Source organism: Hemitrygon akajei, chromosome 20 (genome assembly GCF_048418815.1).
Source record: "Hemitrygon akajei chromosome 20, sHemAka1.3, whole genome shotgun sequence".
In the NCBI taxonomy this organism is placed as follows: Eukaryota; Metazoa; Chordata; class Chondrichthyes; order Myliobatiformes; family Dasyatidae; genus Hemitrygon; species Hemitrygon akajei.
The window spans coordinates 5,320,034-5,392,122 of NC_133143.1; the positions used below are offsets into that span (position 1 = coordinate 5,320,034).

Sequence of the window (72,089 nt, forward strand, 5' to 3'; positions counted from 1 at the left end):
ACAATTTGAGGCTCCAGTCTCCACTGGCTCTCAGGAGTGGCAGCACAGATCCAACCCAATTCAAATCCAGGGAAATGAGAAAACGAGACCAATCACAATCTCCCCACTGCACTGTAAACAGCCAAGCAAAATAGCTACGTATTTTAACTAAACAACAGTGGATCATAAATCTTTGATTGTTTGGCTAAATATTTGTACGTATTTTTCTCCACCATAAACACAAATTAAGTCAAATGATCTCAGGATCCTGAGAAAGGTTTCCATGATCCCTGCAGAATTTGTCTTGTGAAGTTCAGGAACTTGATAATTAAAATAATGGCACTGGAAATTAGCAGACAAACTGTAATAACTGGATGATGAAATGTTACAACCTTATTTAATTTAACACAGAATTTTTCAGTGCAATAAACATCCAGCATATGAGGCAGCATCTGTGTAGAGATATCGAGTCAACCCTGCAGGGCTATGAAAGCTCAAAATTAAACAATTTTGAAATTCCAGGAGAAAGACATATATGAGATAGAGGAAGACTATGAGAGGCTGACTGTCACAATTGGAGGTGCTGGCTCAGAGAGAGGCGAAGAGGAAGGTCTGGAGGAAGAAAGGAAAAGGAGAATGAAATCTGAAATATGAAATATGATAGAGGAGGCTGAAAATGTCAGATACAAAATTGGAATGGTTAATGATGTGAAATTGTTGAGTTCAAAGCTGAGCTTTGAGGGTTGTAACATGCCTAGACAGAAGGTGTTGTGCTGTGCCTTAACTTTGTGCTGAAATAGTGTAGGAGGCCAAAGGGCGAGTGGGATGCCTATGTGACAGGTGACTGAAGGTTGGGTTCACCTTAGGAGGATTAATGGCACTTAATGGTGACTCCTTTGCTCGCACCTTCGGAAACAGCTCTATTTCTATATTTAATATCTCAAATTTTCCCTTTCAGGGTTCTTTTGAAGACCCTGGCCTGGAGTTACACGCTGACTATGGTTTTTTGAGGGAATGGGACCCGCTCTTGGGGTTTCACGACTGGCTGCTATTCAGCACACCAAGAGCTCAGCTCGCCTTCAGAGTTTCGAGATCTCATGGCTCTGGAGATGGGGGGATCCAAGGTTGGTGTCTGGGCAGGAGATCGGTGTGTCGTGGGAGATGGAAGATCTCTGGCTGTGTGTCCAGAGACCCAAGAACTTTGGGCACAGAGCTCGGAAAAGACAATGCAATGGTCTTTTAACATCATAAATCAGTGAGTTGTTTGTTATGTCTCCCCTCTCACTGTGAAAAGGAGACATCTCTTTCTCCCTCATTAGGGAGAGAGAGAGAGCCTGTGGTATGTCGTATACTGGGTGCAACACAAAGTCTTTGGTGTTACTGCAAGTCTGTGTCTCTGCTGTTGCTTTGCTCACGTTTGGCGGATGCTGATGCTTTTTTTTGCTGGTGGGGAGAGGGGGGATTGTTGCTTGCTGCCACTTGCACACGGGAGGGAGGGGAGCTGGTCGGGGAAAAGCTGTAGGGTTCTAACATTTAACTGTCATTCTTTCTTTTTTGGCACTCCTCTGTTTTTGAGGATAGTTCCGAAGAAAAAGCACTTTAGGATGTATATTGTGTACATTTCTCTGACATTAACTGTATGTTTTGAAACCTTCACACATTGAATGGAGATGTTCAACAAAACAACCACCAAATCTGCTTTTGGTTTGTGCAGAATGAAGGAAACCATATTCCAAACACTGATGCAGTACACAAGACTGGAAAAAGTGCAAATAAATTGCTGATTTGCCTGGAAGGATTGTTTGTGGTTCTGCTTGGTGGGAAGGGATGTGTGAGAGGACAGGGCTGCACATCCAGCAGCTGTGCGGGAAAGTGCTGTGAGAAGGGGAACAGAGTTTAAAAGAAGTAGAAGTCAGAAAGGGAAGTGCCCTTTGGAAGGCTGAGAGGATGATGTGCTGGCAGACTGATTGAGACGGCAGAGGTGATGGAGGATGGAGTCTGGTTGTCTGGAGATGAGGCCCAGAGTACCTTATCCTCACTACATCCCTTCTTTTGTCAACTAGACTTCATCCTTAGTCAAAGCTGTGTTAATGTTTTTATTCCTATGCCTTAAGATCAGCCGGGCTATTGCAACACCTTTTATATGTAATGGTATGTACTACCAGTCCTACCAGCTGGGGCTCCACCACTGGGTCACCTTTTTGCAAAGCATGAATTGCCCTGACATTAGAAAACTACAGATTAGGAAGATTCTTGCATCTGCTCACTGCCACAGGACATTAGGGGATTGTGAAAGGACTCACAGTATTATAGCATACAAAACATTGAAAGTTTCCATTAAGTTCTTTAGAGGATATGGGTGGGGAGTGGACAGAGCAATGCTCATGCTTAGTCCTGGGAACCATAGACAAGTCACAGGTTCTTTCCCTTCCCAGTGACTGGGAACTTGACTGGTTCTTTACCATAACTCTTTCCCTTCCCAGTGACTGGGAACTTGGCTGGTTCTTTACCATAACTCTTTCCCTTCCCAGTGACTGGGAGCTTAGCTGATTCTTTACCATAACTCTTTCCCTTCCCAGTGACTGGGAGCTTGACTGGTTCTTTACCATAACTCTTTCCCTTCCCAGTGACTGGGAGCTTAGCTGATTCTTTACCATAACTCTTTCCCTTCCCAGTGACTGGGAACTTGGCTGGTTCTTTACCATAACTCTTTCCCTTCCCAGTGACTGGGAACTTGGCTGGTTCTTTACCATAACTCTTTCCCTTCCCAGTGACTGGGAGCTTAGCTGATTCTTTACCATAACTCTTTCCCTTCCCAGTGACTGGGAGCTTGGTTGGTTCTTTACCATAACTCTTTCCCTTCCCAGTGACTGGGAGCTTAGCTGATTCTTTACCATAACTCTTTCCCTTCCCAGTGACTGGGAGCTTGACTGATTCTTTACCATAACTCTTTCCCTTCCCAGTGACTGGGAGCTTGGCTGATTCTTTACCATAACTCTTTCCCTTCCCAGTGACTGGAAGCTTGGCTGGTTCTTTACCATAACTCTTTCCCTTCCCAGTGACTGGGAACTTGGCTGGTTCTTTACCATAACTCTTTCCCTTCCCAGTGACTGGGAGCTTGGCTGATTCTTTACCATAACTCTTTCCCTTCCCAGTGACTGGGAGCTTGGCTGGTTCTTTACCATAACTCTTTCCCTTCCCAGTGACTGGGAACTTGGCTGGTTCTTTACCATAACTCTTTCCCTTCCCAGTGACTGGGAGCTTGGTTGGTTCTTTACCATAACTCTTTCCCTTCCCAGTGACTGGGAGCTTGGCTGGTTCTTTACCATAACTCTTTCCCTTCCCAGTGACTGGGAGCTTGACTGGTTCTTTACCATAACTCTTTCCCTTCCCAGTGACTGGGAACTTGGCTGGTTCTTTACCATAACTCTTTCCCTTCCCAGTGACTGGGAGCTTGGCTGGTTCTTTACCATAACTCTTTCCCTTCCCAGTGACTGGGAGCTTGGCTGGTTCTTTACCATAACTCTTTCCCTTCCCAGTGACTGGGAGCTTGGTTGGTTCTTTACCATAACTCTTTCCCTTCCCAGTGACTGGGAGCTTGGCTGGTTCTTTACCATAACTCTTTCCCTTCCCAGTGACTGGGAGCTTGACTGGTTCTTTACCATAACTCTTTCCCTTCCCAGTGACTGGGAGCTTGGCTGGTTCTTTACCATAACTCTTTCCCTTCCCAGTGACTGGGAGCTTGGTTGGTTCTTTACCATAACTCTTTCCCTTCCCAGTGACTGGGAGCTTGGCTGGTTCTTTACCATAACTCTTTCCCTTCCCAGTGACTGGGAGCTTGACTGGTTCTTTACCATAACTCTTTCCCTTCCCAGTGACTGGGAACTTGGCTGGTTCTTTACCATAACTCTTTCCCTTCCCAGTGACTGGGAGCTTGGCTGGTTCTTTACCATAACTCTTTCCCTTCCCAGTGACTGGGAGCTTGGCTGGTTCTTTACCATAACTCTTTCCCTTCCCAGTGACTGGGAGCTTGGCTGGTTCTTTACCATAACTCTTTCCCTTCCCAGTGACTGGGAGCTTGGCTGGTTCTTTACCATAACTCTTTCCCTTCCCAGTGACTGGGAACTTGGCTGGTTCTTTACCATAACTCTTTCCCTTCCCAGTGACTGGGAGCTTGGCTGGTTCTTTACCATAACTCTTTCCCTTCCCAGTGACTGGGAACTTGGCTGGTTCTTTACCATAACTCTTTCCCTTCCCAGTGACTGGGAACTTGGCTGGTTCTTTACCATAACTCTTTCCCTTCCCAGTGACTGGGAACTTGTCTGGTTCTTTACCATAACTCTTTCCCTTCCCAGTGACTGGGAACTTGTCTGGTTCTTTACCATAACTCTTTCCCTTCCCAGTGACTGGGAGCTTGGCTGGTTCTGCTCGGCATTGTTTAAACTAGTTTGGCAAGGAGATGGGAACCAGAGCACCAACTCTGAATGTGCAGGGATTGAGAGAAAAATAGATGCCACGAGTCTAACTCTGTAGGGAAGAACAGACAGAAGCGAGGTATTAGACACAATGGATGAATGGTTTGAAATGTGTTTATTTTAATGCTGGGAGCTTTAGGGGTAATGGCGATGAACATTAATGGAACTATGTTGTTGCGACCATTTCAAAGACTTGATTGAAAGAGGGAAACAACTGGATGCTTAATGTTCCAGGGTATTGATGTTTAGAGAAGATAGAGATGGAGGAAATAGATGGGGGACGATGCAGTATTAAACAGGACTCACTCAGTGGGGACTTAATGGAGGGCTTATCCACAGAGTTTATATGGATACAACACAAAAGTTTGTTAGAAAGGTGCAATCACTGTAATCAGAATCACTTCATTACCAATATGCAAAACATACCAGAAATGATTATGGTTCATAAAATACAGCACAATCCCAGTAACAGGCAACACAGTAGCAACCAAATGTTCACAAGAAAATAGTGCAAACAGTCATGAGCAATCAACAATTTGAGGTTGTGGAGACAACTGTTGTTAAGACTTCAGACAAAGTCAGGAATCAAAAGTTTGAGTGTACTGCAATTAATGACCTGAGCTGTGTATATTTCAATGCAGGAGGTATCGTAGTAAAGGCAGATGAGCGCAGGGCATGGATCAATACATGGAATTATGAAATTGTAGCCATTAGTGAGACTCGACTGCAGGATGGACAGGACAGGCAGCTCAATATTTCGGGGTTCCATTGTTGTAGATGCAACAGAGTGGGAAAGATTAAAGGAGGAGGACTGGCAACACTAATCATAGAAAATGTCACGGCAGTGCTCAGTCAGTACAGACTGGGAGAACTCGTCTCGTGAACTTTTACGGGTAAAACTGAGGAATAAGAAAGGTATGAACATGTTAATGGGGCTATATTACAGAACCCCTCAACATTCCGTGGGACTCAGATGAATAAATTTGTTGAGACCTCAGACTGTGACCAGAAGGAGGCAATCGGCAGGCAAGGATGTAAGGTGAGAGAGGGAAAGGGGTATGGGGAATAGAGAAGGGGGGGAGGGCATTACCGGAAGTCTGAGAAATCGATGTTCATGCCATCAGGTTGGAGACTGCTCAGAGAGAATATGTGTTGCTCCACCAACCTGAGTGTGGCCTCATCGTGACAGTAAACGAGGCCATGGATTGACATGTTGGAATGGGAATGGGATGTGGAATTAGAATAGGTGGCCACTGGGAGATCCCACTTCTTCTGGATGATGGAGTGTAGGTGCTTGGTGAAATGGTCTCCCAATCTACATTGGGTCTCAGGGATCTGCTCAGGGACTCTTACTCTTCGTGATTTTTATAAATGACCTGGATGAGGAAATGGAGGGATGGGTTAGTAAGTTTGCTGATGACACAAAGGTTGGAGGTGTTGTGGATAGTGTGGAGGGCTGTCAGAGGTTACAGCAAAACATCGATAGGATGCAAAACTGGGCTGAGAAATGGCAAATGGAGTTCAACCCAGATCAGTGTGAAGTGGTTCATTTTGGTAGGTCAAATATGATGGCAGAATATAGTATTATTGGTAAAACTCTTGGAGGATCAGAGGGATCCAAGTCCATAGGATGCTCAAAGCAGCTACGCAGGTTGACTCTGTGGTTAAGAAGGCATCCGGTGTATTGGCCTTCATCAATCGTGGAATTGAATTTAGGAGACAAAAGGTAATGTTGCAGCTACATAGGACCCTGGCCAGACCCCACTTGGAGTACTGTGCTCAGTTCTGGTCACCTCACTACAGGAAGGATGTGGAAACCATAGAAAGTGTGCAGAAGAAATTTACAAGAATGTTGCCTGGATTGGGGAGCATGCCTTATGAGAATAGGTTGAGTGAACTCGGCCTTTTCTCCTTGGAGCAACAGAGTATGAGAGATGACCTGATAGAGGTGTACAAGATGATGAAAGGCATTGATCGTATGGATAGTAAGAGGCTTTTTCCCAGGGCTGAAATGGCTGCCACAAGAGGGTACAGGTTTAAGGTGCTTGGGAGTAGGTACAGAGGAGATGTCAGGGGTAAGTTTTTTACTCAGAGAGTGGTGAGTGCGTAGAATGGGCTGCCAGCAACAGTGGTGGAGGCAGATATGATAGGGTCCTCTAAGAGACTTTTGGATAGGTACATGGAGCTTAGAAAAATAGAGGGCTATGGGTACCTAGTAATTTCTAAGGTAGGGACATGTTCAGCACAACTTTGTGGGCAAAAGGGCCTGTATTGTGCTGTAGGTTTTCTATGTTTCTATGATATACGGGAGGCCACACTGGGAGCACTGGACATTGTATATGACCCCCAACAGACTCATATCTGAAGTTTCACCTTAGCCGGAAGGACTGTTGGAGTCCTGAATGGTAGTGAGGGAGGAGGTGTCGCCTTAGCCAAAAAGACTGTTTGGGGACCTGAACTGTAGTGAGGGAGGAGGTGTCACATTAGCCGGAAGGACAGTTTGAGGCCCTGAATGGTAGTGAGGGAGGAGGTGTCACATTAGCCGGAAGGACAGTTTGAGGCCCTGAATGGTAGTGAGGGAGGAGGTGTCACATTAGCCGGAAGGACAGTTTGAGGCCCTGAATGGTAGTGAGGGAGGAGGTGTCACATTAGCCGGAAGGACAGTTTGAGGCCCTGAATGGTAGTGAGGGAGGAGGTGTCGCCTTAGCCAAAAAGACTGTTTGGGGACCTGAACTGTAGTGAGGGAGGAGGTGTCACATTAGCCGGAAGGACAGTTTGAGGCCCTGAATGGTAGTGAGGGAGGAGGTGTTGGGACAGGTGTAGCACTAGTTTCCCCTGCAAGGATACTATCATCTTTTTTCCATTGATGCTCCCTGGTTTGCTAAGTTCCTCCAGCATTTTGTGTGTTTTGCATTGTTTTCCAGCATCTGCAGATTTTCTCTTGTTTGTACTGAGCACAGGAGACGGGATGCTATGTTGAAGTTGTATAAGACATTGATGAGACCTAATTTGGATTATTGTGTGCAGTTTTGGTCACCTTCCTACAGGAAAGATGTAAATAAGGTTGAAAGAGTGCAGAGGAGATTTACAAGGATGTTGCCAGGCCTGGAGGACCTGAGTTATGTGGAAAGACTGAATACATTAGGACTTTATTCCTTGGAATGTAGAAAGCTGAGAGGAGATTAGATAGAGGTATACAAAACTTTGAGGGATATAGATAGGGTAAATGCAGGCAGGCATTTTCCACTGAGCTTGGATTGGTCTGCAACTAGAGGTCATGGGTTAAGGGTGAAAGGTGAACATTTCAAAAGGAACATGATGAAGCTTCTTCACTCAGAGGGTCCTGAGTGTGTGGAACAAGCTGCCAGCACAAGTAATGCATGTGTGCTCAATTTTAACATTTAAGAGAAGTTTGGATAGGCATATGGATTGTATGGAGGCCTATGGTCAAGTGGTGTAGACAGTTTAAATGGTTCACACAGACCAGATGGGCCAAAGGGCCTGTTTCTATGCTTTACTTTTCTGTGGCTCTAACAGTCACTTGTGCAAATGTCAATAATAAAACTTAAACAAAGGTGAACATATGAACAAGGAGAGCAGGAAAGACCATACTGCAGGGACAGTCAGGGTGAGTGAGTTTGGTTGTGAAACTGGATAGCTACAGGAAACAAGCTTCAGAGATGATGTGTAGTCCTGGTGGTGATGGACTTGTAGCATCTTGAATAGGTGATTGCTAGGATTGGTGGAGTCAGCAGTAATTTTTTTCAGCTCTTTTCTTCATTAACAGCCAAGGATCTTCTCCGCTGAGTGGACGCTAAGTCCTATTCTGTCACGTCTTTTCCTCTTACTCTTCACATACTTGTAGAATGCCTTGGGGTTTTCCTTAATTCTGCCCACCAAGGCCTTCTCATGGCCCCTTCTGGCTCTCCTAATTTCCTTCTTGAGCTCTTTCCTGGGAGCATAATCTTCTAGATCTCTAACATTGCCTAGCTCCCTGAACCTTTTGTAAGCTTTTCTTTTCTTCTTGACTAGACTTATTACAGCCTTAGTACACCACAGTTCCTGTACCCTACCATAACTTCCCTGTCTCATTGGAACACACCTATACAGAGCTCTACACAAATATCCCCTGAATATTTGCCACATTTCTTCCGTACTTTTCCCCGAGAACATTCGTTTCCAATTTAAGCCTCCAATTTCCTGCCTGATAGCTTCATAATTCCCCTTACTCCAATTAAACGCTTTTCTAATTTGTCTGTTCCTATCTCTCTCCAATGCTATTGTAAAGGAGATAGAATTATGATCACTATCTCCAAAATGCTCTCCCACTGAGAGACCTGACACCTGACCAGTTTCATTTCCCAATACCAAATCAAGTACAGCCTCTCCTTTATCTACATACTGTGTCAAGAAACCTTCCTGAACACACCTAACAAACTCCACCCCATTTAAACTTCTTGCTCAAGGGAGATGCCAATCGATATTTAGGAAATTAAAATCTCCCATCATGACAACTCTGTTATCATTACAGCTTTCCAGGATCTGTTTCCCTATCTGCTCCTCGATATCCCTGTTACTATCAGGTGGCCTATAAAAAACACCCAATGAAGTTATTGACTCCTTCCTGTTCCTAACCTCCACCCACAGAGACTCTGCAGACAATCCCTCCATGGCGTCCACCTTTTCTGCAGCTGTGACACTATCTCTGATCAACAGTGCCATGCCCCCACCTCTTTTGAATCCCTCCCTGACTTTTTTGAAACATCTAAAACCTGGCACTTGAAGTAACCAATCCTGTCCCTGAGTCATCCAAGTCTCTGTAACTACATCATATCTCTAAGTACTGATCCACACTATCAAAGAATTGCTTTTTGTTTTGGATACTATAAGGGAGATGGAAGTGAGTTCTAGTAGAGGGAAGCCACAGATCTCTGGCATTGAATCTAGCTCTTCATAAAGGAAGTGTTTAGAAGAGGAGAATAAAAGTGATAGGAGATTTATTAGTTAGGGAAACAGACGGGAGGTTCTGTGGACAAGAACCAGATTCCTATATTGTATCTGCCAGGAAGGCCTCAATGTTCTCCGTTTCCTTCTGGACACCAGACCCAACCAATTCCCCTCCACCACCACTCTCTTCCACCTAGCAGAACTTATCGTCACTCTAACTAATTTCTCCTTTGGCTCCTTGCACTTCCTTCAAACAAAAGGTGTAGCCTTGGGCGCTCACATGGGTCCCAGCTATGCCTCCCTTTTGTTAGATGCACGTAACAGTCTATATTCCAAGCCTACACTGGTGTCCATCCCCCACTTTTCCTACACTACATCGACAACTGCATTGGTGCTGCTTCCTGCACCCACGCCGTTCGTTCATCTACTATATCAACTTTGCCTCCAACTTCCACCCTGCCCTCAAATTTACCTGGTCCATTTCTAACACATCCCTCCCCTGTCTTGATCTCTCTGTCTCTCTCTCTCAGGAGACAGCTTATCTACTGATGTCTATTATAAACCCATGGACTCTCACAGCTACCTGGACTATACCTCTTCCCACCCTGTTACTTGTAACAATGCCACCCTCTTCTCTCAATTCCTCCATCTCTGCCACAACTGCTCTCATTCCAGAAAAGAGATGTCCTCCTTTTTCAAAGAAAGGGGTTCCCTTCCTCCATCATTAACACTGCCCTCAACTGCATCTCTTCCATTTCAGACAAGTCTGCTCTTACGCCATCCTCCCGACACTTTATCAGGGATAGGGTTCCTCGTCCTCACCCACCACCCCTGCACATAATTCTCCAGAGCTTCCACCATCTCCAACGGGATCCTACCACCATCTTTCCCTCCCCCTCAGTTTTCGCTTTTCACAGGGATCGTTCCTTATGCAACTCCCTTGTCCATTCATTCCTCCCCACTGATCTCCCTCCTTGCAAGTAGAACAAGCGCAACACCTGCCCCTGCACCTCCTCACACACTACCATTCAGGGCCCAAAGCAGTCCTTCCAGGTGAGGTTTACTCTGTTTGGTGCTCCTGGTGTGGTCTCCTGTATATCGGTGAGATCCAAAGTCGATCAAGAGACCGTTTCACCGTGCACCTATGCACTGTCCATCAGAAGAAGTGGAATTTCCCCATTGCCACCCATTTTAATTCCACTTCCCATTCCCATATGTCAATCCATGGCCTCCTCCACTGTTGCGATGAGGCCACACTCAGGTTGGAGGAACAACACCCCATATTCCGTCTGGGTAGCCTCCAACCTGATGGCATGTACGAATTTCCGGTAATGCCCCCCACCCCCTTCACCATTCTCCACCCCTTTTCCCTCTCTTACCATATCTCATGGCCTGCCCATCACCTCCCTCTGGTGCTCCTCCCCCCTTTTCTTTCTTCCATGGCCTTTTGTTCTCTCCTGTCAGACTCCCCCTTCTCCAGCCTATATCTCTTTCACCAATCAACTTCCCAGATCTTTATTTCATCCCTCCCCCTCCCAGTTTCACCTGTCACCTTGTGTTTCTCTCTCCCCTCCCCACCTTTTAAACCTACTCCTCATTTTTTATTCTCTAGTCCTGCTGAAGGTGTCACAGGTCAAAATGCCGACTGTACTTTTTTCCATAGACGTTGCCTGGCTTGTTCGAGTTCCTCCAGCATTTTTTGTGTGTTGCTTGGATAACCAGTGTCTGCAGATTTTCTTTTGTTTGTGAGTTGATTCCCATATGGTATATTTTCCCCCAGTTGCCTGGGTAAGGAGAATCTTGGATTGAGTACATAGCATTGATAAGGGGCAGGGTGAGCAGCCAGAGGTCCTAGTCCACGTCAGTACCTTTGACATAGGCAGGAAAGGTGATGAGGTCTTGCAGAGTGAATTCAGAGAGTTAGGAGCCAGTGATAGTGAGGCTAGAAATAGGAAAATAATACAGTTAAATATGTGACTAAAAAGATGGTGCTGGAGCGAGTGCTTCAGAGTTTTGGGTCAGTGGGCTCTTCCAGGGAAGGTCAGAGCTGTACGAATGGGGCAGTTTGAACCTGAACTGGAGGGACCAATATTCTTGTGGGATTGTTTGCTAGTGTGGCTCCAAGGGTTGCAGGCGATGGGAAACAGAATACCAGAGCAGCTAGTTCAACCTACACACAAAGAGAGGAACCGCTGCTTCTCTTTCAAAGCAAGGAGTATTGTAAGTAAGGCAGGGGAACTATGGAGCATGAATCAACATATGGAATTATGATACTGTAGTCATTGGTAAGAGTTAGTTGCAAGACAGGCAGGACTAGCATCTCAATATTCCAGAGTTTCAGAGCTTTAGACACGATAGATGGGTGGGATTATTAAAGGAGCAGGAGTGGTATGACTAGTCAGGAAAAGAGTCACGGCAGTGCTCATTTAGAACAGACTAGAGCCCTTGCCTACTGAAGCTACATGGGTGGAAATGAGGAAAATGAAAGGGATGACTACAGTAATGGACAACCCAATAGTCAATGAGATTTAGAGGAGCAAATTTGTAGTGAGACAGCAGACAACTGCAAAGAAAAATAAGGTTATGAGGTAGTAAATATCCACATGTGGAATGTGATTACTATACTGTAAAAGGACTGTATGGGATAGTGTTTGTCAAATGTGTTTAGGAAAGTTTCATTAATCAATATGGAGAGGTCCCAACTCGAGAGAGTGCAATACTGGATCGCCTATTAAAAAACGAGACAGGGCAGGTGACAGAAGTGTGAGTGATTGTATTTCCATTAGTTTCAAGGCAATCAGGGAGAAGTATAGGACTTGTTCTCAGGTTGAGATTCTAATTTGAAGAAAGGGTGATTTTGATGGCATCAGTTAAGGATAGGTTGTTTTCTAGCAAAGGGATTCTTGGTAAGTGAGAGACCTTCAAAGGTGAAATTGTATGTTTCTTTTAGAATAAATTGCAAGGCTAACAGGCTTTAGACAGCCTTAGGTTTCGAAGGTTATTGAGACTCTGGTTAAGAAGCAAAAGGAGGTGCATAGCAAGAATCAGCAGCAAGGAACAATGAGGTGCTTGAGGAGTATAAGAAATGCAAGAGAACATTTAACAGCAGAATCAAGAGTGATAAAGGAAGACATGAGGTTGCTCTGGCATATGGGGTGAAGGAGAATTCATAGGGCTTCTACAGATACATTGAGCGAAAGGGTAGCAAGGGACAAACTGTTCCTCTTGAAAACCAGTGTGTTCATCTATGCATGGAGACAAAGGAGATAGGGGTAATCTTAAATCAGTCTGCATCTGTATTTACTTGGGAGATGGACAGAGTCTATAGAACTGATCACAACCAGTAAAACATAGAACACTATTGCACAGTACAGCTCTTCACCCACAATGCTGTGTCAACCCTAGAGGTTAAGTCATAGACCATATCGAAATTACAGAAGTGAAGGTAATTACAGTCATGGGGCAAATTTGGCTAGATATGTCCCCAGCACCTGACAAGATATCTCCGTAGACCTTGTGGGGAGCTGGTGTAAACAATACAGGGGCCTGGTCAGAGGCACTTAAAACATCCTGAACTCGAGGAATAGCTTAACTAGAATAGGACTGTTTTCACTGGAACACGAGAGATGAGGGGAGATTTAATAGAGGTATACAAAATTCTGAGGGGTATATGATATTGGCAATGTTCTTTGGCCACAGCAGTAGTACCAGAAAATTGGAGGGTGGCAAATGTTATTCCTTTGTACAAAAAAGGGAGTAACTATAACCCTGGGAATTCTAGAATAGTGAGTGTTACATCAGTTGTGGACAAATTATTGGAGACAAGTTTTCTTAGAGACAGAATTTACAAGCTTTTGGAAAAGCATAGACTGTTTAGGGATAATCAGCATGGTCATACCTCACAAGCCTGATTGAATTCTTTGAAGAAGCAAATTGATGACGGTAGGACAGTGCATGTGGTGTATATGGATTTTAGTAAGACAAGGTAATGTATTTATATTATTTATTGATTGATTGATACAGCTCAGATTATGCTCCTTGATCTGCATCACTCCAGAAACCCCTGCCTACCTCGGTTTAACCCTAACCTAGTCACTGATCAAATAACAGTGACCAATTCACCTACCTGGTGTGTCTTCCTCTGGCAAGAGGAAACCAGAGCACTTGGGGAAAACCCACATGTTCCCATGGTAGGGTCATTCAGAAAACCAGGGGTTTGAGACCCACGGAAACTTCAGAATTAATCTTTCAATTTAGAATTGGCTTACTCACAGAAGGCAAAGAATGGCAGTAAATATCACAAATTCTGCCTGGAGGTCAGTAACCAATCGTGTTCTGCAGGGATCTGTTCTTAGATGCTTGTTGTATGTGATTCTTCTAAATGACTTGAATGAGTAAGTTGGAAGGGTTTGTTAGTAAGTCTGCAGATGGCACGAAGGTTGGTGATATCATGGAAGATTATTAGTGGAGCAGCCGTTGTTGGAGTGGGCCAGTGTTAGAGTGAGGAGACTTTGGCTTTGGCTCATCAGGCTTGGGCAGGGTAAGTATCTGGTAAGGCTCTTCTTCCTCTTCTTTATTCTTCATGCCTCTGTTATGTATAGTTAGAGTAGTGAGGATGACTCCAGGGTGTTATGTTCTTTGTGTAAGATGTGGGAATTCTGTGAGACTCACAGCCTCTCAGATAACCACATCTGCACCTGGTGCACCGAGCTGCAGCTACTCAGAGAACGTGTTAAGGAACTGGAGCTGTAGCTCGATTAGATTGGGCTCATATAGGAGACTGAGGAAATGATAGATAGGAGCTACAGGGAGGTAGTCATCCCTAGGTTGCAGGAGGTGGATAACTGAGTGACTGCCAGGAGAAATAAGGGAAATGAGCAGCCAGCTCAAAGTACCCATGTGGCTGTTTTGAATACTGTTGAGGGTGACAACCTACAGGGGGAAACCATGGCGATTAGGTCTCTGGCACTGAGACTAGCACTGTGGCTTAGAAGAGAAGTGGAGGTCACCTGGACCAGATGGACTACACCTCAGGGTTCTGAAAGAGGTTACTGAAGAGATTGTAGAGGCATTAGTAATGATCTTTCAAGAATTAATAGATTATGGCATGTTTCCAGATGATTGAAAAATTACAAATATCACTCCACTTTTCAAGAAGAGAGTCAGAAGAAAGGAAATTATAAGCCAGTTAGTCTGACCACAGTGGATGGGAAGATGTTGGAGTTGATCATTAAGAATGTGGTTTCAGGGTACTTGGAGGCGCATGGTAACATAGGCTGAAGTCAGCATGTTTTCCTTAAAGGAAAATCGTGCCTGATAAATCTGTTGGAATTCTTTGAAGAAATAACAAGCAGGGTAGACAGAGGAAAATTGACAGACGTTGTGTACTTGGATTTTCAGAAAGCTTTTGATAATTTCCCACACTTGAGGCTGTTTAACACATTAAGAGCCTACAGTTTGGTATTACAGGAAAGCTACTAGCATGGATAGAGCATTGGCTGATTGGCAGCAAACGAAGAATGAGAATAAAGGGAGACTTTTTTGATTGGTTGCTGGTGATTAGTGGTGATCCACAAAGGTCCGTGTTGGTGCCACTTCTTTTTACATTATATGTCAATGATTTTGATGACAGAATTGATGGCTTTGTGGCAAATTTTGTGGATGATACAAAGATAAGTGGAAGGGCAGGGAGTGTTGAGGAAGCAGGGAGTCTGCAGAAGGACTTAGACAGATTAGGAAAATGGGTAAAGAAATGGCAGATGGAATACAGTGCTGGGAAAAGTATGGCCATGCACTTTGGTAGAAGGAATAAAGACATTGCCTATTTTTTAAATGGAGAGGAAATTCAAAAATGCAAAGGGACTTGGGATTTTGCAGGTTGAGTCAGTGGTAAGGAAGGCAAAAGGTTAGCATTCATTTTGAGAGAACTAGAATTTAAAAGCACAAATGTAATGTTGAGACTTTATAAGGCACTGGCGAGATCTCACTTGGAGTATTGTGAGTAGTTTTGGGCTCCTTATCTAAGAAAGGATGTGCTGACATTGGAGAGGTTCAGAGGAGGTTTGCAAGAATGATTCTGGGAATGAAAGATCTACCCGTGAGGACCTATTGTTAGCTTTGTGCCTATACTCATTGGAATTCAGAAGAACGAGGGGGATCTCATTGAATCCTATTGAATGTTGAAAGGCCTTGATAGTGTGGGTGTTTCCTATGGCACAGAACTCTAGGACAAAAGGGCACTGCCTCAGAATAGAGAGAAGGGAGACGAGGAATTTCTTTAGCCAGAAAGTGCCACTGGTGGCTGTGAAGGCCAAGAAATTGGGTATATATAAGGCAGAAGTTAACAGGTTCTTGATTAGTTCCTGAAGAGTTACAGGAGAAAGCAGTTAACTGGGAATTGAGAAGTTAATGCCACTCCGTGCTCGGGGATGGGAACTGAGAGCAGCTCTTTACAAAAAGCTTTTATTTTGTTGTTCACCTCTGGTTAGAGTCATACAGCACTAAAGCACAGAAACAAGCCTGCAGCAGCTTTTGGTACAACGGGGGCAGCTTCTACAAAATAGCACAGCTAATGCTGTGGAAGCTGCGTGCCTCCTGTAGGCTATGCCCTTGGTGCAGAAAGTGCAACACGAGCGCATCTCCCTCTGGTGCTCCCCTCACCCTTTCTTTCTCCTTAGGCCTCCCACCCCACGATCCTTTCCCTTCTCTGGCTCTTAGGTTCATCCCTCCCCCTCCTGTCTTCTCCTATCATTTCAGATCTCCCCCTCCCCCTTACTATCTCTTCTTTCAGTTAGTCCTGGCCCAAAACTTCAATTGTACTTCTTCCTATAGATGCTGCCTGGCCTGCTGTGTTTCACCAGCATTTTGTGTGTGTTGCTTGAATTTCCAGCATCTGCAGATTTCCTCATGTTTGCGTTTTTATAAACCTTCCTTTGTTTTTTTTTGTCCTGAGTACAGACAACAGGAAGTGTACATGTCAGCTTTTATCTCTTTTAAGTCCCTTTGTCTTCAGTTCAATCCTCAGCAATCAGACTCACACTTTTAACACACTGTCATTAAAACAACTGTTTTAATTAACCATTATTATTTTTAATCAAGTCCCAAATGAAAGCATCAGTTCAACTGATCTGATTTCTGTCCAGCCTCAATGTCAGGAACATTGACAAAGTTCCTCTTGTAATCCAGAAATGAAGTTAAATGCAATGTCAGCTAATACTCCAGACAGAAATCACTTACCGTAGATTCCGGACTACAGAGCGCACCTGATTAAAAGCCGCTGGCTCTAATTTTAGAAATAAAATCAATTTTTTAATTGTAAAGGCCGCACCGGATTTTCGGCCGCAGGTGTCCCACGTTGTAATATGAGATATTTACACAGAAAGATATTACACGTGAGGATTTTTTAACTTTTAATTAAATCCATATGGTAACAAAAACAAATACATATTGCAAATGCTTTTTTTCGAACCGTGCCCGTAACGCGGCTACTTTTAAATACGTTGCGTATACTTCTTTACTGAACAACATTCCAATATCTCCTAACGACTGGTAAAAAATATATATACTACAGCCTACCAGGAAAAGTTATTGATCACCTTTAACTTAAAAGCAGCGTTCGCTCAGATCCAAAGCCGCTTGCGTAATGCGCTCCCCCCCTCCTTTCCGTTTATCGCAAACCGGCATTTTCCCACAAGACACCGCGAAACCGGGTGTGACGTCATAGCATCCCGCGATGTAGTACAGAAAACAAATATACCGGTAGTTAAAACTCTTCTAACTTTAACTAGAAAATGAATTACTAAGCGAAAATATTATAAACTAAGTATGCCATAAGGCAGCACAATGCTTCGAGTGTTTTCCATGTTGATGAGGGTGAGTACAAATGACTGATTTACAATAATTTAATTGTGAAAGTGCGCTTGATTTATCGTACAATTTCATTGAACCTCTGTGAACTACTCATCAATTTTATTGGTCTACTGTTATGAGGCAAAATGTTTACGAGGCGGCATGAAAAAAAATCATGCATTAGCCGCTCCGGATTATAGGCCGCAAAGTTCAAAGCTGTTCAAAATGTGGGAAAAAAGTAGCGGCTTAAAATCCGGAATCTACGGTAATTCAGCATCTTTGTGCATTACCATTCCAGTGTATCTTAGTAGGCCCTATATCTCCATTAACTAAACTACCAAATGAGGATTTAACTATTTTTAAAAATTGCTGTAGTGTATTCAAGTGTGGGTTTTGTGTGTTCCTGGATTCACACTCACCAAAGCATGGTCACCCCATCCCTAAAATTTGCTTAATGTGCATTGTGACCTAACTCCACATTCATTTATTTGTAATACACTTGACCACATTGAAAATTAACCAGTGACCTAGCATTAATTGATATTTGTGAAATAGATCCAAATTTCTATAACTTTTATCTTTAAATTCAGAACACTGCGAATCTGGCTGAATTTTATCTTATTGAATGAATGCTATTATATTATCAGAAAATAAACTACATTTGGAACAACACAGTTAAGGTGATGACTCTGAAAATAATTGCAATTTCAGACTTTTATTGGCTCCCTAACGGTTGGAAGCATTTAATTCCTTGTAAGCATTTGGCTCGACAGCCAGGCAAAACTAATTTTTCTCTGAAATTTATTAAATTCAGCAGGATGGTCAGCAGAAGAGTCTCTCTCCTCTGTAGATCTGAAGAAGAAAAACCATTAACAGCAGTAAATGGACCAGTACCAAAATAGATTAATGTGGTGTGGTTGAGGCATAGGATGGTGAGGGTACATCTTAGCTTTCGGACCATAGATGAGCATGAGGCTTTGACATCCTGTAGTGCTAGCAGCTGATATTTTGCCCCATATGAGGTTTCAAACTAGTTTGGAAACATAGGTCAAAATTTGTGATTCTGGGGCTAATTGGACCTCCAAATCTAAAGGTGATCATGAGTGCAGTCATATTTCTTCAGAATCTTTTAGATCATGTGAATTACTTTGCCCCAAAGTGTGAAAAGGTCCTATCAGTCAATATGTGGTCCACTGTACAAACAAAATGCTTCAACAAGCTAGGAGGTACGAAAATTTAAAGGTATCAATAACCATCTTTTAATGTTACAAACAAAATGATTTGGAAGATGCAACTATCTAAAGCATTGTATGAAGACAATCTATTACCTGCACTAGGTGTCTGTCCTGATTTTGTTCATTTACAATCAAAAGAACACGGCAGGTGAATTCCTCCATTGATAACTGTTAGGAACTAATACAGAGTTTTCTCTCTTCCCGCTGTTACATTTACACAACACGCTGCACCCGCAAAGCTAACAACATTGTGAAGGACCCCACGCACCCCTGACACAAACTCTTCTCCCTCCTGCCACTTGGCAAAAGGCATTGAAGCAATCGGGCTCACGACTGGACTGCGCAAATTTCTTCCTCCAAGCCATTAGACTCCTAATACTCAAGAGTCTGGACTGACATCTACATCATTTATTATTATAATTTGTCTTCTACTGTGCCTATTGTCTTGCTTACTGTAAATTCCTGTGTATAAACCGACCCGGAGTATAAGCCAACCCCCATTTTCAAGGTTAAAAAAGTGACTTTTTCATGTTACCTTTGTATAAGCCAACCCTTTTGTAGGTTTTTGACTTAACCAGAAAAGATCACAAGATCTCACATGCAGGTACTCAGCTTTGCCGGATCTGGAACCTGGAAATTTTGTGAACCAGTACCTGCTAAGAAAGCCTACACATTGTAGAGCGTTATAAGTATATTCTTAATATGTAACATATCAGGGAGGGAAGTTTTGGATTAGGTTCCCAATGGTAAAGAATCCTCTAAAATGTAACCCCCATGAAACCATTCAGCGCCCATCGTAATCTCGTTAAAACATAACACGGATGGTGGGATCAGTATGAGTACTCAGTATTGAGTTTGCGACCACCATGTACAAAAGATTAAAACGAATGCGATATGATGCTGGCTTCAAGCTGAAGGTTGTTGATTTTGCTAAAGGGACGAATAATTCTGCAGCTGCTAAGTTTAGTGTAAACCAGAAACAAGTGAGTGGAGAAAGGCAGAGGACACGCTGAGGAAAATGCCAAAGACGAAATGTGAAAACCGCGGGAAAACATGCCAGTGGCCAGAACTGGAAGAAAAAGTTTTAGAGTGGGTGAATCACCAGCGATCCTCTGGATAAATTATTACCAGAGAGATGATTCGAGTTCAGGCGTTGAAATTGGACTAAATACACCCCGAGGTCAGTGAAAATTTCAAAGCTACGCGAAGTTGATGCACCCGATTTATGAATAGACATGATCTTGTGTTGAGACAAAAAACAAAGATTGCTCAGAAAATTCCCACGGGCTGTTGTTTACGTTCAAGAACGTTGCTGGATGGATGAAGCGGGTTGTTTGAGGTGGGTTAAAGAGGTGTGGCGTCAACGACCCGGGTTTCAGGAAGGAAAAGTCGCTACTTATCTGGGACATGTTCAAAGCGCACTTGACAGGTGAGACAAAAGCAGCATTGAAAGCTGAAAATACGGACATTGCAGTCATCCCCGGTGGTTTGATGCCCATTCTCCAGCCACTAGACGTGAGTTTAAACAAACCTTTCAAAGAATTCATGCGTCAACAATGGAACGAATTTGACTCAAGAACAGCCAATAAATATGACCTGTCTTCCGTGTATTCGTTTTCCCAAAGTTGGCACCCTCTGTATAAGCAGACCCCCTAATTTTAGGACCAAAATCTTGGTTTATACAGCGGAAATTATGGTAATTATTGTACTGCCCTACACTGTTTTGTAGTCCTGTAGTCTAGTGCAGTTTTTTATTTTGTTTTACTTAGTCTAGTGTAGCCTTGTGCTGTCTCACAGTCTAGTGTAGTTTTGTGTTGTTTCATGTAGCACCAGGGTCCTGGAGGAACGTTGTTTTATTTTTACTGTGTACTGTACCAGCAGTCTATGGCTGAAATAAGAATTGACTTGACTTTAGTACAGCAAGTATCGGTACTGTTCTAATTTGTTCCGTATTTAATTTAAATACGTAAGTTGTTACTCAGTTGAACTGTAGTTTGTGTTTTTAATTCCTTTTAAATGGGGCAGCTGCTTAACTGGGCCAAAATGTGCTGGTCCTGGTATCCCAATTAACCAGAATCCACTATAGACATATAAAATACATAACTATAAGCTGCTATCTTTATGCTTTGGAGGGCATTGAACCTCAATACCCTTTTGTTAAGGAGCAGAATCTCACTTCTTCTTATGTTGCTACGTTAACAGATTTAGTCTTCATCTGGCTTATTCAAATATCAAACCCTAACTCCATATTTTGAGGCCTCTTGATTACCTGTTGCACCATTGATTAAGTAATTAACCCTGGTTTCTGGACACGTCAATTTGTGTATGACGTGACCCAAAAACCAGGGTTGATTACCCTTTAAAATACTTCAATCACTTAAATAGGGTAAACTCTCCAATCACAAATTGTGTAGGCCACATATGCTGTTCCATTATTTACAGAAACCCTGAATGAGCTGTTAATGTTATGCTCCTCATCCCTCAGTGATCCATTACAAATCATAGTACTTGAGCAGAAATGCCAAAGCTTTGGAGTCAAAGATATGGCAACAGATGTTGGGGTACAGTTAATAATTTTTAAAAATAGGAAGTAGAACGAACTGGAGTGAAAGAAGGCTTGAGGTATCTGGATCGTCTAGTTTGATTCTGGGATAAATGAAAGATTTACAAAGACAGGTAACACCTGAATTGTAAGCATTCCAATATCCTTGCAAGAAAGGTTTGTTTATGATACTCAGGGTGGTTTGAACTGGAGGGATGAAAAACACTGGTAGCATCTGGGAGATCAATCCCAAGTATGAGGTCAAGAAGGTCCAACACAGGGAGCAGACAGCTGAATTAATTATAAAGAGATCAAGCTCAAGGCAGGTGAGCTGAGAGCAAGGATCAGCATATGTAATTATGTTATTGTAATCACAGACATGTGGTTTAATGAAGTGACAGAATGGTAGCAATGCTGAAGGGTACTGATTAGTTTCATGCCTTCACTCACACTGCTTACAAGTGAAAGCATCACAACATAACATAGACTTCCTGCCAGGATTGTAAACAAGACCAATACAGGAAGAAAAGGGGAGCATTCAGCAGGAATTTGAGGGATTATGGAAGCAAATCATATAAACATACAAAATGGGTTTCTCATAGTGGGAGATATTTTATTTCCCTCATGTTGATTGGGATTGTTTAGATTGAACAGAATTTAAGTGCATCCAAGATAGTTGAGATACTATCAGTGAAGGGGCTGTACATGATCTCATCTTGGTACATCAGAGAAATTGATTTAAGGCTGCATGGGGGCAGTTTGGAAAAAAGTGACCACACTTTCTGGTCAGGTTAGGTTTTGAATTTGAGGGAGAGGCAGAGGGAAGGCCAATTTCAATAGAGCAAGTGAAACCTAGCAAAAACCAAATTGAGAGCAGGTAACTCTGGGTGAAAGCATGCAAGAATCTTTGAGTTAAGTTTTGAAATTTCGAGGTAGAATGTTATGGTAAGGGTGATAAGATGGCAGGATTAGGGAAGGTTAGGTGATAAAGGTTATTACAGATCTGATCAGAATAAAGAATGTGGCAATGCCACAGCTATAATGAGGTAAGCAATATGAATGGTGCAAGAGTACTTAAGGAAATTAGAAGGGCAAAGCAACTTACTAATATTCTTGGCAGGCAAGGCTAAGGGGAATTCCAAGTTGTGTGATCTGCACAAAACTGCAGACCAAATGGCCTGAACAGTGGTGTACATACAGTTCTATATTCCACAAGTGAATTAGGATCAAGAGGTCCCATTCCTCCCATGTGACCAAAGGAAAAAAATTGTGTAGAGCTAGGGAATGTGCACCCATCACCGTCTAGCTAAACCCCTCCCCCACCACCTTTTTATCCCGGCATCTTTCCAGTCCCCATGGAAGTCTCAGACAAAACATTGACTGTTTATTCATTTCCATAGATGCTGTCTGACTCACTGAGTTCTTCTAGTATTGTGTGTGTTGCTCCTAAATTAATACTTCGTATTCATCAAGGGTAACTATGAGGATGATATGTTCAGCAACGGATGTATTGATTCTTCAGAGGCCAAGTAGGTATTAAAGTGGTTATGTTCCAAGCCATCCTACGAAGACTGTTAGGATCCCCGAGGAAAGAGAAGCCCATAGATAGGGGGCCTATACTTGGGATGAGGGGAGTGTATGGAATGAGCTGCTGACGAAGTGGTTGAGGCAGGTACAATAGATAACTTAAGAAGCACTTGGATGGCTGTATCAGCTAACGAGAAAATCCATCTGAAATAGGAAACTCTTCTAAACCCCTGCACAGTCCTGGGCATCGTTCTGGCAAAGTCTTTCAATATCCAAATTATATTCAGACAACATGGTGTTTAGAAAATTAGAAGGCTATGGGTAAGCCTAGGCAGTTCTAAGGTAAGGACATGCTCGGCACAGCTTTGTGGGTCGAAGGGCCTGTGTTGTGTTGTAGGTTTTCTATGTTTCTACAACATATCAGGATATTAAATCAAAAATTAAGCTCCTGTGAATTTGACCAAATCTGCATGGACTAATAATAATAACCCGAGTAACAATTCAACTGAAGTTCAAAATACAGGTCAACAGATATGAAAGAAAATTTCATTTGAAAGCAGAGAAACAGTTCAGTTGTAGTGAGCCGCTGGGAAGCATATACAGAACCGATCTTCTTTTGAGTACATATTTGTGATGAAAGATGTTGCAGTGAAAGCTCAACAGGTTAAATCAAGTGGTTTGTCCTTCGAGGGAATAGGACAAATAGCACTCAACATTAGAATAAGTGATTTCATTGAAATATGCGAAATGCTAATATGCTTGAAGGAAAGGAGTTACTATCTCCTGTGGCCAGTCTGGAAACACTGGTAAGCCATTCAAGGAAGAGAATAAAAATTCTAAATGAGCACACCTTTAAGATGAGTTATTATTAACCTGTACTGACAGAACATGTCAGCATAGCATGCAGTATTCAGCAGCCTACCAGAAACTCAAAAGCAAACAAATTAATTTGTAAATGTTACCATTCCAGCTACCGTTTATATTCAATTATTAGACCACTACCTAACAAACCAAATCAAAATTTCACCTGACTTCACCCATTTTCCTACCCTGCCAACTTATTAGTCGTTTTCTCTACTTTGCCTCGCTCTGTAATTATACATTACAGAATATGACCAAAAAAGGCTTAAACTTAAGCACTTGTCCCAATTAAACCCTAAACTCATTTTCTCCAAATTGTTTATAATGTGCTTAATATGACTGTGTTCAGATATTGCAATGGAATCAACTTCATTCAGAAGGTCAAACAGAAGATGATTCCACAGGCCAAACTGCATGGGTTGAAAAGGGATAGTTTATGAAATGGTTTCTACGTTTATTAAATCCCCAAGGCCTACAGTAAACAAGAATGCTAAAATAAATATATCAGCAGAACACACTAGTCAGTGTTTGAAACTCTACACTCATTTCCAATTAACAAATTACATCCGTCAGAATACATAGCTGGTTTATTGTTAATTGCCTTATACAACATACATGGTTTTAATACAACAAAAACTCAAAATCAGGAAAGTTTAAGTAGAACAATTAGCACTAAACATTTCCATTGGAAATGTGCTAAATATACATGTCTGGCATTTTAGTTACCATCTTATAGTGGTTTTCTTATGAGTTACCAGCCTAAACAGCATACTTTCTCTGTCATCATGCATATCGGAGTTAAATTCTGAAGATCCAATCACATGGGAAGTCCATTTACTGCAGTAATTCATTTCTGCATAGTATACGTACATCTGTGTGTGCATCTATATATAATTAGCTAACAAATATAAAGAGAACCAGCCATACAAGAAACCTCAGCTGATAAACACATCCTTTAGAAGCCGTGGACTTTCAGCTGCTCCTCCTTCACAATGCCAACCTGTGGGCAAAATACGAAAGAAACCCATTAGAATGCGGGTGTAATGCAATATAGCCACACAGCTCTAACAGCGCTATTTTCTAACTTGCAGAATGCCTTCCTTGCTCCCTGGGTATAAAGCAATTTCAGCAATCTTGCTAGTAAATAAAGGAAAAGAATATAGAGAACAATCTAGACAATGCGTCTAATTACTTCTTCCTACATGCCATAAAAATTTGCAGTTTCAATTGGTCTTAAATCAATGATGCACACTTCAAATCATGGGCTCAGTCATTACAAGAAATATGAATCCACTGCAAACAAACTACAATGGAATCAATGGCCATTGAAAACAAAAACTGTGGAGCTTTAAAACAGATTTGCTGATTTCAGTTGATGAAACACATGAACACCACATAGCTGGACATAGCAAGCAACACTCCCCCCCCCCCCCAATGCTATCACAATCAACTACTTTATAACAATATGTACTAGTAGAAGTACAGCAAGCTGAAGCTGATTTCAAAGCTGATGTATTGCCACACCTAACTTCCAGACATTTCTTTCTCACCTCCAGTAGAAATTGGCAGATATTCTTCCGCTGATCACCCTGAAGCTGGATTACCTCACCGTATTCAGGGTGCTCTATCACAGTACCATTGCAGGCAAATTTCTGTAAAGAAAGAGGTTGGATCATTAATTCCTGCAAATACTTTGAAATTATTCAAATACATGTAATATTTGAAATAAAACCACAATATATTCTCCTTGACTGACAAAGACAACAATAACTATGCATTAAATGATCACTGCAAAATATTCTTTGTACTGAAACAAGGTGCACCTAGTTCTTAGTTTCCAAGAGATAATTACGACAGAAAGTCAACATTTATCAAAATTAAGAAAAAACCCTCACTTGCCAGCTCCATATCCAAACTAACATCCCCCAAAGTTTGAGGTCTTTCCTCAAAAAGCAAAACCATTTTCTTCAATAAAGCAAACCAATCCTTGCAGAAAAACCTGTAGATCAAACAGCTTACATCAAACCAAACCCAAGATAATTAGAATGAAACAAATACACACTTCTAAATTAATAATTTGCAGGAACTAAATTCCAGTGTAGGTGCCATAAAATCAGTACTACTCATCATAAATTACTAGATGGTTTTGAATTGGCATGATACTCCACAGCATTCCTTCTAAAGGGGTTCCCAAAAAGTTAGTAAAGAATCAAGGATCTTGAACTACCATTTTACCAATTTCGTTATGGTGAAGACCTGCAGCTTTGCTGCCCTTGTCCATTTTTTTAAACTAAAGCCAACAATTGTAATATCTCAAATAGAACTGCAGCAATGTAGAAATGATACCTTTTTAAAGGCTTTCACAAGCTTCTTCTTGTCATAATCATCAGCAATGCCTTGGACTGTGGTCAGTGTTTTCCTGCCGTTACGTTGCTGAATTCTTATATGGATGTACTCTTCAGTCCCTGCCGGGAGGCGGTCGTCACCCTTAGTTGCATCAGCAAAGGGGTCTGCAACATATTAAGGGCGGCAAAACAAAACATGTCACAGTAAAATGAGTTCATAAACTTCAAAATAGTAAAACTACTGCAAATTACAAGCAAATAACGCAACAAGTTTCATGAATCATGAACTTCCAAACTGGGCAACAAACAATAGCATGTTTCCAGTATTTCTGAACACGAGGACAAATACTCTCAGCCCACCCACCCGCCAACTGCCCAGACAAGCCATGTTACCCGTATTCCTGTTCCTCCTACCCCACCCATCACACTAGTCTCCCAAATAAACACCCCCACTCCTGCCTTTTCCACCCCAAATATACCTCTCCCCAACCCCAGTACTCATCGTCCCCGGGCGCAGCCAGGCCACATCCCCCCCCCACCCCCGTCATGGGCCGGGCGCGTCCACGCCACCTCCCTGCCCCCCACCCCGTCGTGGGCCGGGCGCGTCCACGCCACCTCCCTGCCCCCCTCCCCGTCGTGGGTCGGGCGCGTCCACGCCACCTCCCTGCCCCCCACCCCGTCGTGGGGCGGGCGCGCTCACGCCGCCCCCTCCTCCCCGTCGTGGGTCGGGCGCGTCCACGCCACCTCCCAGCCCCCCACCCCGTCGTGGGCCGGGCGCGTCCACGCCACCTCCCTGCCCCCCACCCCGTCGTGGGGCGGGCGCGCCCACGCCACCTCCCCGCCGTCGGCCGGGCGCGCTCACGCCGCCACGTCCCTCTCCCTCCACCCCGATTCGCTCTCTTCCTTCCAACCACCCCACACCGTTTCCCTGTGGCTCGGATGCACTCTCCAGCCGCCGCCATCCCGACCCCTTCTCCGGTCCGTTCCCTCCAATCCCCCCCGTAGCGCGGACGCGCTCGTCCACCCCCGCCCGGACGCCGCCATTTTACGCAGCTCTGTGAACAAAGGCTGGCTCGGGCCGGTGCCGCTCTGCTGCCGCCCTGTCCATGGGCGAGACCACCCATCCCTCTCCCGCAGCCTTCAGTCAGTTCCCAGCCACCCGCCGGCGCAAAGGAAAGCGAACCGCGCGAACAGTCAACTCACCAAAAGATTGGAGGTTCTGAATAGTGGACATGCGATATTAGTAGAAAGACGTTTGGGGAACGAAAAGCTGTTGGCGCTGCCGCTGCTAACCGATGTACAGTATGTCCGGGAGCGGGAGAGAGATTGAGAGCGACCGAACACGGAGCGACCGCGCAACACCACAAAATGGCCGCTGTCCGCCTGCCCCTCCCTGCGCAATGCACGCCGGGACCTTCCGGCCGTTTCATGGGAAATGTAGTCCAGCAGGGGAGCATGCGTGCTACCGATGAATCATGGGAATTACGCTGCCAAGAATTGTAGGGAGCCGCAGTGCAGTCATAGCGCAGAGGAAGTTCTCCCAGCCTTGACTCTTCAAGTGTCCTGCACACACTTCCTAAACATTGTCATCGCTCCTGTCTCACCACTTTCTCATTTACAACATTCCTCACACACTTCCTAAACATTGTCATCGCTCCTGTCTCACCACTTTCTCATTTACAACATTCCGCACACACTTCCTAAACATTGTCATCGCTCCTGTCTCACCACTTTCTCATTTACAACATTCCGCACACACTTCCTAAACATTGTCATCGCTCCTGTCTCACCACTTTCTCATTTACAACATTCCGCACACACTTCCTAAACATTGTCATCGCTCCTGTCTCACCACTTTCTCATTTACAACATTCCGCACACACTTCCTAAACATTGTCATCGCTCCTGTCTCACCACTTTCTCATTTACAACATTCCGCACACACTTCCTAAACATTGTCATCGCTCCTGTCTCACCACTTTCTCATTTACAACATTCCGCACACACTTCCTAAACATTGTCATCGCTCCTGTCTCACCACTTTCTCATTTACAACATTCCGCACACACTTCCTAAACATTGTCATCGCTCCTGTCTCACCACTTTCTCATTTACAACATTCCGCACACACTTCCTAAACATTGTCATCGCTCCTGTCTCACCACTTTCTCATTTACAACATTCCGCACACACTTCCTAAACATTGTCATCGCTCCTGTCTCACCACTTTCTCATTTACAACATTCCGCACACACTTCCTAAACATTGTCATCGCTCCTGTCTCACCACTTTCTCATTTACAACATTCCGCACACACTTCCTAAACATTGTCATCGCTCCTGTCTCACCACTTTCTCATTTACAACATTCCGCACACACTTCCTAAACATTGTCATCGCTCCTGTCTCACCACTTTCTCATTTACAACATTCCGCACACACTTCCTAAACATTGTCATCGCTCCTGTCTCACCACTTTCTCATTTACAACATTCCGCACACACTTCCTAAACATTGTCATCGCTCCTGTCTCACCACTTTCTCATTTACAACATTCCGCACACACTTCCACTTTCTCATTTACAACATTCCGCACACACTTCCTAAACATTGTCATCGCTCCTGTCTCACCACTTTCTCATTTACAACATTCCGCACACACTTCCTAAACATTGTCATCGCTCCTGTCTCACCACTTTCTCATTTACAACATTCCGCACACACTTCCTAAACATTGTCATCGCTCCTGTCTCACCACTTTCTCATTTACAACATTCCGCACACACTTCCTAAACATTGTCATCGCTCCTGTCTCACCACTTTCTCATTTACAACATTCCGCACACACTTCCTAAACATTGTCATCGCTCCTGTCTCACCACTTTCTCATTTACAACATTCCGCACACACTTCCTAAACATTGTCATCGCTCCTGTCTCACCACTTTCTCATTTACAACATTCCGCACACACTTCCTAAACATTGTCATCGCTCCTGTCTCACCACTTTCTCATTTACAACATTCCGCACACACTTCCTAAACATTGTCATCGCTCCTGTCTCACCACTTTCTCATTTACAACATTCTGCACACACTTCCTAAACATTGTCATCGCTCCTGTCTCACCACTTTCTCATTTACAACATTCCGCACACACTTCCTAAACATTGTCATCGCTCCTGTCTCACCACTTTCTCATTTACAACATTCCGCACACACTTCCTAAACATTGTCATCGCTCCTGTCTCACCACTTTCTCATTTACAACATTCCGCACACACTTCCTAAATATTGTCATCGCTCCTGTCTCACCACTTTCTCATTTACAACATTCCGCACACACTTCCTAAACATTGTCATCGCTCCTGTCTCACCACTTTCTCATTTACAACATTCCGCACACACTTCCTAAACATTGTCATCGCTCCTGTCTCACCACTTTCTCATTTACAACATTCCGCACACACTTCCTAAACATTGTCATCGCTCCTGTCTCACCACTTTCTCATTTACAACATTCCGCACACACTTCCTAAACATTGTCATCGCTCCTGTCTCACCACTTTCTCATTTACAACATTCCGCACACACTTCCTAAACATTGTCATCGCTCCTGTCTCACCACTTTCTCATTTACAACATTCCGCACACACTTCCTAAACATTGTCATCGCTCCTGTCTCACCACTTTCTCATTTACAACATTCCGCACACACTTCCTAAACATTGTCATCGCTCCTGTCTCACCACTTTCTCATTTACAACATTCCGCACACACTTCCTAAACATTGTCATCGCTCCTGTCTCACCACTTTCTCATTTACAACATTCCGCACACACTTCCTAAACATTGTCATCGCTCCTGTCTCACCACTTTCTCATTTACAACATTCCGCACACACTTCCTAAACATTGTCATCGCTCCTGTCTCACCACTTTCTCATTTACAACATTCCGCACACACTTCCTAAACATTGTCATCGCTCCTGTCTCACCACTTTCTCATTTACAACATTCCACAAACACTTCCTAAACATTGTCATCGCTCCTGTCTCACCACTTTCTCATTTACAACATTCCGCACACACTTCCTAAACATTGTCATCGCTCCTGTCTCACCACTTTCTCATTTACAACATTCCGCACACACTTCCTAAACATTGTCATCGCTCCTGTCTCACCACTTTCTCATTTACAACATTCCGCACACACTTCCTAAACATTGTCATCGTTCCTGTCTCACCACTTTCTCATTTACAACATTCCGCACACACTTCCTAAACATTGTCATCGCTCCTGTCTCACCACTTTCTCATTTACAACATTCCGCACACACTTCCTAAACATTGTCATCGCTCCTGTCTCACCACTTTCTCATTTACAACATTCCGCACACACTTCCTAAACATTGTCATCGCTCCTGTCTCACCACTTTCTCATTTACAACATTCCGCACACACTTCCTAAACATTGTCATCGCTCCTGTCTCACCACTTTCTCATTTACAACATTCCGCACACACTTCCTAAACATTGTCATCGCTCCTGTCTCACCACTTTCTCATTTACAACATTCCGCACACACTTCCTAAACATTGTCATCGCTCCTGTCTCACCACTTTCTCATTTACAACATTCCGCACACACTTCCTAAATATTGTCATCACTCCTGTCTCACCACTTTCTCATTTACAACATTCTGCACACACTTCCTAAACATTGTCATCGCTCCTGTCTCACCACTTTCTCATTTACAACATTCCGCACACACTTCCTAAACATTGTCATCGCTCCTGTCTCACCACTTTCTCATTTACAACATTCCGCACACACTTCCTAAACATTGTCATCGCTCCTGTCTCACCACTTTCTCATTTACAACATTCCGCACACACTTCCTAAACATTGTCATCGCTCCTGTCTCACCACTTTCTCATTTACAACATTCTGCACACACTTCCTAAACATTGTCATCGCTCCTGTCTCACCACTTTCTCATTTACAACATTCTGCACACACTTCCTAAACATTGTCATCGCTCCTGTCTCACCACTTTCTCATTTACAACATTCTGCACACACTTCCTAAACATTGTGATCGTTCCTGTCTCCACCACTTTCTCATTTACAACATTCAAATTCAAAATCATTCTACGGGTGACAATAAATGCTCTCTACACAGCTAAGTTCATAAATCTAAGACGGGGTTATTTTGTTGTTGCTCATCTCTCATTCTTGAGTAGACCATACATCTAGTGCACTGAGATGGCTGATTAGACCAATTCAGGCTCTGAAGTTCCTCTCACACAGGGAAACTAACATCAGTTCCTAATTTAAAAAGCAACATGAGGAAATCTGCAGATGCTGGAAATTCAAACAACACACACAAAATGCTGGTGGAACACAGTAGGCCAGGCAGCAGGGTTCTTGGCCCGAAACATCGACAGTGCTTCTGCCTGGCCTGCTGCGTTCCACCAGCATTTTGTGTGTGTTGCATCAGTTCCTAATTTTTGATTTACGTATCTCGTATCTCTGCTATCTTCCCCATAAATGTGAACATCTTTTTTTAAGCAGGTACACCCTATCCTCGTTATATGGGTCTTCAGACTATGCGGATTCACAGTTATGCGAGGAACCTATTTCTATCAATGTCTCCTTATATGCATCCAAAACTCACAGTTATGCGAGGAGCACTGCTTTCCCGCCAATACAAGTCACTTGTGCGCGCCTCACAGTCTCACTCCCGCCAGTCTCACATTCGTTTTGGCAAGGTGTGGATGTGTGATCTTGCTCTTAAACTTTTGTTGGTTTTACCTACTGTGCAGTGATTTTGTGCTTGAAATATTTAACTATGCCTCCTAAGCAACCGAAGTCATGTCCTGGGCCATCAGCCGAGCGGCAGAGAACTGCTTTAACACTTTAAAAAAAGTTGAAAATTATAAACAGTGCAGCATCAGGTGAAGGTAACACAGCTCTGGGACTCTACTGCTGGGAACAGAATCTTGCCTTTAAAGTTCTTTTGTTGCTTGACAATGCGCCAGCCCATCCTAAACATTTGGACAGCATTCATCGTAATATAAGTGCGTTTCCTGCCACCTAACACAACATCGCTGATTCAACCACTCAACCAAGGCGTGATCCACATTCAAGGCATTTTTTTTTTACGGCAAACTATCTCTCAGATGCTGCAAGCAACAGACGATTTTGAAAATCCCGGGAGGTTACCAACGGTGAGGGAATGGTGGTAGTTGAAACACATGGCACAAATGGCGATGGACATGGACCCAAGTTTAGAACAGAGTCAGCATTTCAGTCATTCCCTGCCATCAACCCTTCTTCCTTACAAGCAAATTTATACTGAAAAACAAAATGCTGCCAAGCGAACAACCCTCACCACTTTCTTCAAACCGGTGCCGGCAGTTCTAAGAGTTCTGTGAGTCTTCCTTCACCCCTTGCTGTGTTTGATATGATCCTGACGACCACAACCATCCATGCACCTTATCCATGTAAAGCTGCCCGACACCACAACAACCACTCATCTCCCAGAGCGAACACACCTGCCACTGTTGGTGAGTACTGTACACCCTAGTATGTTAACTTTCTATGATTTATTACGTTGAATATTACCTTAAATTGATGAAATACAATATGAATGTTGCCTTGTGGTACTGCTTTTGTGTTGTATTGGTATGAAAATGTGAATAAATTACAGAAAAAACATATTTAGGAAGCCCTCTGGAACGCATCCCTATTTTCTCCATTTAAACAATTATTCACATTACGCGTCAACTGCGAGGAATGTATCCCCCGCTTATAACGAAGATAGGGTGTACAGCAAACAAAAGAAGGTGTTTACTACTCTGAGACAAACCAGGGTGGATAAATCCCCAGGGCCTGACAAGGTGTTCCCTCAAATCTTAGGAAGGCAAGTGCAGAAATTGGTGGGGCCCTCGCAGAGACATTTAAATCATTCTCACAGGCAGGGGAGGTACAAGAGGATTGGAAGATAGTCAATGTTGTTGCGTTATTTTAAAAAAGGCTCTAAACATAAACTGATAGGCTGATGAGTCTGACAACAGTTAAGGGAAAGTTATTGGAAGGTATTCGAAGGGATGGGACATACAAGTGTTTGGATAGACACAGACTGATTAAGGATAGCCAGCATGGCTTTGTGTGTGGTAGGTCATATCTATCCGATCTTACTGAAGCTACCAGAGAGTGAATGAAGGAAAGGCATTTAATGTTTTAAAGTGAGGCATGGGAGGTTCAGTTGCTCAGAATTCAGGATGAGGTGGCAAACTGGATTAGACATTGGCTTACAACACACACAAGATGCTGGTGGAACTCAGCAGGCCAGGCAGCATCTATAAGGAGAGGCACTGTTGATGTTTCGGGCCGAGACCCTTCGTCAGGACATCATTAGACATTGGCTTAGTGGGAGAAGACAGAGAGTGGTAGTAAAGGGTTGTCTCTCACTGGATGACTGTGACTTGTCGTGTGCTGCAAGGATCAGTGCTGGGTCCTTTGTTGTTTATCATCAATATCAATTATATGGATAATAATATGGTTAACTGGATCAAATTTGCAGACGGCACTGATATCTGCGGTGAAGTGGAGGCTACCATGGCCTGCAAAGGGATCTGCACCAACTGGAAAAATGGCAGATGGAATTTAGTGCAGACAGGAGGGAGGTTTTTCACTTCAGCAGGACCAAGCAGGGTGGGTCTCACACAGTGAATGGTCGGGCACTGAGGAGTGTGGTAGGACAAAAGGATCCGGGAATACAGGTCCATAATTAAAGTGGCGTTACAGGCAGATCGGGTTGTAAAGAAAGCTTTGGCGTATTGCCCTTCATAAATCAAAGCTTCAAATACAGGAGATGAGATGTCACGTTGAAGTTGCATTAGACATTGGTGAGACCCAATATGGAGTATTGTGTGCAATTTTGGACACCTACATACTGGAAGGATGTAGACAAGGTTGAAGGAGTACAGAGAAAATTTACAAGGGTGTTGTCGGGTCTGAGTTATAAGATTGAACAGGTTATGACTGTATTCTTTAGAACGTTGGACACCGAGAGGAAAGTTCATAGGAGTTTACAAAATTATGAAGGGTATAGATAGGGGAAATGCAAATAGGCATTTTCCACTGAGGTTGGGTGGGACTACAACTGGAAGTCATAGGTTAAGGGTCAAAGTTGAGAAGTTCAAGGGGAACATGAGGGCTGTCTTCTTCACTCAGATGGTTGTGGGAGGGTGGAATCAGCTGCCTGTGCAAGTGGTGTTTGCAAGCTCAATTTCAAAGTTTATGAGAAGTTTGGATAGATACAGGGCTAAGGAGGGATGTGGACCCAGTGCATGGACTAGCTAAAAAAAAAGGGCCACTTTCTGTTCTGTACGTCTCTGACTAAAACAACCCAGATCTCATTGTTTGCAGTGCTATGTTCTTCAGGGATGCTCGAAGACAGTCTTTGAGTCTCTTTATCCATCCAACACCTAAGTGCCCGTATCATCAGAAAATCTTCTCACATGCCATACCAGTGTCTTTTCATTAGTCACTGCCGCCGGATAATGTCCATCAACACTCCTCATGATTTTGTTCAACTCAAACAGGAAGTCAGTCTGTCTCTTTTGCTCCAGGACTAGGAGCATTAGGTTTAATTGGGATACTTGTCCAAACAGACATCATGGGCCTGTTCCGTATTCCCATGCCGTACCGATCAGTGTTCTGTGTTCCCGTCCTGTACTGATCAGTGATCTGTGTTCCAGTGTCATACTGATCGATGTTCTGTGTTCCCGTGCTGTACCCATCGGAGTTCCGCGTTCCCGTCCTGTACGGATCAGGGTTCCTTGTTCCCGTGCCATACCGATCAGTGTTCCCTGTTCCCATCCTGTACGGATCAGGGTTCCGTGTTCCCGTGCCATACCGATCAGTGTTCCGTGTTCCCGTGCCATACCGATCAGTGTTCCGTGTTCACATGCTGTACCGATCAGTGTTCCATGTTCACATGCTGTACCGATCAGTGTACCATGTTCTCATGCCATACCAATTGATGTTTCGTGTTCCCGTGCCGTACTGATCAGTGTTCTGTGTTCCCGTGCTGTACCGATCAGTGTTCCGTGTTCCCATCATGTACTGATCAGTGATCTGTGTTCCAGAGTCATACCTATCGATGTTCCGTGTTCCTGTGCCGTACCGATCAGTGTTCCGTGTTCCCGTCCTGTATTGATCAGTGTTCTGTGTTCCTGTCCTGTACTGATCAGTGATCTGTGTTCCCGTCCTGTACTGATCAGTGTTCTGTGTTCCCGTCCTGAACCGATCAGTGTTCTGTGTTCATGTGCCGTACCGATCAGTGTTCTGTGTTCCCGTCCTGTACTGATCAGTGTTCTGTGTTCCCGTCCTGTACTGATCAGTGTTCTGTGTTCATGTGCTGTACCGATCAGTGTTCTGTGTTCCCGTCCTGTACTGATCAGTGTTCTGTGTTCCCGTCCTGTACTGATCAGTGTTCTGTGTTCCTGTGCCGTACCGATCAGTGTTCTGTGTTCCCGTCCTGTACGGATCAGTGTTCTGTGTGCCCGTCCTGTACTGATCAGTGTTCTGTGTTCCCGTGTCTTACCTATCGATGTTCCGTGTTCCTGTGCCGTACCCATCGGAGTTCTGTGTTCCCGTCCTGTACTGATCAGTGATCTGTGTTCCCGTCCTGTACTGATCAGTGATCTGTGTTCCAGTGTCATACCCATCGGAGTTCCGTGTTCCTGTGCCGTACCCATTGGAGTTCCGTGTTCCCGTCCTGTACTGATCAGTGTTCTGTGTTCATGTGCCGTACCGATCAGTGTTCTGTGTTCCCGTCCTGTACTGATCAGTGTTCTGTGTTCCCGTCCTGTACTGATCAGTGTTCTGTGTTCCCGTCCTGAACCGATCAGTGTTCTGTGTTCCCGTCCTGTACTGATCAGTGTTCTGTGTTCCAGTGTCATACCTATCGATGTTCCGTGTTCCTGTGCCGTACCCATCGGAGTTCCGTGTTCCCGTCCTATACCGATCAGTGTTCTGTGTTCCCGTCCTGTACTGATCAGTGTTCTGTGTTCCCGTCCTAAACCGATCAGTGTTCTGTGTTCCCGTCCTGTACTGATCGGTGATCTGTGTTCCCGTCCTGTACTGATCAGTGATCTGTGTTCCAGTGTCATACCCATCGGAGTTCCGTGTTCCTGTGCTGTACCCATCGGAGTTCCGTGTTCCCGTCCTGTACTGATCAGTGTTCTGTGTTCCCGTTCTGTATCGATCAGTGTTCCCTGTTCCCGTCCTGTACTGATCAGTGTTCTGTGTTCCCGTCCTGTACTGATCAGTGATCTGTGTTCCCGTCTTGTACTGATCAGTGTTCTGTGTTCCCGTCCTGAACCGATCAGTGTTCTGTGTTCCCGTCCTGTACCGATCAGTGTTCTGTGTTCCCGTCCTGTACCGATCAGTGTTCTGTGTTCCCGTCCTGAACCGATCAGTGTTCCGTGTTCCCGTCCTGAACCGATCAGTGTTCCGTGTTCCCATCCTGTACTGATCAGTGTTCTGTGTTCCCATCCTGTACTGATCAGTGATCTGTGTTCCAGTGTCATACCTATCGATGTTCCGTGTTCCTGTGCCATACCCATCGGAGTTCCGTGTTCCCGTCCTATACCGATCAGTGTTCTGTGTTCCCGTCCTGTACTGATCAGTGATCTGTGTTCCCGTCCTGTACTGATCAGTGTTCTGTGTTCCCGTCCTGTACCGATCAGTGATCTGTGTTCCCGTCCTGTACTGATCAGTGATCTGTGTTCCAGTGTCATACCCATCGGAGTTCCGTGTTCCTGTGCCATACCCATTGGAGTTCCGTGTTCCCGTCCTGTACTGATCAGTGTTCTGTGTTCCCATTCTGTATCGATCAGTGTTCCCTGTTCCCGTCCTGTACTGATCAGTGTTCTGTGTTCCCATCCTGTACTGATCAGTGTTCTGTGTTCCCGTCCTGTACTGATCAGTGTTCTGTGTTCCCATCCTGTACTGATCAGTGTTCTGTGTTCCCGTCCTGTACTGATCAGTGTTCTGTGTTCCCATTCTGTATCGATCAGTGTTCCCTGTTCCCGTCCTGTACCGATCAGTGTTCTGTGTTCCCATCCTGTACTGATCAGTGTTCTGTGTTCCCGTCCTGTACTGATCAGTGTTCTGTGTTCCCGGCCTGAACCGATCAGTGTTCTGTGTTCCCGTCCTGTACTGATCAGTGTTCTGTGTTCCCGTCCTGTACTGATCAGTGTTCTGTGTTCACGTCCTGTACTGATCAGTGTTCTGTGTTCCCGTCCTGTACCGATCAGTGATCTGTGTTCCCGTCCTGTACTGATCAGTGATCTGTGTTCCCGTCCTGTACTGATCAGTGTTCTGTGTCCCCGTCCTGTACCGATCAGTGTTCTGTGTTCCCGTGCTGTACTGATCAGTGTTCTGTGTTCCCGTCCTGTACTGATCAGTGTTCTGTGTTCCCGTCCTGTACTGATCAGGGTTCTGTGTTCCCGTCCTGAACCGATCAGTGTTCTGTGTTCCCGTCCTGTACTGATCAGTGTTCTGCGTTCCAGTGTCATACCTATCGATGTTCCGTGTTCCTGTGCCGTACCCATTGGAGTTCCGTGTTCCCGTCCTATACCGATCAGTGTTCTGTGTTCCCGTCCTGTACTGATCAGTGATCTGTATTCCAGTGTCATACCCATCGGAGTTCCGTGTTCCCGTTCTGTATCGATCAGTGTTCTGTGTTCCCGTTCTGTACCGATCAGTGTACTGTGTTCCCGTGTCGTACCGATCAGTGTTCCATGTTCCCGTGCCGTACCGATCAGTGTACTGTGTTCCCGCGCCGTACCGATCAGTGTTCCGTGTTCCCGTGTCGTACCGATCAGTGTACTGTGTTCCAGTGTCATACCCATCGGAGTTCCGTGTTCCTGTGCCGTACCCATTGGAGTTCCGTGTTCCCGTCCTGTACTGATCAGTGTTCTGTGTTCCCATTCTGTATCGATCAGTGTTCCCTGTTCCCGTCCTGTACTGATCAGTGTTCTGTGTTCCCGTCCTGTACTGATCAGTGATCTGTGTTCCCGTCCTGTACTGATCAGTGTTCTGTGTTCCCGTCCTGTACTGATCAGTGTTCTGTGTTCCCGTGCTGTACTGATCAGTGTTCTGTGTTCCCGTCCTGTACTGATCAGTGTTCTGTGTTCCCGTCCTGTACTGATCAGTGTTCTGTGTTCCCGTCCTGAACCGATCAGTGTTCTGTGTTCCCGTCCTGTACTGATCAGTGTTCTGTGTTCCCGTCCTGTACTGATCAGTGTTCTGTGTTCCCGTCCTGTACCGATCAGTGATCTGTGTTCCCGTCCTGTACTGATCAGTGATCTGTGTTCCCGTCCTGTACCGATCAGTGTTCTGTGTTCCCGTGCTGTACTGATCAGTGTTCTGTGTTCCCGTCCTGTACTGATCAGTGTTCTGTGTTCCCGTCCTGTACTGATCAGGGTTCTGTGTTTCCGTCCTGAACCGATCAGTGTTCTGTGTTCCTGTCCTGTACTGATCAGTGTTCTGCGTTCCAGTGTCATACCTATCGATGTTCCGTGTTCCTGTGCCGTACCCATTGGAGTTCCATGTTCCCGTCCTATACCGATCAGTGTTCTGTGTTCCCGTCCTGTACTGATCAGTGATCTGTATTCCAGTGTCATACCCATCGGTGTTCCGTGTTCCCGTTCTGTATCGATCAGTGTTCTGTGTTCCCATTCTGTACCGATCAGTGTACTGTGTTCCCGTGTCGTACCGATCAGTGTTCCATGTTCCCGTGCCGTACCGATCAGTGTACTGTGTTCCCGTGCCGTACCGATCAGTGTTCCGTGTTCCCGTGTCATACCGATCAGTGTACTGTGTTCCTGTGCCATACCGATCGGTGTTCCCTGTTCCTGACCCATATGGATCAGTGTTCCGTGTTGCCGTGTCATACCGATTGGTGTTCCATGATCCCGTGGTGTACGGATCGGTGTTCCATGTTCCCATCCTGTACTGATCAATGACCCGTGTCCCGTGCTGCACCGTCTGTATTCGTGCACCATCTGCTGCATCCTCTGCTTCTTCAATTCAGTTCTCACTGTGTGTCAAATCTTTTTAAAATCCTCCCCAATAGACAATAGGTGCAGAAGTAGACCATTCAGCCCTTCGAGCCTGCACCGCCATTCTGAGATCATGGCTGATCATCTACTATCAAAACCCGGTTCCTGCCTTATCCCCATATCCCTTGATTCCCCTATCCATAAGATACCTATCTAGCTCCTTCTTGAAAGCATCCAGAGAATTGGCCTCCACTGCCTTCCGAGGCAGTGCATTCCACACCCCCACTACTCTCTGGGAGAAGAAGTTTTTCCTTAACTCTGTCCTAAATGACCTACCCCTTATTCTCAAACCATGCCCTCTGGTACTGGACTCTCCCAGCATCTGGAACATATTTTCTGCCTCTATCTTGTCCAATCCCTTAATAATCTTATATGTTTCAATCAGATCCCCTCTCAATCTCCTTAATTCCAGCGTGTACAAGCCCAGTCTCTCTAACCTCTCTGCGTAAGACAGTCCAGACATCCCAGGAATTAACCTCGTGAATCTACGCTGCACTTCCTCTACAGCCAGGATGTCCTTCCTTAACCCTGGAGACCAAAACTGTACACAATACTCCAGGTGTGGTCTCACCAGGGCTCTGTACAAATGCAAGAGGATTTCCTTCCTCTTGTACTCAATTCCCTTTGTAATAAAGGCCAACATTCCATTAGCTTTCTTCACTGCCTGCTGCACTTGCTCATTCACCTTCAGTGACTGATGAACAAGGACTCCTAGATCTCTTTGTATTTCTCCCTTACCTAACTCTACACCGTTCAGATAATAATCTGCCTTCCTGTTCTTACTCCCAAAGTGGATAACCTCACACTTATTCACATTAAACGTCATCTGCCAAGTATCTGCCCACTCACCCAGCCTATCCAAGTCACCCTGAATTCTCCTAACATCCTCATCACATGTCACACTGCCACCCAGCTTAGTATCATCAGCAAATTTGCTGATGTTATTCTCAATGCCTTCATCTAAATCGTTGATGTAAATCGTAAACAGCTGTGGTCCCAATACAGAGCCCTGTGGCACCCCACTAGTCACCACCTGCCTCCAGGGTATTGGTTCCCCTCTATTTCGGTAGCAACCTGTGCCACTTGTATAGGTCACCCCTTTCCCAGATAGGTTCCAATGAGGTGAAGTCTGCCCCTTGTGCCATCTTGTCAGCCACTCATTCATCTGGGCCTGTTAAAGATCTGCCCTATCTCTCAGCAGCAGGAGTAATATAGAGATCACCTCCTCAGAGGTCCTGCACTTCAGCCTCCTTCCTAACTCCCTAAAGTTACTGCGCAAGACCATCTATCTGTGATAAGGTGGATGTTGAGAGCCGACCCAAATGCAGACACAGACACTGAAGTACTAGGGACAGGACTACGTGTGTCAAGAAAGCAGGGGAAGTGAGGAAGAAACAATGCTGGACAAGACACAGGCCATGGACAAGACTAGGAGACAGGGCCTAGACAAGGAACTAGGAACTTGGAAACTGGACAAGGACTCCGAGCCAGAGACTGGACAGGGACCCGGAACTTGGGTCTTGACTCGGGCATAAATTCTGGATCCAGGCAAGAACAAGACGTGGCAAGGCAACAGGACTGGACGTGGGGGCAGGACGCCGGACTCCTGGGCTGGACACATGACATGAAGCTCAGACCTGGTCTTGGGAGACTTTAACACAGAGCCTTGGTCTTGGGAGACAGGAACGTGGAACACCGAGCCTTGGTCTTGGGAGACAGGAACGTGGAACACAGAGCCTTGGTCTTGGGAGACAGGAACGTGGAACACAGAGCCTTGGTCTTGGGAGGCAGGAACACGGAACACAGAGCCTTGGTCTTGGGAGACAGGAACGCGGAACACAGAGCCTTGGTCTTGGGAGACAGGAACATGGAACACAGAGCCTTGGTCTTGGGAGACAGGAACGCCAAACACAGAGCCTTGGTCTTCGGAGGCAGGAACACGGAACACAGAGCCTTGGTCTTGGGAGACAGGAACGTGGAACACAGAGCCTTGGTCTTGGGAGACAGGTACACGGAACACAGAACCTTGGTCTTGGGAGACAGGAACGTGGAACACAGAACCTTGGTCTTGGGAGACAGGAACGTGGAACACAGAGCCTTGGTCTTGGGAGACAGGAACGTGGAACACAGAGCCTTGGTCTTGGGAGACAGGAACGTGGAACACAGAGCCTTGGTCTTGGGAGACAGGAACGTGGAACACAGAGCCTTGGTCTTGGGAGACAGGAACGTGGAACACAGAGCCTTGGTCTTCGGAGACAGGAACGCCCAACACAGAGCCTTGGTCTTGGGAGACAGGAACGTGGAACACAGAGCCTTGGTCTTGGGAGACAGGAACGTGGAACACAGAGCCTTGGTCTTGGGAGACAGGAACGTGGAACACAGAGCCTTGGTCTTCGGAGACAGGAACGCCCAACACAGAGCCTTGGTCTTGGGAGACAGGAACGCGGAACACAGAGCCTTGGTCTTGGGAGACAGGAACGCGGAACACAGAGCCTTGGTCTTGGGAGACAGGAACGTGGAACACAGAGCCTTGGTCTTCGGAGACAGGAACGCGGAACACAGAGCCTTGGTCTTGGGAGACAGGAACACGGAACACAGAGCCTTGGTCTTGGGAGACAGGAACGCGGAACACAGAGCCTTGGTCTTGGGAGACAGGAACGTGGAACACAGAGCCTTGGTCTTGGGAGACAGGAACGTGGAACACAGAGCCTTGGTCTTGGGAGACAGGAACGCCAAACACAGAGCCTTGGTCTTGGGAGACAGGAACGCGGAACACAGAGCCTTGGTCTTGGGAGACAGGAACGTGGAACACAGAGCCTTGGTCTTGGGAGACAGGAACGCCAAACACAGAGCCTTGGTCTTGGGAGACAGGAACGCCAAACACAGAGCCTTGGTCTTGGGAGACAGGAACACGGAACACAGAGCCTTTGTCTTGGGAGTCAGGAACGTGGAACACAGAACCTTGGTCTTGGGAGGCAGGAACGCCAAACACAGAGCCTTGGTCTTGGGAGACAGGAATGCGGAACACAGAGCCTTGGTCTTGGGAGTCAGGAACGTGGAACACAGAACCTTGGTCTTGGGAGACAGGAACACGGAACACAGAGCCTTGGTCTTGGGAGACAGGAACGTGGAACACAGAACCTTGGTCTTGGGAGACAGGAACACGGAACACAGAACCTTGGTCTTGGGAGACAGGATCTCATAACACAGTGCCTTAGTCTTGGGAGATAGGAACGTGGAACACAGAGCCTTGGTCTTGGGAGACAGGAACGCCAAACACAGAGCCTTGGTCTTGGGAGACGGGAATGCGGAACACAGAGCCTTGGTCTTGGGAGACAGGAACGCCAAACACAGAGCCTTGGTCTTGGGAGACAGGAACGCGGAACACAGAGCCTTGGTCTTGGGAGACAGGAACGCGGAACACAGAGCCTTGGTCTTGGGAGACAGGAACGCGGAACACAGAGCCTTGGTCTTGGGAGACAGGAACACGGAACACAGAGCCTTGGTCTTGGGAGACAGGAACGCCAAACACAGAGCCTTGGTCTTGGGAGACAGGAACGTGGAACACAGAGCCTTGGTCTTGGGAGACAGGAACACGGAACACAGAGCCTTGGTCTTGGGAGACAGGAACACCAAACACAGAGCCTTGATCTTGGGAGACAGGAACGTGGAACACAGAGCCTTGGTCTTGGGAGACAGGAACGCGGAACACAGAGCCTTGGTCTTGGGAGACAGGAACACGGAACACAGAGCCTTGGTCTTGGGAGACAGGAACACCAAACACAGAGCCTTGGTCTTGGGAGACAGGAACGTGGAACACAGAGCCTTGGTCTTGGGAGACAGGAACACGGAACACAGAGCCTTGGTCTTGGGAGACAGGAACACCAAACACAGAGCCTTGATCTTGGGAGACAGGAACGTGGAACACAGAGCCTTGGTCTTGAGAGACAGGAACGCCAAACACAGAGCCTTGGTCTTGGGAGACAGGAACGCGGAACACAGAGCCTTGGTCTTGGGAGACAGGAACACGGAACACAGAGCCTTTGTCTTGGGAGTCAGGAACGTGGAACACAGAACCTTGGTCTTCGGAGGCAGGAACGCCAAACACAGAGCCTTGGTCTTGGGAGACAGGAATGCGGAACACAGAGCCTTGGTCTTGGGAGTCAGGAACGTGGAACACAGAACCTTGTTCTTGGGAGGCAGGAACGCCAAACACAGAGCCTTGGTCTTGGGAGACGGGAATGCGGAACACAGAGCCTTGGTCTTGGGAGACAGGAACGCCAAACACAGAGCCTTGGTCTTGGGAGACAGGAACGCCAAACACAGAGCCTTGGTCTTGGGAGACAAGAACGTGGAACACAGAGCCTTGATCTTGGGAGACAGGAACATGGAACACAGAACCTTGGTCTTGGGAGACGGGAACACGGAACACAGAGCCTGGGTCTTGGGAGACAGGAACGTGGAACGCAGAGCCTTGGTCTTGGGAGACAGGAACGTGGATCGCAGAGCCTTTGTCTTGGGAGACAGGAACGTGGAACACAGAACCTTGGTCTTGGGAGACAGGAACACGGAACACAGAACCTTGGTCTTGGGAGACAGGAACTCATAACACAGAGCCTTAGTCTTGGGAGATAGGAACGTGGAACACAGAGCCTTGGTCTTGGGAGACAGGAACGCCAAACAAAGAGCCTTGGTCTTGGGAGACGGGAATGCGGAACACAGAGCCTTGGTCTTGGGAGACAGGAACGCCAAACACAGAGCCTTGGTCTTGGGAGACAGGAACGTGGAACACAGAGCCTTGGTCTTGGGAGACAGGAACGTGGAACACAGAGCCTTGGTCTTGGGAGACAGGAACGCCAAACACAGAGCCTTGGTCTTGGGAGACAGGAACATGGAACACAGAACCTTGGTCTTGGGAGACAGGAACACGGAACACAGAGCCTTGTTCTTGGGAGACAGGAACGTGGAACACAGAGCCTTGGTCTTGGGAGACAGGAACGTGGAACACAGAACCTTGGTCTTGGGAGACAGGAACGTGGAACACAGAGCCTTGTTCTTGGGAGACAGGAACGTGGAACACAGAGCCTTGGTCTTGGGAGACAGGAACACGGAACACAGAACCTTGGTCTTGGGAGACAGGAACACGGAACACAGAACCTTGGTCTTGGGAGACATGAACACGGAACACAGAGCCTTGGTCTTGGGAGACAGGAACGTGGAACACAGAACCTTGGTCTTGGGAGACAGGAACACGGAACACAGAACCTTGGTCTTGGGAGACAGGAACTCATAACACAGAGTCTTAGTCTTGGGAGACAGGAACGCCAAACACAGAGCCTTGGTCTTGGGAGACGGGAATGCGGAACACAGAGCCTTGGTCTTGGGAGACAGGAACGTGGAACACAGAGCCTTGGTCTTGGGAGACAGGAACGCCAAACACAGAGCCTTGGTCTTGGGAGACGGGAATGCGGAACACAGAGCCTTGGTCTTGGGAGACAGGAACGCCAAACACAGAGCCTTGGTCTTGGGAGACAGGAACGCGGAACACAGAGCCTTGGTCTTGGGAGACAGGAACGCGGAACACAGAGCCTTGGTCTTGGGAGACAGGAACGCGGAACACAGAGCCTTGGTCTTGGGAGACAGGAACACGGAGCACAGAGCCTTGGTCTTGGGAGACAGGAACGCCAAACACAGAGCCTTGGTCTTGGGAGACAGGAACACCAAACACAGAGCCTTGGTCTTGGGAGACAGGAACACGGAACACAGAGCCTTGGTCTTGGGAGACAGGAACACGGAACACGGAGCCTTGGTCTTGGGAGACAGGAACACCAAACACAGAGCCTTGATCTTGGGAGACAGGAACGTGGAACACAGAGCCTTGGTCTTGGGAGACAGGAACGCCAAACACAGAGCCTTGGTCTTGGGAGACAGGAACGCCAAACACAGAGCCTTGGTCTTGGGAGACAGGAACGCGGAACACAGAGCCTTGGACTTGGGAGACAGGAACGCGGAACACAGAGCCTTGGTCTTGGGAGACAGGAACGCGGAACACAGAGCCTTGGTCTTGGGAGACAGGAACACGGAGCACAGAGCCTTGGTCTTGGGAGACAGGAACGCCAAACACAGAGCCTTGGTCTTGGGAGACAGGAACACCAAACACAGAGCCTTGGTCTTGGGAGACAGGAACACGGAACACAGAGCCTTGGTCTTGGGAGACAGGAACACGGAACACAGAGCCTTGGTCTTGGGAGACAGGAACACCAAACACAGAGCCTTGATCTTGGGAGACAGGAACGTGGAACACAGAGCCTTGGTCTTGGGAGACAGGAACGCCAAACACAGAGCCTTGGTCTTGGGAGACAGGAACGCGGAACACAGAGCCTTGGTCTTGGGAGACAGGAACACGGAACACAGAGCCTTGGTCTTGGGAGACAGGAACACGGAACACAGAGCCTTGGTCTTGGGAGTCAGGAACGTGGAACACAGAACCTTGGTCTTGGGAGGCAGGAACGTGGAACACAGAACCTTGGTCTTGGGAGGCAGGAAAGCCAAACACAGAGCCTTGGTCTTGGGAGACAGGAACGTGGAACACAGAGCCTTGGTCTTGGGAGTCAGGAACGTGGAACACAGAGCCTTGGTCTTGGGAGGCAGGAACTCCAAACACAGAGCCTTGGTCTTGGGAGACGGGAATGCGGAACACAGAGCCTTGGTCTTGGGAGACAGGAACGCCAAACACAGAGCCTTGGTCTTGGGAGACAGGAACGCGGAACACAGAGCCTTGGTCTTGGGAGACAGGAACACGGAACACAGAGCCTTGGTCTTGGGAGACAGGAACGCCAAACACAGAGCCTTGGTCTTGGGAGACAGGAACACCAAACACAGAGCCTTAGTCTTGGGAGACAGGAACGTGGAACTCAGAGCCTTGGTCTTGGGAGACAGGAACACGGAACACAGAGCCTTGGTCTTGGGAGACAGGAACACCAAACACAGAGCCTTGGTCTTGGGAGACAGGAACACGGAACACAGAGCCTTGGTCTTGGGAGACAGGAACACGGAACACGGAGCCTTGGTCTTGGGAGACAGGAACACCAAACACAGAGCCTTGATCTTGGGAGACAGGAACGTGGAACACAGAGCCTTGGTCTTGGGAGACAGGAACGCCAAACACAGAGCCTTGGTCTTGGGAGACAGGAACGCCAAACACAGAGCCTTGGTCTTGGGAGACAGGAACGCGGAACACAGAGCCTTGGACTTGGGAGACAGGAACGCGGAACACAGAGCCTTGGTCTTGGGAGACAGGAACGCGGAACACAGAGCCTTGGTCTTGGGAGACAGGAACACGGAGCACAGAGCCTTGGTCTTGGGAGACAGGAACGCCAAACACAGAGCCTTGGTCTTGGGAGACAGGAACACCAAACACAGAGCCTTGGTCTTGGGAGACAGGAACACGGAACACAGAGCCTTGGTCTTGGGAGACAGGAACACGGAACACAGAGCCTTGGTCTTGGGAGACAGGAACACCAAACACAGAGCCTTGATCTTGGGAGACAGGAACGTGGAACACAGAGCCTTGGTCTTGGGAGACAGGAACGCCAAACACAGAGCCTTGGTCTTGGGAGACAGGAACGCGGAACACAGAGCCTTGGTCTTGGGAGACAGGAACACGGAACACAGAGCCTTGGTCTTGGGAGACAGGAACACGGAACACAGAGCCTTGGTCTTGGGAGTCAGGAACGTGGAACACAGAACCTTGGTCTTGGGAGGCAGGAACGTGGAACACAGAACCTTGGTCTTGGGAGGCAGGAACGCCAAACACAGAGCCTTGGTCTTGGGAGACAGGAACGTGGAACACAGAGCCTTGGTCTTGGGAGTCAGGAACGTGGAACACAGAGCCTTGGTCTTGGGAGGCAGGAACTCCAAACACAGAGCCTTGGTCTTGGGAGACGGGAATGCGGAACACAGAGCCTTGGTCTTGGGAGACAGGAACGCCAAACACAGAGCCTTGGTCTTGGGAGACAGGAACGCGGAACACAGAGCCTTGGTCTTGGGAGACAGGAACACGGAACACAGAGCCTTGGTCTTGGGAGACAGGAACGCCAAACACAGAGCCTTGGTCTTGGGAGACAGGAACACCAAACACAGAGCCTTAGTCTTGGGAGACAGGAACGTGGAACTCAGAGCCTTGGTCTTGGGAGACAGGAACACGGAACACAGAGCCTTGGTCTTGGGAGACAGGAACACCAAACACAGAGCCTTGATCTTTGGAGACAGGAACGTGGAACACAGAGCCTTGGTCTTGGGTGACAGGAACGCCAAACACAGAGCCTTGGTCTTGGGAGACAGGAACGCGGAACACAGAGCCTTGGTCTTGGGAGACAGGAACACGGAACACAGAGCCTTTGTCTTGGGAGACAGGAACACGGAACACAGAGCCTTGGTCTTGGGAGACAGGAACGTGGAACACAGAACCTTGGTCTTGGGAGACAGGAACACGGAACACAGAACCTTGGTCTTGGGAGACAGGAACTCATAACACAGAGTCTTAGTCTTGGGAGACAGGAACGCCAAACACAGAGCCTTGGTCTTGGGAGACGGGAATGCGGAACACAGAGCCTTGGTCTTGGGAGACAGGAACGTGGAACACAGAGCCTTGGTCTTGGGAGACAGGAACGCCAAACACAGAGCCTTGGTCTTGGGAGACGGGAATGCAGAACACAGAGCCTTGGTCTTGGGAGACAGGAACGCGGAACACAGAGACTTGGTCTTGGGAGACAGGAATGCGGAACACAGAGCCTTGGTCTTGGGAGACAGGAACACGGAGCACAGAGCCTTGGTCTTGGGAGACAGGAACACGGAACACAGAGCCTTGGTCTTGGGAGACAGGAACATGGAACACAGAGCCTTGGTCTTGGGAGACAGGAACGCGGAACACAGAGCCTTGGTCTTGGGAGACAGGAACGCGGAACACAGAGCCTTGGTCTTGGGAGACAGGAACGCCAAACACAGAGCCTTGGTCTTGGGAGACAGGAACGCCAAACACAGAGCCTTGGTCTTGGGAGACAGGAACACGGAGCACAGAGCCTTGGTCTTGGGAGACAGGAACACGGAACACAGAGCCTTGGTCTTGGGAGACAGGAACACGGAACACAGAGCCTTGGTCTTGGGAGACAGGAACACCAAACACAGAGCCTTGATCTTGGGAGACAGGAACGTGGAACACAGAGCCTTGGTCTTGGGAGACAGGAACACCAAACACAGAGCCTTGATCTTGGGAGACAGGAACGTGGAACACAGAGCCTTGGTCTTGGGTGACAGGAACGCCAAACACAGAGCCTTGGTCTTGGGAGACAGGAACACGGAACACAGAGCCTTGGTCTTGGGAGACAGGAACACGGAACACAGAGCCTTGGTCTTGGGAGACAGGAACACCAAACACAGAGCCTTGATCTTGGGAGACAGGAACGCGGAACACAGAGCCTTGGTCTTGGGAGACAGGAACGCGGAACACAGAGCCTTGGTCTTGGGAGACAGGAACGCGGAACACAGAGCCTTGGTCTTGGGAGACAGGAACACGGAGCACAGAGCCTTGGTCTTGGGAGACAGGAACACGGAACACAGAGCCTTGGTCTTGGGAGACAGGAACACGGAACACAGAGCCTTGGTCTTGGGAGACAGGAACACCAAACACAGAGCCTTGGTCTTGGGAGACAGGAACGCGGAACACAGAGCCTTGGTCTTGGGAGACAGGAACGCGGAACACAGAGCCTTGGTCTTGGGAGACAGGAACGCGGAACACAGAGCCTTGGTCTTGGGAGACAGGAACACCGAGCACAGAGCCTTGGTCTTGGGAGACAGGAACACGGAACACAGAGCCTTGGTCTTGGGAGACAGGAACACGGAACACAGAGCCTTGGTCTTGGGAGACAGGAACACCAAACACAGAGCCTTGATCTTGGGAGACAGGAACGTGGAACACAGAGCCTTGGTCTTGGGAGACAGGAACACCAAACACAGAGCCTTGATCTTGGGAGACAGGAACGTGGAACACAGAGCCTTGGTCTTGGGTGACAGGAACGCCAAACACAGAGCCTTGGTCTTGGGAGACAGGAACGCGGAACACAGAGCCTTGGTCTTGGGAGACAGGAACACGGAACACAGAGCCTTTGTCTTGGGAGACAGGAACACGGAACACAGAGCCTTGGTCTTGGGAGACAGGAACGCCAAACACAGAGCCTTGGTCTTGGGAGACAGGAACGCGGAACACAGAGCCTTGGACTTGGGAGACAGGAACGCGGAACACAGAGCCTTGGTCTTGGGAGACAGGAACGCGGAACACAGAGCCTTGGTCTTGGGAGACAGGAACACGGAGCACAGAGCCTTGGTCTTGGGAGACAGGAACGCCAAACACAGAGCCTTGGTCTTGGGAGACAGGAACGCCAAACACAGAGCCTTGGTCTTGGGAGACAGGAACGCGGAACACAGAGCCTTGGTCTTGGGAGACAGGAACACGGAACACAGAGCCTTGGTCTTGGGAGACAGGAACACGGAACACAGAGCCTTGGTCTTGGGAGTCAGGAACGTGGAACACAGAACCTTGGTCTTGGGAGGCAGGAACGTGGAACACAGAACCTTGGTCTTGGGAGGCAGGAACGCCAAACACAGAGCCTTGGTCTTGGGAGACAGGAACGTGGAACACAGAGCCTTGGTCTTGGGAGTCAGGAACGTGGAACACAGAGCCTTGGTCTTGGGAGGCAGGAACTCCAAACACAGAGCCTTGGTCTTGGGAGACGGGAATGCGGAACACAGAGCCTTGGTCTTGGGAGACAGGAACGCCAAACACAGAGCCTTGGTCTTGGGAGACAGGAACGCGGAACACAGAGCCTTGGTCTTGGGAGACAGGAACACGGAACACAGAGCCTTGGTCTTGGGAGACAGGAACGCCAAACACAGAGCCTTGGTCTTGGGAGACAGGAACACCAAACACAGAGCCTTAGTCTTGGGAGACAGGAACGTGGAACACAGAGCCTTGGTTTGGGGAGACAGGAACACGGAACACAGAGCCTTGGTCTTGGGAGACAGGAACACCAAACACAGAGCCTTGATCTTTGGAGACAGGAACGTGGAACACAGAGCCTTGGTCTTGGGTGACAGGAACGCCAAACACAGAGCCTTGGTCTTGGGAGACAGGAACGCGGAACACAGAGCCTTGGTCTTGGGAGACAGGAACACGGAACACAGAGCCTTTGTCTTGGGAGACAGGAACACGGAACACAGAGCCTTGGTCTTGGGAGACAGGAACGTGGAACACAGAACCTTGGTCTTGGGAGACAGGAACACGGAACACAGAACCTTGGTCTTGGGAGACATGAACTCATAACACAGAGTCTTAGTCTTGGGAGACAGGAACGCCAAACACAGAGCCTTGGTCTTGGGAGACGGGAATGCGGAACACAGAGCCTTGGTCTTGGGAGACAGGAACGTGGAACACAGAGCCTTGGTCTTGGGAGACAGGAACGCCAAACACAGAGCCTTGGTCTTGGGAGACGGGAATGCAGAACACAGAGCCTTGGTCTTGGGAGACAGGAACGCGGAACACAGAGCCTTGGTCTTGGGAGACAGGAACGCGGAACACAGAGCCTTGGTCTTGGGAGACAGGAACACGGAGCACAGAGCCTTGGTCTTGGGAGACAGGAACACGGAACACAGAGCCTTGGTCTTGGGAGACAGGAACACGGAACACAGAGCCTTGGTCTTGGGAGACAGGAACGCGGAACACAGAGCCTTGGTCTTGGGAGACAGGAACGCGGAACACAGAGCCTTGGTCTTGGGAGACAGGAACGCGGAACACAGAGCCTTGGTCTTGGGAGACAGGAACGCGGAACACAGAGCCTTGGTCTTGGGAGACAGGAACACGGAGCACAGAGCCTTGGTCTTGGGAGACAGGAACACGGAACACAGAGCCTTGGTCTTGGGAGACAGGAACACGGAACACAGAGCCTTGGTCTTGGGAGACAGGAACACCAAACACAGAGCCTTGATCTTGGGAGACAGGAACGTGGAACACAGAGCCTTGGTCTTGGGAGACAGGAACACCAAACACAGAGCCTTGATCTTGGGAGACAGGAACGTGGAACACAGAGCCTTGGTCTTGGGTGACAGGAACGCCAAACACAGAGCCTTGGTCTTGGGAGACAGGAACACGGAACACAGAGCCTTGGTCTTGGGAGACAGGAACACGGAACACAGAGCCTTGGTCTTGGGAGACAGGAACACCAAACACAGAGCCTTGATCTTGGGAGACAGGAACGCGGAACACAGAGCCTTGGTCTTGGGAGACAGGAACGCGGAACACAGAGCCTTGGTCTTGGGAGACAGGAACGCGGAACACAGAGCCTTGGTCTTGGGAGACAGGAACACGGAGCACAGAGCCTTGGTCTTGGGAGACAGGAACACGGAACACAGAGCCTTGGTCTTGGGAGACAGGAACACGGAACACAGAGCCTTGGTCTTGGGAGACAGGAACACCAAACACAGAGCCTTGGTCTTGGGAGACAGGAACGCGGAACACAGAGCCTTGGTCTTGGGAGACAGGAACGCGGAACACAGAGCCTTGGTCTTGGGAGACAGGAACGCGGAACACAGAGCCTTGGTCTTGGGAGACAGAACGCGGAACACAGAGCCTTGGTCTTGGGAGACAGGAACGCGGAGCACAGAGCCTTGGTCTTGGGAGACAGGAACACGGAACACAGAGCCTTGGTCTTGGGAGACAGGAACACGGAACACAGAGCCTTGGTCTTGGGAGACAGGAACACCAAACACAGAGCCTTGATCTTGGGAGACAGGAACGTGGAACACAGAGCCTTGGTCTTGGGAGACAGGAACACCAAACACAGAGCCTTGATCTTGGGAGACAGGAACGTGGAACACAGAGCCTTGGTCTTGGGTGACAGGAACGCCAAACACAGAGCCTTGGTCTTGGGAGACAGGAACGCGGAACACAGAGCCTTGGTCTTGGGAGACAGGAACACGGAACACAGAGCCTTTGTCTTGGGAGACAGGAACACGGAACACAGAGCCTTGGTCTTGGGAGACAGGAACGTGGAACACAGAACCTTGGTCTTGGGAGACAGGAACACGGAACACAGAACCTTGGCCTTGGGAGACAGGAACGCCAAACACAGAGCCTTGGTCTTGGGAGACGGGAATGCGGAACACAGAGCCTTGGTCTTGGGAGACAGGAACGTGGAACACAGAGCCTTGGTCTTGGGAGACAGGAACGCCAAACACAGAGCCTTGGTCTTGGGAGACGGGAATGCAGAACACAGAGCCTTGGTCTTGGGAGACAGGAACGCCAAACACAGAGCCTTGGTCTTGGGAGACAGGAACGCGGAACACAGAGCCTTGGTCTTGGGAGACAGGAACGCGGAACACAGAGCCTTGGTCTTGGGAGACAGGAACGCGGAACACAGAGCCTTGGTCTTGGGAGACAGGAACACGGAGCACAGAGCCTTGGTCTTGGGAGACAGGAACGCCAAACACAGAGCCTTGGTCTTGGGAGACAGGAACACCAAACACAGAGCCTTGGTCTTGGGAGACAGGAACACGGAACACAGAGCCTTGGTCTTGGGAGACAGGAACACGGAACACAGAGCCTTGGTCTTGGGAGACAGGAACACCAAACACAGAGCCTTGATCTTGGGAGACAGGAACGTGGAACACAGAGCCTTGGTCTTGGGAGACAGGAACGCCAAACACAGAGCCTTGGTCTTGGGAGACAGGAACGCGGAACACAGAGCCTTGGTCTTGGGAGACAGGAACACGGAACACAGAGCCTTGGTCTTGGGAGACAGGAACACGGAACACAGAGCCTTGGTCTTGGGAGTCAGGAACGTGGAACACAGAACCTTGGTCTTGGGAGGCAGGAACGTGGAACACAGAACCTTGGTCTTGGGAGGCAGGAACGCCAAACACAGAGCCTTGGTCTTGGGAGACAGGAATGCGGAACACAGAGCCTTGGTCTTGGGAGTCAGGAACGTGGAACACAGAACCTTGTTCTTGGGAGGCAGGAACGCCAAACACAGAGCCTTGGTCTTGGGAGACGGGAACACGGAACACAGAACCTTGGTCTTGGGAGACAGGAACTCATAACACAGAGCCTTAGTCTTGGGAGATAGGAATGTGGAACACAGAGCCTTGGTCTTGGGAGACAGGAACGCCAAACACAGAGCCTTGGTCTTGAGAGATGGGAATGCGGAACACAGAGCCTTGGTCTTGGGAGACAGGAACGCCAAACACAGAGCCTTGGTCTTGGGTGACAGGAACGCGGAACACAGAGCCTTGGTCTTGGGAGACAGGAACGCGGAACACAGAGCCTTGGTCTTGGGAGACAGGAACGCGGAGCACAGAGCCTTGGTCTTGGGAGACAGGAACGCGGAACACAGAGCCTTGGTCTTGGGAGACAGGAACGCCAAACACAGAGCCTTGGTCTTGGGAGACAGGAACACCGAACACAGAGCCTTGGTCTTAGGAGACAGGAACGTGGAACACAGAGCCTTGGTCTTGGGAGACAGGAACACGGAACACAGAGCCTTGGTCTTGGGAGACAGGAACACCAAACACAGTGCCTTGATCTTGGGAGACAGGAACGTGGAACACAGAGCCTTGGTCTTGGGAGACAGGAACGCCAAACACAGAGCCTTGGTCTTGGGAGACAGGAACGCGGAACACAGAGCCTTGGTCTTGGGAGACAGGAACACGGAACACAGAGCCTTTGTCTTGGGAGTCAGGAACGTGGAACACAGAACCTTAGTCTTGGGAGGCAGGAACGCCAAACACAGAGCCTTGGTCTTGGGAGACAGGAATGCGGAACACAGAGCCTTGGTCTTGGGAGTCAGGAACGTGGAACACAGAACCTTGTTCTTGGGAGGCAGGAACGCCAAACACAGAGCCTTGGTCTTGGGAGACGGGAATGCGGAACACAGAGCCTTGGTCTTGGGAGACAGGAACGCCGAACACAGAGCCTTGGTCTTGGGAGACAGGAACGCCAAACACAGAGCCTTGGTCTTGGGAGACAGGAACGCCAAACACAGAGCCTTGGTCTTGGGAGACAGGAACGTGGAACACAGAGCCTTGATCTTGGGAGATAGGAACATGGAACACAGAGCCTGGGTCTTGGGAGACAGGAACGCCAAACACAGAGCCTTGGTCTTGGGAGACAGGAACACCGAACACAGAGCCTTGGTCTTAGGAGACAGGAACGTGGAACACAGAGCCTTGGTCTTGGGAGACAGGAACACGGAACACAGAGCCTTGGTCTTGGGAGACAGGAACGCGGAGCACAGAGCCTTGGTCTTGGGAGACAGGAACGCGGAACACAGAGCCTTGGTCTTGGGAGACAGGAACGTGGAACGCAGAGCCTTTGTCTTGGGAGACAGGAACATGGAACACAGAACCTTGGTCTTGGGAGACAGGAACACGGAACACAGAACCTTGGTCTTGGGAGACAGGAACTCATAACACAGAGCCTTAGTCTTGGGAGATAGGAACGTGGAACACAGAGCCTTGGTCTTGGGAGACAGGAACGCCAAACAAAGAGCCTTGGTCTTGGGAGACGGGAATGCGGAACACAGAGCCTTCGTCTTGGGAGACAGGAACGCCAAACACAGAGCCTTGGTCTTGGGAGACAGGAACGTGGAACACAGAGCCTTGGTCTTGGGAGTCAGGAACGTGGAACACAGAGCCTTGGTCTTGGGAGACAGGAACATGGAACACAGAACCTTGGTCTTGGGAGACAGGAACACGGAACACAGAGCCTTGGTCTTGGGAGACAGGAACGTGGAACACAGAGCCTTGGTCTTGGGAGACAGGAACATGGAACACAGAACCTTGGTCTTGGGAGACAGGAAAGCGGAACACAGAGCCTTGGTCTTGGGAGACAGGAACGCGGAACACAGAGCCTTGGTCTTGGGAGACAGGAACGCGGAACCCAGAGCCTTGGTCTTGGGAGACAGGTACACGGAACACAGAGCCTTGGTCTTGGGAGACAGGAACGCCAAACACAGAGCCTTGGTCTTGGGAGACAGGAACACCAAACACAGAGCCTTAGTCTTGGGAGACAGGAACGTGGAACACAGAGCCTTGGTCTTGGGAGACAGGAACACGGAACACAGAGCCTTGGTCTTGGGAGACAGGAACACCAAACACAGAGCCTTGATCTTGGGAGACAGGAACGTGGAACACAGAGCCTTGGTCTTGGGAGACAGGAACGCCAAACACAGAGCCTTGGTCTTGGGAGACAGGAACGCGGAACACAGAGCCTTGGTCTTGGGAGACAGGAACACGGAACACAGAGCCTTTGTCTTGGGAGACAGGAACACGGAACACAGAGCCTTGGTCTTGGGAGTCAGGAACGTGGAACACAGAACCTTGGTCTTGGGAGTCAGGAACGTGGAACACAGAACCTTGGTCTTGGGAGACAGGAACACGGAACACAGAACCTTGGTCTTGGGAGACAGGAACTCATAACACAGAGCCTTAGTCTTGGGAGATAGGAACGTGGAACACAGAGCCTTGGTCTTGGGAGACAGGAATGCGGAACACAGAGCCTTGGTCTTGGGAGACAGGAACGCCAAACACAGAGCCTTGGTCTTGGGAGACAGGAACACGGAACACAGAACCTTGGTCTTGGGTGACAGGAACTCATAACACAGAGTCTTGGTCTTGGGAGACAGGAACGCGGAACACAGAGCCTTGGTCTTGGGAGACAGGAACACGGAACACAGAGCCTTTGTCTTGGGAGACAGGAACACGGAACACAGAGCCTTGGTCTTGGGAGTCAGGAACGTGTAACACAAAACCTTGGTCTTGGGAGTCAGGAACGTGGAACACAGAACCTTGGTCTTGGGAGGCAGGAACGCCAAACACAGAGCCTTGGTTTTGGGAGACAGGAATGCGGAACACAGAGCCTTGGTCTTGGGAGACAGGAACGCCAAACACAGAGCCTTGGTCTTGGGAGACAGGAACGCGGAACACAGAGCCTTGGTCTTGGGAGACAGGAACGCGGAACACAGAGCCTTGGTCTTGGGAGACAGGAACGCGGAACACAGAGCCTTGGTCTTGGGAGACAGGAACACGGAACACAGAGCCTTGGTCTTGGGAGACAGGAACGCCAAACACAGAGCCTTGGTCTTGGGAGACAGGAACACCAAACACAGAGCCTTGGTCTTGGGAGACAGGAACGTGGAACACAGAGCCTTGGTCTTGGGAGACAGGAACACGGAACACAGAACCTTGGTCTTGGGAGACAGGAACACGGAACACAGAGCCTTTGTCTTGGGAGACAGGAACACGGAACACAGAGCCTTGGTCTTGGGAGTCAGGAACGTGGAACACAGAACCTTGGTCTTGGGAGTCAGGAACGTGGAACACAGAACCTTGGTCTTGGGAGACAGGAACACGGAACACAGAACCTTGGTCTTGGGAGACAGGAACTCATAACACAGAGCCTTAGTCTTGGGAGATAGGAACGTGGAACACAGAGCCTTGGTCTTGGGAGACAGGAATGCGGAACACAGAGCCTTGGTCTTGGGAGACAGGAACGCCAAACACAGAGCCTTGGTCTTGGGAGACAGGAATACGGAACACAGAACCTTGGTCTTGGGAGACAGGAACTCATAACACAGAGTCTTGGTCTTGGGAGACAGGAACGCGGAACACAGAGCCTTGGTCTTGGGAGACAGGAACACGGAACACAGAGCCTTTGTCTTGGGAGACAGGAACACGGAACACAGAGCCTTGGTCTTGGGAGTCAGGAACGTGGAACACAAAACCTTGGTCTTGGGAGTCAGGAACGTGGAACACAGAACCTTGGTCTTGGGAGGCAGGAACGCCAAACACAGAGCCTTGGTTTTGGGAGACAGGAATGCGGAACACAGAGCCTTGGTCTTGGGAGACAGGAACGCCAAACACAGAGCCTTGGTCTTGGGAGACAGGAACGCGGAACACAGAGCCTTGGTCTTGGGAGACAGGAACGCGGAACACAGAGCCTTGGTCTTGGGAGACAGGAACGCGGAACACAGAGCCTTGGTCTTGGGAGACAGGAACACGGAACACAGAGCCTTGGTCTTGGGAGACAGGAACGCCAAACACAGAGCCTTGGTCTTGGGAGACAGGAACACCAAACACAGAGCCTTGGTCTTGGGAGACAGGAACGTGGAACACAGAGCCTTGGTCTTGGGAGACAGGAACACGGAACACAGAACCTTGGTCTTGGGAGACAGGAACACCAAACACAGAGCCTTGATCTTGGGAGACAGGAACGTGGAACACAGAGCCTTGGTCTTGGGAGACAGGAACGCCAAACACAGAGCCTTGGTCTTGGGAGACAGGAACGCATTACACAGAGCCTTGGTCTTGGGAGACAGGAACACGGAACACAGAGCCTTTGTCTTGGGAGTCAGGAACGTGGAACACAGAACCTTGGTCTTGGGAGGCAGGAACGCCAAACACAGAGCCTTGGTCTTGGGAGACAGGAATGCGGAACACAGAGCCTTGGTCTTGGGAGTCAGGAACGTGGAACACAGAACCTTGTTCTTGGGAGGCAGGAACGCCAAACACAGAGCCTTGGTCTTGGGAGACGGGAATGCGTAACACAGAGCCTTGGTCTTGGGAGACAGGAACGCCAAACACAGAGCCTTGGTCTTGGGAGACAGGAACGCCAAACACAGAGCCTTGGTCTTGGGAGACAGGAACGCCAAACACAGAGCCTTGGTCTTGGGAGACAGGAACGTGGAACATAGAGCCTTGATCTTGGGAGACAGGAACATGGAACACAGAACCTTGGTCTTGGGAGACGGGAACACGGAACACAGAGCCTGGGTCTTGGGAGACAGGAACGTGGAACGCAGAGCCTTGGTCTTGGGAGACAGGAACGTGGAACGCAGAGCCTTTGTCTTGGGAGACAGGAACGTGGAACACAGAACCTTGGTCTTGGGAGACAGGAACACGGAACACAGAACCTTGGTCTTGGGAGACAGGAACTCATAACACAGAGCCTTAGTCTTGGGAGATAGGAACGTGGAACACAGAGCCTTGGTCTTGGGAGACAGGAACACCAAACACAGAGCCTTGGTCTTGGGAGACAGGAACGTGGAACACAGAGCCTTGGTCTTGGGAGACAGGAACACGGAACACAGAACCTTGGTCTTGGGAGACAGGAACACGGAACACAGAGCCTTTGTCTTGGGAGACAGGAACACGGAACACAGAGCCTTGGTCTTGGGAGTCAGGAACGTGGAACACAGAACCTTGGTCTTGGGAGTCAGGAACGTGGAACACAGAACCTTGGTCTTGGGAGACAGGAACACGGAACACAGAACCTTGGTCTTGGGAGACAGGAACTCATAACACAGAGCCTTAGTCTTGGGAGATAGGAACGTGGAACACAGAGCCTTGGTCTTGGGAGACAGGAATGCGGAACACAGAGCCTTGGTCTTGGGAGACAGGAACGCCAAACACAGAGCCTTGGTCTTGGGAGACAGGAATACGGAACACAGAACCTTGGTCTTGGGAGACAGGAACTCATAACACAGAGTCTTGGTCTTGGGAGACAGGAACGCGGAACACAGAGCCTTGGTCTTGGGAGACAGGAACACGGAACACAGAGCCTTTGTCTTGGGAGACAGGAACACGGAACACAGAGCCTTGGTCTTGGGAGTCAGGAACGTGGAACACAAAACCTTGGTCTTGGGAGTCAGGAACGTGGAACACAGAACCTTGGTCTTGGGAGGCAGGAACGCCAAACACAGAGCCTTGGTTTTGGGAGACAGGAATGCGGAACACAGAGCCTTGGTCTTGGGAGACAGGAACGCCAAACACAGAGCCTTGGTCTTGGGAGACAGGAACGCGGAACACAGAGCCTTGGTCTTGGGAGACAGGAACGCGGAACACAGAGCCTTGGTCTTGGGAGACAGGAACGCGGAACACAGAGCCTTGGTCTTGGGAGACAGGAACACGGAACACAGAGCCTTGGTCTTGGGAGACAGGAACGCCAAACACAGAGCCTTGGTCTTGGGAGACAGGAACACCAAACACAGAGCCTTGGTCTTGGGAGACAGGAACGTGGAACACAGAGCCTTGGTCTTGGGAGACAGGAACACGGAACACAGAACCTTGGTCTTGGGAGACAGGAACACCAAACACAGAGCCTTGATCTTGGGAGACAGGAACGTGGAACACAGAGCCTTGGTCTTGGGAGACAGGAACGCCAAACACAGAGCCTTGGTCTTGGGAGACAGGAACGCATTACACAGAGCCTTGGTCTTGGGAGACAGGAACACGGAACACAGAGCCTTTGTCTTGGGAGTCAGGAACGTGGAACACAGAACCTTGGTCTTGGGAGGCAGGAACGCCAAACACAGAGCCTTGGTCTTGGGAGACAGGAATGCGGAACACAGAGCCTTGGTCTTGGGAGTCAGGAACGTGGAACACAGAACCTTGTTCTTGGGAGGCAGGAACGCCAAACACAGAGCCTTGGTCTTGGGAGACGGGAATGCGTAACACAGAGCCTTGGTCTTGGGAGACAGGAACGCCAAACACAGAGCCTTGGTCTTGGGAGACAGGAACGCCAAACACAGAGCCTTGGTCTTGGGAGACAGGAACGCCAAACACAGAGCCTTGGTCTTGGGAGACAGGAACGTGGAACATAGAGCCTTGATCTTGGGAGACAGGAACATGGAACACAGAACCTTGGTCTTGGGAGACGGGAACACGGAACACAGAGCCTGGGTCTTGGGAGACAGGAACGTGGAACGCAGAGCCTTGGTCTTGGGAGACAGGAACGTGGAACGCAGAGCCTTTGTCTTGGGAGACAGGAACGTGGAACACAGAACCTTGGTCTTGGGAGACAGGAACACGGAACACAGAACCTTGGTCTTGGGAGACAGGAACTCATAACACAGAGCCTTAGTCTTGGGAGATAGGAACGTGGAACACAGAGCCTTGGTCTTGGGAGACAGGAACGCCAAACAAAGAGCCTTGGTCTTGGGAGACGGGAATGCGGAACACAGAGCCTTGGTCTTGGGAGACAGGAACGCCAAACACAGAGCCTTGGTCTTGGGAGACAGGAACGTGGAACACAGAGCCTTGGTCTTGGGAGACAGGAACGTGGAACACAGAGCCTTGGTCTTGGGAGACAGGAAAGCCAAACACAGAGCCTTGGTCTTGGGAGACAGGAACGTGGAACACAGAGCCTTGGTCTTGGGAGACAGGAACGTGGAACACAGAGCCTTGGTCTTGGGAGACAGGAACGCCAAACACAGAGCCTTGGTCTTGGGAGACAGGAACATTGAACACAGAACCTTGGTCTTGGGAGACAGGAACACGGAACACAGAGCCTTGTTCTTGGGAGACAGGAACGTGGAACACAGAGCCTTGGTCTTGGGAGACAGGAACATGGAACACAGAACCTTGGTCTTGGGAGACAGGAACACGGAATACAGAACCTTGGTCTTGGGAGGCAGGAACGCCAAACACAGAGCCTTGGTTTTGGGAGACGGGAATGCGGAACACAGAGCCTTGGTCTTGGGAGACAGGAACGCCAAACACAGAGCCTTGGTCTTGGGAGACAGGAACGTGGAACACAGAGCCTTGGTCTTGGGAGACAGGAACGTGGAACACAGAGCCTTGGTCTTGGGAGACAGGAACGCCAAACACAGAGCCTTGGTCTTGGGAGACAGGAACATGGAACACAGAACCTTGGTCTTGGGAGACAGGAACACGGAACACAGAGCATTGTTCTTGGGAGACAGGAACGTGGAACACAGAGCCTTGGTCTTGGGAGACAGGAACATGGAACACAGAACCTTGGTCTTGGGAGACAGGAACACGGAACACAGAACCTTGGTCTTGGGAGGCAGGAACGCCAAACACAGAGCCGTGGTTTTGGGAGACAGGAATGCGGAACACAGAGCCTTGGTCTTGGGAGTCAGGAACGTTGAACACAGAACCTTGGTCTTGGGAGACAGGAACACGGAACACAGAACCTTGGTCTTGGGAGACAGGAACTCATAACACAGAGCCTTAGTCTTGGGAGATAGGTACGTGGAACACAGAGCCTTGGTCTTGGGAGACAGGAATGCGGATCACAGAGCCTTGGTCTTGGGAGACAGGAACGCCAAACACCGAGCCTTGGTCTTGGGAGACAGGAACGCGGAACACAGAGCCTTGGTCTTGGGAGACAGGAACGCGGAACACAGAGCCTTGGTCTTGGGAGACAGGAACGCGGAACACAGAGCCTTGGTCTTGGGAGACAGGAACACGGAACACAGAGCCTTGGTCTTGGGAGACAGGAACGCCAAACACAGAGCCTTGGTCTTGGGAGACAGGAACACCAAACACAGAGCCTTGGTCTTGGGAGACAGGAACGTGGAACACAGAGCCTTGGTCTTGGGAGACAGGAACACGGAACACAGAGCCTTGGTCTTGGGAGACAGGAACACCAAACACAGAGCCTTGATCTTGGGAGACAGGAACGCGGAACACAGAGCCTTGGTCTTGGGAGACAGGAACGCCAAACACAGAGCCTTGGTCTTGGGAGACAGGAACGCAGAACACAGAGCCTTGGTCTTGGGAGACAGGAACACGGAACACAGAGCCTTTGTATTGGGAGTCAGGAACGTGGAAAACAGAACCTTGGTCTTGGGAGGCAGGAACGCGAAACACAGAGCCTTGGTCTTGGCAGACAGGAACGCGGAACACAGAGCCTTGGTCTTGGGAGTCAGGAACGTGGAACACAGAACCTTGTTCTTGGGAGGCAGGAACGCCAAACACAGAGCCTTGGTCTTGGGAGACGGGAATGCGGAACACAGAGCCTTGGTCTTGGGAGACAGGAACGCCAAACACAGAGCCTTGGTCTTGGGAGACAGGAACGCCAAACACAGAGCCTTGGTCTTGGGAGACAGGAACGCCAAACACAGAGCCTTGGTCTTGGGAGACAGGAACGTGGAACACAGAGCCTTGATCTTGGGAGACAGGAACATGGAACACAGAACCTTGGTCTTGGGAGACGGGAACACGGAACACAGAGCCCTAGTCTTGGGAGACAGGAACGTGGAACGCAGAGCCTTGGTCTTGGGAGACAGGAACGTGGAACGCAGAGCCTTTGTCTTGGGAGACAGGAACGTGGAACACAGAACCTTGGTCTTGGGAGACAGGAACACGGAACACAGAACCTTGGTCTTGGGAGACAGGAACTCATAACACAGAGCCTTAGTCTTGGGAAATAGGAACGTGGAACACAGAGCCTTGGTCTTGGGAGACAGGAACGCCAAACAAAGAGCCTTGGTCTTGGGAGACGGGAATGCGGAACACAGAGCCTTGGTCTTGGGAGACAGGAACGCCAAACACAGAGCCTTGGTCTTGGGAGACAGGAACGTGGAACACAGAGCCTTGGTCTTGGGAGACAGGAACGTGGAACACAGAGCCTTGGTCTTGGGAGACAGGAACGCCAAACACACAGCCTTGGTCTTGGGAGACAGGAACATGGAACACAGAACCTTGGTCTTGTGAGACAGGAACACGGAACACAGAGCCTTGTTCTTGGGAGACAGGAACGTGGAACACAGAGCCTTGGTCTTGGGAGACAGGAACATGGAACACAGAACCTTGGTCTTGGGAGACAGGAACACGGAACACAGAGCCTTGGTCTTGGGAGACAGGAACGTGGAACACAGAGCCTTGGTCTTGGGAGACAGGAACACGGAACACAGAACCTTGGTCTTGGGAGACAGGAACACGGAACACAGAACCTTGGTCTTGGGAGACAGGAACACGGAACACAGAGCCTTGGTCTTGGGAGACAGGAACGTGGAACACAGAACCTTAGTCTTGGGAGACAGGAACACGGAACACAGAACCTTGGTCTTGGGAGACAGGAACTCATAACACAGAGTCTTAGTCTTGGGAGACAGGAACGCCAAACACAGAGCCTTGGTCTTGGGAGACGGGAATGCGGAACACAGAGCCTTGGTCTTGGGAGACAGGAACGTGGAACACAGAGCCTTGGTCTTGGGAGACAGGAACGCCAAACACAGAGCCTTGGTCTTGGGAGACGGGAATGCGGAACACAGAGCCTTGGTCTTGGGAGACAGGAACGCCAAACACAGAGCCTTGGTCTTGGGAGACAGGAACGCGGAACACAGAGCCTTGGTCTTGGGAGACAGGAACGCGGAACACAGAGCCTTGGTCTTGGGAGACAGGAACGCGGAACACAGAGCCTTGGTCTTGGGAGACAGGAACACGGAGCACAGAGCCTTGGTCCTGGGAGACAGGAACGCCAAACACAGAGCCTTGGTCTTGGGAGACAGGAACACCAAACACAGAGCCTTGGTCTTGGGAGACAGGAACACGGAACACAGAGCCTTGGTCTTGGGAGACAGGAACGTGGAACACAGAGCCTTGGTCTTGGGAGACAGGAACGTGGAACACAGAGCCTTAGTCTTGGGAGACAGGAACGCCAAACACAGAGCCTTGGTCTTGGGAGACAGGAACGCAGAACACAGAGCCTTGGTCTTGGGAGACAGGAACACGGAACATAGAGCCTTGGTCTTGGGAGACAGGAACACGGAACACAGAGCCTTGGTCTTGGGAGTCAGGAACGTGGAACACAGAACATTGGTCTTGGGAGGCAGGAACGTGGAACACAGAACCTTGGTCTTGGGAGGCAGGAATGCCAAACACAGAGCCTTGGTCTTGGGAGACAGGAACGTGGAACACAGAGCCTTGGTCTTGGGAGTCAGGAACGTGGAACACAGAACCTTGGTCTTGGGAGGCAGGAACTCCAAACACAGAGCCTTGGTCTTGGGAGACGGGAATGCGGAACACAGAGCCTTGGTCTTGGGAGACAGGAACTCCAAACACAGAGCCTTGGTCTTGGGAGACAGGAACGCGGAACACAGAGCCTTGGTCTTGGGAGACAGGAACACGGAACACAGAGCCTTGGTCTTGGGAGACAGGAACGCCAAACACAGAGCCTTGGTCTTGGGAGACAGGAACACCAAACACAGAGCCTTAGTCTTGGGAGACAGGAACGTGGAACACAGAGCCTTGGTCTTGGGAGACAGGAACACGGAACACAGAGCCTTGGTCTTGGGAGACAGGAACACCAAACACAGAGCCTTGATCTTGGGAGACAGGAACGTGGAACACAGAGCCTTGGTCTTGGGTGACAGGAACGCCAAACACAGAGCCTTGGTCTTGGGAGACAGGAACGCGGAACACAGAGCCTTGGTCTTGGGAGACAGGAACACGGAACACAGAGCCTTTGTCTTGGGAGACAGGAACACGGAACACAGAGCCTTGGTCTTGGGAGTCAGGAACGTGGAACACAGAACCTTGGTCTTGGGAGTCAGGAACGTGGAACACAGAACCTTGGTCTTGGGAGGCAGGAACGCCAAACACAGAGCCTTTGTCTTGGGAGACAGGAATGCGGAACACAGAGCCTTGGTCTTGGGAGTCAGGAACGTGGAACACAGAACCTTGGTCTTGGGAGACAGGAACACGGAACACAGAACCTTGGTCTTGGGAGACAGGAACTCATAACACAGAGCCTTAGTCTTGGGAGATAGGAACGTGGAACACAGAGCCTTGGTCTTGGGAGACAGGAACGCCAAACACAGAGCCTTGGTCTTGGGAGACGGGAATGCGGAACACAGAGCCTTGGTCTTGGGAGACAGGAACGCCAAACACAGAGCCTTGGTCTTGGGTGACAGGAACGCAGAACACAGAGCCTTGGTCTTGGGAGACAGGAACACCGAACACAGAGCCTTGGTCTTAGGAGACAGGAACGTGGAACACAGAGCCTTGGTCTTGGGAGACAGGAACACGGAACACAGAGCCTTGGTCTTGGGAGACAGGAACACCAAACACAGTGCCTTGATCTTGGGAGACAGGAACGTGGAACACAGAGCCTTGGTCTTGGGAGACAGGAACGCCAAACACAGAGCCTTGGTCTTGGGAGACAGGAACGCGGAACACAGAGCCTTGGTCTTGGGAGTCAGGAACGTGGAACACAGAACCTTGGTCTTGGGAGTCAGGAACGTGGAACACAGAACCTTGGTCTTGGGAGGCAGGAACGCCAAACACATAGCCTTGGTTTTGGGAGACAGGAATGCGGAACACAGAGCCTTGGTCTTGGGAGTCAGGAACGTGGAACACAGAACCTTGGTCTTGGGAGACAGGAACACGGAACACAGAACCTTGGTCTTGGGAGACAGGAACTCATAACACAGAGCCTTAGTCTTGGGAGATAGGAACGTGGAACACAGAGCCTTGGTCTTGGGAGACAGGAACGCCAAACACAGAGCCTTGGTCTTGGGAGACGGGAATGCGGAACACAGAGCCTTGGTCTTGGGAGACAGGAACGCCAAACACAGAGCCTTGGTCTTGGGAGACAGGAACGCGGAACACAGAGCCTTGGTCTTGGGAGACAGGAACGCGGAACACAGAGCCTTGGTCTTGGGAGACAGGAACGCGGAACACAGAGCCTTGGTCTTGGGAGACAGGAACACGGAACACAGAGCCTTGGTCTTGGGAGACAGGAACGCCAAACACAGAGCCTTGGTCTTGGGAGACAGGAACACCAAACACAGAGCCTTGGTCTTGGGAGACAGGAACGTGGAACACAGAGCCTTGGTCTTGGGAGACAGGAACACGGAACACAGAGCCTTGGTCTTGGGAGACAGGAACACCAAACACAGAGCCTTGATCTTGGGAGACAGGAACGTGGAACACAGAGCCTTGGTCTTGGGAGACAGGAACGCCAAACACAGAGCCTTGGTCTTGGGAGACAGGAACGCGGAACACAGAGCCTTGGTCTTGGGAGACAGGAACACGGAACACAGAGCCTTTGTCTTGGGAGTCAGGAACGTGGAACACAGAACCTTGGTCTTGGGAGGCAGGAACGCCAAACACAGAGCCTTGGTCTTGGGAAACAGGAATGCGGAACACAGAGCCTTGGTCTTGGGAGTCAGGAACGTGGAACACAGAACCTTGTTCTTGGGAGGCAGGAACGCCAAACACATAGCCTTGGTCTTGGGAGACGGGAATGCGGAACACAGAGCCTTGGTCTTGGGAGACAGGAACGCCAAACACAGAGCCTTGGTCTTGGGAGACAGGAATGCCAAACACAGAGCCTTGGTCTTGGGAGACAGGAACGCCAAACACAGAGCCTTGGTCTTGGGAGACAGGAATATGGAACACAGAGCCTTGATCTTGGGAGACAGGAACATGGAACACAGAACCTTGGTCTTGGGAGACGGGAACACGGAACACAGAGCCTGGGTCTTGGGAGACAGGAACGTGGAACGCAGAGCCTTGGTCTTGGGAGACAGGAACGTGGAACGCAGAGCCTTTGTCTTGGGAGACAGGAACGTGGAACACAGAACCTTGGTCTTGGGAGACAGGAACACGGAACACAGAACCTTGGTCTTGGGAGACAGGAACTCATAACACAGAGCCTTAGTCTTGGGAGATAGGAACGTGGAACACAGAGCCTTGGTCTTGGGAGACAGGAACGCCAAACAAAGAGCCTTGGTCTTGGGAGACAGGAATGCGGAACACAGAGCCTTGGTCTTGGGAGACAGGAACGCCAAACACAGAGCCTTGGTCTTGGGAGACAGGAACGTGGAACACAGAGCCTTGGTCTTGGGAGACAGGAACGTGGAACACAGAGCCTTGGTCTTGGGAGACAGGAACGCCAAACACAGAGCCTTGGTCTTGGGAGACAGGAACATGGAACACAGAACCTTGGTCTTGGGAGACAGGAACACGGAACACAGAGCCTTGTTCTTGGGAGACAGGAACGTGGAACACAGAGCCTTGGTCTTGGGAGACAGGAACATGGAACACAGAACCTTGGTCTTGGGAGACAGGAACACGGAACACAGAGCCTTGGTCTTGGGAGACAGGAACGTGGAACACAGAGCCTTGGTCTTGGGAGACAGGAACACGGAACACAGAACCTTGGTCTTGGGAGACAGGAACACGGAACACAGAACCTTGGTCTTGGGAGACAGGAACACGGAACACAGAGCCTTGGTCTTGGGAGACAGGAACGTGGAACACAGAACCTTGGTCTTGGGAGACAGGAACACGGAACACAGAACCTTGGTCTTGGGAGACAGGAACTCATAACACAGAGTCTTAGTCTTGGGAGACAGGAACGCCAAACACAGAGCCTTGGTCTTGGGAGACGGGAATGCGGAACACAGAGCCTTGGTCTTGGGAGACAGGAACGTGGAACACAGAGCCTTGGTCTTGGGAGACAGGAACGCCAAACACAGAGCCTTGGTCTTGGGAGACGGGAATGCGGAACACAGAGCCTTGGTCTTGGGAGACAGGAACGCCAAACACAGAGCCTTGGTCTTGGGAGACAGGAACGCGGAACACAGAGCCTTGGTCTTGGGAGACAGGAACGCGGAACACAGAGCCTTGGTCTTGGGAGACAGGAACGCGGAACACAGAGCCTTGGTCTTGGGAGACAGGAACACGGAGCACAGAGCCTTGGTCTTGGGAGACAGGAACGCCAAACACAGAGCCTTGGTCTTGGGAGACAGGAACACCAAACACAGAGCCTTGGTCTTGGGAGACAGGAACACGGAACACAGAGCCTTGGTCTTGGGAGACAGGAACACGGAACACAGAGCCTTGGTCTTGGGAGACAGGAACACCAAACACAGAGCCTTGATCTTGGGAGACAGGAACGTGGAACACAGAGCCTTGGTCTTGGGAGACAGGAACGCCAAACACCGAGCCTTGGTCTTGGGAGACAGGAACGCGGAACACAGAGCCTTGGTCTTGGGAGACAGGAACGCGGAACACAGAGCCTTGGTCTTGGGAGACAGGAACGCGGAACACAGAGCCTTGGTCTTGGGAGACAGGAACACGGAACACAGAGCCTTGGTCTTGGGAGACAGGAACGCCAAACACAGAGCCTTGGTCTTGGGAGACAGGAACGCAGAACACAGAGCCTTGGTCTTGGGAGACAGGAACACGGAACACAGAGCCTTTGTCTTGGGAGTCAGGAACGTGGAACACAGAACCTTGGTCTTGGGAGGCAGGAACGCGAAACACAGAGCCTTGGTCTTGGCAGACAGGAACGCGGAACACAGAGCCTTGGTCTTGGGAGTCAGGAACGTGGAACACAGAACCTTGTTCTTGGGAGGCAGGAACGCCAAACACAGAGCCTTGGTCTTGGGAGACGGGAATGCGGAACACAGAGCCTTGGTCTTGGGAGACAGGAACGCCAAACACAGAGCCTTGGTCTTGGGAGACAGGAACGCCAAACACAGAGCCTTGGTCTTGGGAGACAGGAACGCCAAACACAGAGCCTTGGTCTTGGGAGACAGGAACGTGGAACACAGAGCCTTGATCTTGGGAGACAGGAACATGGAACACAGAACCTTGGTCTTGGGAGACGGGAACACGGAACACAGAGCCTGGGTCTTGGGAGACAGGAACGTGGAACGCAGAGCCTTGGTCTTGGGAGACAGGAACGTGGAACGCAGAGCCTTTGTCTTGGGAGACAGGAACGTTGAACACAGAACCTTGGTCTTGGGAGACAGGAACACGGAACACAGAACCTTGGTCTTGGGAGACAGGAACTCATAACACAGAGCCTTAGTCTTGGGAAATAGGAACGTGGAACACAGAGCCTTGGTCTTGGGAGACAGGAACGCCAAACAAAGAGCCTTGGTCTTGGGAGACGGGAATGCGGAACACAGAGCCTTGGTCTTGGGAGACAGGAACGCCAAACACAGAGCCTTGGTCTTGGGAGACAGGAACGTGGAACACAGAGCCTTGGTCTTGGGAGACAGGAACGTGGAACACAGAGCCTTGGTCTTGGGAGACAGGAACGCCAAACACAGAGCCTTGGTCTTGGGAGACAGGAACATGGAACACAGAACCTTGGTCTTGGGAGACAGGAACACGGAACACAGAGCCTTGTTCTTGGGAGACAGGAACGTGGAACACAGAGCCTTGGTCTTGGGAGACAGGAACATGGAACACAGAACCTTGGTCTTGGGAGACAGGAACACGGAACACAGAGCCTTGGTCTTGGGAGACAGGAACGTGGAACACAGAGCCTTGGTCTTGGGAGACAGGAACACGGAACACAGAACCTTGGTCTTGGGAGACAGGAACACGGAACACAGAACCTTGGTCTTGGGAGACAGGAACACGGAACACAGAGCCTTGGTCTTGGGAGACAGGAACGTGGAACACAGAACCTTGGTCTTGGGAGACAGGAACACGGAACACAGAACCTTGGTCTTGGGAGACAGGAACTCATAACACAGAGTCTTAGTCTTGGGAGACAGGAACGCCAAACACAGAGCCTTGGTCTTGGGAGACGGGAATGCGGAACACAGAGCCTTGGTCTTGGGAGACAGGAACGTGGAACACAGAGCCTTGGTCTTGGGAGACAGGAACGCCAAACACAGAGCCTTGGTCTTGGGAGACGGGAATGCGGAACACAGAGCCTTGGTCTTGGGAGACAGGAACGCCAAACACAGAGCCTTGGTCTTGGGAGACAGGAACGCGGAACACAGAGCCTTGGTCTTGGGAGACAGGAACGCGGAACACAGAGCCTTGGTCTTGGGAGACAGGAACGCGGAACACAGAGCCTTGGTCTTGGGAGACAGGAACACGGAGCACAGAGCCTTGGTCTTGGGAGACAGGAACGCCAAACACAGAGCCTTGGTCTTGGGAGACAGGAACACCAAACACAGAGCCTTGGTCTTGGGAGACAGGAACACGGAACACAGAGCCTTGGTCTTGGGAGACAGGAACACGGAACACAGAGCCTTGGTCTTGGGAGACAGGAACACCAAACACAGAGCCTTGATCTTGGGAGACAGGAACGTGGAACACAGAGCCTTGGTCTTGGGAGACAGGAACGCCAAACACCGAGCCTTGGTCTTGGGAGACAGGAACGCGGAACACAGAGCCTTGGTCTTGGGAGACAGGAACGCGGAACACAGAGCCTTGGTCTTGGGAGACAGGAACGCGGAACACAGAGCCTTGGTCTTGGGAGACAGGAACACGGAACACAGAGCCTTGGTCTTGGGAGACAGGAACGCCAAACACAGAGCCTTGGTCTTGGGAGACAGGAACACGGAACACAGAGCCTTGGTCTTGGGAGACAGGAACGCCAAACACAGAGCCTTGGTCTTGGGAGACAGGAACACCAAACACAGAGCCTTGGTCTTGGGAGACAGGAATGTGGAACACAGAGCCTTGGTCTTGGGAGACAGGAACACGGAACACAGAGCCTTGGTCTTGGGAGACAGGAACACCAAACACAGAGCCTTGATCTTGGGAGACAGGAACGTGGAACACAGAGCCTTGGTCTTGGGAGACAGGAACGCCAAACACAGAGCCTTGGTCTTGGGAGACAGGAACGCGGAACACAGAGCCTTGGTCTTGGGAGACAGGAACACGGAACACAGAGCCTTTGTCTTGGGAGTCAGGAACGTGGAACACAGAACCTTGGTCTTGGGAGGCAGGAACGCCAAACACAGAGCCTTGGTCTTGGGAAACAGGAATGCGGAACACAGAGCCTTGGTCTTGGGAGTCAGGAACGTGGAACACAGAACCTTGTTCTTGGGAGGCAGGAACGCCAAACACATAGCCTTGGTCTTGGGAGACGGGAATGCGGAACACAGAGCCTTGGTCTTGGGAGACAGGAACGCCAAACACAGAGCCTTGGTCTTGGGAGACAGGAATGCCAAACACAGAGCCTTGGTCTTGGGAGACAGGAACGCCAAACACAGAGCCTTGGTCTTGGGAGACAGGAACATGGAACACAGAGCCTTGATCTTGGGAGACAGGAACATGGAACACAGAACCTTGGTCTTGGGAGACGGGAACACGGAACACAGAGCCTGGGTCTTGGGAGACAGGAACGTGGAACGCAGAGCCTTGGTCTTGGGAGACAGGAACGTGGAACGCAGAGCCTTTGTCTTGGGAGACAGGAACGTGGAACACAGAACCTTGGTCTTGGGAGACAGGAACACGGAACACAGAACCTTGGTCTTGGGAGACAGGAACTCATAACACAGAGCCTTAGTCTTGGGAGATAGGAACGTGGAACACAGAGCCTTGGTCTTGGGAGACAGGAACGCCAAACAAAGAGCCTTGGTCTTGGGAGACAGGAATGCGGAACACAGAGCCTTGGTCTTGGGAGACAGGAACGCCAAACACAGAGCCTTGGTCTTGGGAGACAGGAACGTGGAACACAGAGCCTTGGTCTTGGGAGACAGGAACGTGGAACACAGAGCCTTGGTCTTGGGAGACAGGAACGCCAAACACAGAGCCTTGGTCTTGGGAGACAGGAACATGGAACACAGAACCTTGGTCTTGGGAGACAGGAACACGGAACACAGAGCCTTGTTCTTGGGAGACAGGAACGTGGAACACAGAGCCTTGGTCTTGGGAGACAGGAACATGGAACACAGAACCTTGGTCTTGGGAGACAGGAACACGGAACACAGAGCCTTGGTCTTGGGAGACAGGAACGTGGAACACAGAGCCTTGGTCTTGGGAGACAGGAACACGGAACACAGAACCTTGGTCTTGGGAGACAGGAACACGGAACACAGAACCTTGGTCTTGGGAGACAGGAACACGGAACACAGAGCCTTGGTCTTGGGAGACAGGAACGTGGAACACAGAACCTTGGTCTTGGGAGACAGGAACACGGAACACAGAACCTTGGTCTTGGGAGACAGGAACTCATAACACAGAGTCTTAGTCTTGGGAGACAGGAACGCCAAACACAGAGCCTTGGTCTTGGGAGACGGGAATGCGGAACACAGAGCCTTGGTCTTGGGAGACAGGAACGTGGAACACAGAGCCTTGGTCTTGGGAGACAGGAACGCCAAACACAGAGCCTTGGTCTTGGGAGACGGGAATGCGGAACACAGAGCCTTGGTCTTGGGAGACAGGAACGCCAAACACAGAGCCTTGGTCTTGGGAGACAGGAACGCGGAACACAGAGCCTTGGTCTTGGGAGACAGGAACGCGGAACACAGAGCCTTGGTCTTGGGAGACAGGAACGCGGAACACAGAGCCTTGGTCTTGGGAGACAGGAACACGGAGCACAGAGCCTTGGTCTTGGGAGACAGGAACGCCAA

At 49.0% G+C, this 72,089-nt stretch overlaps 1 protein-coding gene across 1 annotated transcript; it reads right to left on the minus strand.

The window, feature by feature from the left end:
- Nucleotides 1-23,983: 23,983 nt before the first annotated feature.
- LOC140742196 (eukaryotic translation initiation factor 1b) lies at nt 23,984-27,151 on the minus strand. Its single transcript, XM_073072997.1, has 4 exons — nt 26,963-27,151; nt 25,761-25,924; nt 24,965-25,066; nt 23,984-24,414 (listed from the first exon to the last, which is right to left on the minus strand). The coding sequence occupies exons 1-4, from the start codon at nt 26,991-26,993 to the stop codon at nt 24,370-24,372; spliced, it is 342 nt and encodes a 113-aa protein (XP_072929098.1). The 5' UTR covers nt 26,994-27,151; the 3' UTR covers nt 23,984-24,369.
- Nucleotides 27,152-72,089: the final 44,938 nt, after the last annotated feature.

Bases quoted from the DNA above. Each gene is read 5' to 3' on its own strand.
- LOC140742196 (XM_073072997.1), bottom strand. From the start codon at position 26,993: ATGTCCACTATTCAGAACCTCCAATCTTTTG. The intron at 25,067-25,760 runs GTATCATTTCTA...CTTTCTTTACAG, and splicing joins TTGTGAAAGCCTTTAAAAAG to AAATTTGCCTGCAATGGTAC. The intron at 24,415-24,964 runs GTGAGAAAGAAA...TTTTGCCCACAG, and splicing joins TCTGCCAATTTCTACTGGAG to GTTGGCATTGTGAAGGAGGA.